At 34.7% G+C, this 66335-nt stretch overlaps 1 protein-coding gene across 11 annotated transcripts; it reads left to right on the top strand.

The window, feature by feature from the left end:
- Positions 1 to 6517: 6517 nt before the first annotated feature.
- Positions 6518 to 53409, top strand: LOC128219680 (phospholipid-transporting ATPase IF-like). Of its 11 annotated transcripts, none has more exons than XM_052927580.1 (31): positions 10464 to 10756; positions 12392 to 12523; positions 13470 to 13559; positions 14186 to 14266; positions 17101 to 17208; positions 18933 to 19061; positions 20099 to 20318; positions 20577 to 20658; positions 20955 to 21102; positions 21640 to 21721; positions 22532 to 22647; positions 23434 to 23592; positions 25827 to 25996; positions 26865 to 27007; positions 27572 to 27675; positions 28629 to 28742; positions 29606 to 29728; positions 30027 to 30175; positions 33371 to 33533; positions 34467 to 34569; positions 35066 to 35211; positions 35439 to 35498; positions 35857 to 35984; positions 36210 to 36268; positions 37028 to 37107; positions 37547 to 37612; positions 38755 to 38861; positions 39219 to 39393; positions 43537 to 43642; positions 44079 to 44117; positions 49627 to 49714. In XM_052927580.1, the coding sequence occupies exons 1-30, from the start codon at positions 10694 to 10696 to the stop codon at positions 44081 to 44083; spliced, it is 3411 nt and encodes a 1136-aa protein (XP_052783540.1). In that variant the 5' UTR covers positions 10464 to 10693; the 3' UTR covers positions 44084 to 44117; positions 49627 to 49714. The 11 variants fall into 11 exon arrangements, 9 of the variants coding, with proteins under 9 accessions (XP_052783536.1, XP_052783540.1, XP_052783535.1 ...); XR_008258624.1 differs by having other exon boundaries at positions 10465 to 10756; positions 43542 to 43642; XM_052927576.1 differs by lacking the exons at positions 10464 to 10756; positions 43537 to 43642 and adding an exon at positions 6518 to 6717 and having other exon boundaries at positions 49627 to 53409.
- Positions 53410 to 66335: the final 12926 nt, after the last annotated feature.

The following is a 66335-nucleotide window of genomic DNA, read 5'->3' as shown; positions in this document are numbered from 1 at the left end:
TGAGCTCCCCCATCCGTGTATAGTAAACAACTTCTGTGTTTTGATCTTTATCTGTATTGCTGTCTGCTGTCTATCAGTTCTCAAGTCGGAGTGACCTAGATGTTTTATTATAGGAATGAACAAATGAACTTGTCTTATAGTTTTTTTTGTTTTGTTTTTTTACTTTTTCAAATTATAATAAAACTATTATTATTATTATTACAATGCTTTAGAATAAGAATAAAAGTAATGTTATAGTTTATACATGTATATAAAAGCCCATTAATATGATTTAACCATGATGCTTCACAATTTGGATATTACAATGGTGACCATGTATTTAAAGTGGATTGAAATATATCAGTTATATAACTATTAAAACACGTACTACTCTTATTTGTTTATTATTTATATCCCATCGGTCAAATTAATAAATACATTGGATATACAAATTATACATGAATTGATTATGTATTAGTGAGACAATGAGACTATCTACGCTAAAAGTGTCAGCTCCAAATGCCCCTGTGTCAATAAATAAATACACAGGAAATTGTCCTCTTCTGTGACCCAGTGCAATAAACAAGGGATGCACAGCAGGGAATGGACATGCCAAACAAGTCCGATAGAAATCTTTCGTCTCCTCAGAATAATGCATGGCGGAGGTGTTTTCCAAATCATATCATTTTAATGTGTCTTCAAATATCTTGTAGGAAATTGACTTCATTGAATACTTTCCATATTTTATCAGGCGCGTTAAACGCGCATATGTTTATGTGGTATTTCGTTAAACATCTCTTTTTGTGCACTGAGAATCTAACTACTTTGGGCGTTGTAGTTACAGAAGCGAGCTTTTTTTCATCGGCGACAGGCTAGCATTTTCTGTTCTTATCGGAATATCTTTGCCACTGCGGTCTTGTGTGATTTTCTGTATAACGTGAGGATCGTTCGCCTTCTAAATCGGGCCATGGTGAAGTTCCTGAAGTGAAAAAGTCGTTGACTTCAAATTATGATACACAGCACATGCCAAACTGAAAGACTTGTGACCATTAGCGATTCTCAGAACTAAAAACGTACCCTCTCGAGGCTTAACAATTGTGCAGAAGTTTGTTTACATTTCACCAAAATGTGGATAATGTGCTTGCAATAAACAAAATGGGGGTTAAGGAACAAAAAATCGTCCAGCAAAAGTGTACAGTCGAGCAATAACCATAAAGTTTTGAAAATAGGAAGACATACATGCAAGCACAGTTACAACATGCATCGATATGCCATATTTGCCGAGAAAATACGAAAACTTGTGGATAAAATCAACACGTTTATTTGTACACATTGCCTCCTAAGCCACAATCTTTTCAATAACTTTTTTATCTTTAAAGTTATGATACCTAACTAAGATGTTTTTCGCCACATACTGGACGCGTACACCCAAAATTTCAAGAAAACGTCCACTTACCAGGCAAAAGTTGGTTCCTGAATTAGTACTTTTCATTCTAAATCCGCCATTTTGTTTGCCTTGAAACATTTTTCTCACTTAATGTTGAAACGAAATTACGTCCTCCCCCTTGTTTTTTCTTTGCTCGCCTGCAGCGCTTCCCCATGGCAAGGGGAGGCCGCATCATTCTGAAAAAAGAAAACATTTTGTTTGATTAAATCATTGACCATCTTTATTGTGCCGATAAACATGGTTTTGCTTCAGTTGTTCGACATCAAGGTTTATCACTGACGTATCCACTTTAACATATGCCTATCAATATGCATTTAATCAAGTTTGATAATGAAAAAAGACAAAATGGCAACGTTTACTTCAATGAACGTTTGTTTAACTTACATTCAAATGTTTTAAGGGTTTTAATTGAAACACAATTAATGTGAACTACATGTAGGTGCACCTCTAACCTTCCGACGACACATAAACTCCATTTTTGTCAAAAAAAAAACCCAGACAAGCTTATGAAGAACATGCAACGTGTTGTTGGAATCATAAAGTTTTCTGATCAATAAATTGAGTGACATGCTTAGCAGTGACATGTAGTTGTCATATATGTATATGTCTTTTAATTGCTGTAAAACATAACCGATACTCATTGCAAAACAGGTTCAAAATGGGCTCATTGCAAGATTGAGAGAGGTCGGTAATTGTTCATTAAAACTGCTTTTCGTCATAACCAAATAGGTTTTGCTTTTCGTCATAACAAAATACAAACATTTGATATTTCTATATACTGTATGCCTTATTTGTAGGTATGTATATATCCTGAGGATAGAATATGCATTCCGTGACTTCCGTTTTAAGGCAAACATGGTGAATATATATATAAACAACTTTTTGGACCAGAAACGTAATTTGCTTCTCGTCATAACAAACAATATTTTGTCCATTTTCAGCATTTGCCCACGATTTTTGAAAAAACTATAAATTACTCAACATGCCGCTTAGTAACCGAGTGTTGTGTACATTTTCCCGCTTTGCCTCCGCTAGGTTTTATAAAAATTGATATTAAAATAACACACTTACAGCGATAATCCTTTTTGAGTCGAGCGGTATTTTACTTCACGTTATAACTAAATGTGACGTCACAAACCAAGTGGTATGTCCACACTGTATATTGGACTGGTTCACAGTTGACATTGAAATGATAAAAAAAGTGCTGAAAACCGTTGATAAAAGCTTAAATCCAAGTTTGGCTCATTCTGTCCTTCGATGTAACGTTAACATTATGTCACGCTAGCATTAAGATAAGCGCGTAATAAAGCGAGAAAATCATTGAAATTTGATGACTTTCCCAGAGTCAATTATTCGAACATCACAATGTCGTCTGTAAACTATCGTTTGTAAGTATTCATTCATTAGGTACGTAGTTTATATTGAATTCATACCGCTTTTGTGTTTGGTATCGTTATTTATTGGACAGAATTAAGAATGCAAACGTTATAAAATGGACAGAAATATAGATGATAACGTGACAAATGGACATAACTGCAAATGTTACATTGGACAGAAACCTTTTTTTTTTTTATAAAACACATAATTTATGTTTGTTTGTTTTTTGTGATCCATTGTATGCTTTTGATACAAGCTTAACTGTTTAATACTTAATCTGAATTATAAGTAAACTGAATGCTTATGTTATAATTGGGACAGAAATATGTTTGCTAATGTGACAAAAGGACTTTTCCCCTAATGTTACATAGGACAGAAGCAGAGTTTGACATCACCAAGAGGGAATGCTTGAGATGAAAGTCAATATTTGTATGCTCATTTTGTGATTCATTGTGTTTCTTATTTGACAAATCTTATTTTTGACACAAACTTGTGTTATATATTGTATCTTTACCTTATTTTAGTCACCTGAATGCTAGTGTTACATTTTGGACAGAACAATGTGTGCTATTACATGACAGTAGGACTTCTCCCCTGGTGTTACTTTTGGATTCCTGTTTGACCCCCCCCCCCCCCCCCTCCAGTTCTAAAACTGTTCAATCTAGTGACAGTCACTAGATTGTAAAATAAATAAAAATACGATAAATAAGTTAAAGGCCTAGTTTAGGTCCATTTTCATAATAAAACATTGAAAACTGCACAGCAGGTCTTATCAGATTGGAGATCTGATAAGACCTTTTCTATTTTCCCTGAACCCCACCATTGGAGATCTGATAAGACCTTTTTCTATTTTCCCTGAACCCCACCCCTGGACCTAGGGTGTGTGGTTACAATTGACTGGTGCATTATGACCAGTGGTATTGTGGCGCAAGTTGACGAACTAAATGTTGTTCCATGTGGAAGGAGTCTGATGAATAGACTTACAGATATAAATTGACGTTGTATTCTTGTAGTATTTCAAACAAAACTGTGTTTTGAATGTAGCGAAACAATAAGAAGTGTTAGTAAAAGTAGTATCTGTGATCTGTTGCTAAAAATTTAAAATGTTTGAATTTATGGCATTTACGTTCGAGTGTTTTGTTTTAGTTTGTAAGATTGTGAAGACAGCTCTGTGAATTTAACCTCTCAAATCTGCTCCCTTGGTAGAAAACATTACGTATTGTGTAAGTTTTGTGAGGCAATGAGAAAGTACCCCTGGTGGGGATCAAACCAAACCCACGACTTCTTGTGTTAGAGGCAGACATATATAACTTAGAACACTCTCATATCTCAACAGAAAGTATGTAATAATTTAATTTCTTTTTCAGAACCATACCCTTGAAGACAAGAAGATGATGTGTAAATCGTCTGAATTGTTTGACTGTTGCAATTTACTTACATTAAACATTATTTTATAAGAATTGTCTTTCGCTGTGTCGGGTTGGATTATATGCAAGGTTACTGCAGGTGGGGTGGTTCTTGTTACAGGTTTTAAAGTTCTGGATGTTTGTCTGCCTTTTTTATGATAAGATCTTTTGATCAGTGTCCATGTCACTGTGTAGGCATATACAGTTTGGGGTAAAGATTTCTGATCAATCTCTTATGACACTGTGTATTTGTACACAACCTCTGTAAATGGATCTTAATCTAATGCACCAGTCAATTGTAACCACGCCCCCCCCCCCCCGAGGTCCGGGGAATAGCCGGGACTTTGACTTTCGGTCCAGCAAACCCAGGGTAAAATCCCCGCCTTGCGGGGACGAACTGATGGTAAAACCCCGGCCAAATGCCCCCGCACCCCAGAGACTCTATATAAGTCAATATCTTTGCTAAATTTGTCACTAAGACAAAACCACCGCACTCACACGGCCCTGCGGGGCCACATGGAAAGTAAAAACACGGCCCTTTTCCCCGGCTATCCCCAGTATACCCCCGGACCTGGGGGCCGTGGTTACAATTGATTGGTGCATAATTGCCTAATTGTCTTATCAGATTTCCGATCTGAGTATCCTGCTGCGCAGTATGGGATATTTTTAGATAGAAATGGACCCTTAATGGCCCTGAGCCGATAAACCTACCGGTAAACACAGGAAATTGGCCCCTACTGTCAAACCAGTGTGATTAGAAGGATATGCACAGCAGGGGATTATCATGCCAATTATTTCGTAAATTAGGCCTTAAAAGGGGGAGGGTCACTTTTAAATGGCTTAAACTAGGCCTTTAAGACACACAACAGTCTGATCTTTAGTTCTATTGTTGGTTTTTCTTATTGGAATTTATTCTATCCAGATTGGTATATTTTTTACGAGATCGTTTAATCGAACTGCTGCGGGAACAGTGTTTCCAGGATTCGTCATTCAGTCTGACACCATATAAACTTAGGTCAACAGTGTATTTATAAATCAACATGAACAAAACTAGTAGGAACTATATGAGAAGCAATAGATTTATATTGTAACAACAGGTTATTAAAATCTCAAATGAGTAAAACATTATAACAACATTTAAACTAAATGAAAAGTCAAAGAAACTATTTTCAACTGTAGAAGCTCATAAAATGTGTACGTCTGTTACACTGCATCTTCGTCAGTCTTGTATGATTATTATGATTTTTATGTAATTATCAATTGACTGTGTTTATCAATCATTTATATAGTTTGTTTTATACTGTATCAAGCTCAAAGAGTCTGTGGTAGGTCTGTATTTTATTTTGTTGTGAAACATTCTGTCCAACTGCTAATGTGACATACTGCTAATGTTACGCATTCTGTCTTGTGGTAACACTAGCACATACTCGCAATTAGCAATTTATAATATATATGTTTAATATCAAAGGTAATGATAATTGCACCATACTAGAGACATTTATATCACCACAATAAAACATTTATGTTTATAGCTTATCTGATCTGATATAAAAAGAAAACCTATGTTTGCAGAAAATATTTTCTGTCTTGTTGTCCAATTTGGGTTTGTTTCAATAAATTTATTTGAGAAAAATAAAACAATCTTTTTTTTGTCTGTACAATCTGTTTAATAGATAAATGAACCATTTAGTGCAAGACAAAATACTTCTTTGGATCAAAATATTAAAAAAAAACAACAAGTTTTTACCGGCAATATTGTAACACTAGCACAAACGGTATGGTGATACAATTTTTTTTTTTTTTTTATAAAATGCATGAATAAATCATTGCAAATGTTCTAAAATATGATAGATAAGAAATTGCTGTAAAAGATTATGTTGAAATCACAAATCTGCAATAAATTTTAAAAATCAATATTCGCCGGGAACTTTTTGGTCAACAAAACGTGAAATCTGCCATATGCCTATGAAGTCGCCATGATGACCTGCTAGAAGAAAACAAAAAGAAACTTACAAGCCCGTATGCAAAATTAACCGGGATATAATAAACCTTCCGGTGTATTTCGGCGTAACTTATGTAACCGATTATCATTATTTGTTCGCGCCCTCATGCAGGAACTGTGGGAGAAATCACTCTTCAAATATCTCAATGAAAGAGAGTAAATTATTATTATTATTATTATTGTGATGATGCTGATGATGATGATGATGATGATGGTGCTGATAATGATGATGTTGTTGTTGTTGATGATGACTATATCGGTACGGGAATATACGGGTTTTATTTAACCCATTTAATGGGACGGGCACGGAGTGATAAACAACCGGTTAACCGAATGTAAACAGAAGTTCTAAAACTTGATCTCTTCAACAGGTAGATGGTCTAGCAGGTAGATGCAAATGACAATTTGGTTCTATGGCGTGCTGTAGTTAATTATGAATACCGGCGTATTTGTTTCCAAACGTATTAGCGATGTCAGGATTATGCGAAGGATTGCAAAACTGCATGGTATGTGATTTTGAAATATATTTATTTTCTAACTCGGGACATCACCTGAGCACAGGGGCAGGGTGCGTGGTAATGCCACACCCCTTTAACCCTGCTTTCCCGCCCCATCCCCCAGTACAAATTGTAAAAATGCCAAAATGTAGCCAGATTTATGAATAATCATGTGGGAACTGTTACTAGAACTTCTTAATCACAAGAATAATTGTTTATTATTTTTAAATATTTATAAAGGGTGCCAACTCGCCTATTTATTTACCTGGAGTATCATTATTAAAGTTTATGATTGTAACCATGTTAAGTAACGTATCATGGGCCATTGACAATTATAGGCTAGTTTTGAGGAAATACTGCATTTGCAGATTATTCGACCATCTGGATTCTAGTCCCTTTAACAAACATGATACCTGCAAAATTCAAGTACAAATTCATTCCCTATTGGACCTTAAGCTGTTCACACTCGTACATGCCATATTCCCTGACGGGGGGGGGGGGGGGGGAATTGCCCAGAATTGTAATCCATCTCCTGGTCATACATGCCATATTTTCTGGAGACCATTCAGGGGGATTTGTTCAAAAGGCTGAAAATTCAGGGGGATTTTGATTGTATTCAGGGGGATTTTTTTAGCAGGTCTAAGTTGGCGAAATTTTAAAGTATTTTTAGACGCAAGTATGAAAAAATGTTTTCACATATAGTTTGCTTTGAAAACCTCTTTCATTATTCAGAATTATATTATGTCATGATTTATCATATTTATGCCCCCTTTTGAAAAAAGTGGGGTATATTGTTTTGCACATGTCGGTCGGTCGGTCGGTCTGTCTGTCTGTCGGTCGGTCGGAATACCAAATGGTTTCCGATCAATAACTTGAGAACGCTTTGACCGAGGGACCTCATACTTGGTATGTGTATTGGTCATCACCAGCAGATGAACCCTATTGATTTTGAGGTCAGTGGGTCAAAGGTCAAGGTCAGTGTGACCTTTACATGAAAAACGGTTTCCGATCAATAACTTGAGAACGCTTTGACCCAGGAACCTCATACTTGGTAGGTGTATTGGTCATGACCAGCAGATGAACCCTATTGATTTTGAGGTCAGTGGGTCAAAGGTCAAGGTCAGTGTGACCTTAACTGCCCCCTTTTGAAAAAAGTGGGGTATATTGTTTTGCACATGTCGGTCGGTCGGTCGGTCGGTCTGTCTGTCTGTCGGTCGGTCGGAATACCAAATGGTTTCCGATCAATAACTTGAGAACGCTTTGACCGAGGGACCTCATACTTGGTATGTGTATTGGTCATCACCAGCAGATGAACCCTATTGATTTTGAGGTCAGTGGGTCAAAGGTCAAGGTCAGTGTGACCTTTACATGAAAAACGGTTTCCGATCAATAACTTGAGAACGCTTTGACCCAGGAACCTCATACTTGGTAGGTGTATTGGTCATGACCAGCAGATGAACCCTATTGATTTTGAGGTCAGTGGGTCAAAGGTCAAGGTCAGTGTGACCTTAACATGAAAAACGGTTTCCGATCAATAACTTGAGAACGCTTTGACCCAGGGACCTCATACTAGGTAGGCTTATTGGTCATGACCAGCAGATGAACCCTATTGATTTTGAGGTCAGTGGGTCAAAGGTCAAGGTCAGTGTGACTGTAAGCTGAAAAAAGGTTTTCTGATTGTCCATATTTTATTTAAGTGTCCAAATCCTACTAACAATTTGGCTCCCAAGGGGGCATAAATGTTTCACTAACATCTCTTGTTTTATGATACACTGTCATGTCATACTGTAATGCACTTGCAGAACAAAATATGTCATTGGAAAAATATGTTTTCGAGAAAATTAAATGAAATTTACCTTCCTCCAAAGTCTTTAAAAAAAAATTGCTTAATTCTATCAGCTTTGATGACTTTCAGACAATAAGGGAATAGAATTAATATTATTAATTTCTTCCTTCCAAAAGAGTAATATTTCTTTGCCTTTGATAATTACTACAAATTAATTGATCACTTGTTGTAAAAGTTTGCTTTTGGAGAGTTTCACTCACATACTGTGGTTTCACTTTGTCATTATTGCCTGATGTAAAATTTCAAAAAAAAAAAAAAAATTTTTTTTTTTTTTTTTTTTAAATTCCGGGGGATTTTTATCTCCCGCCGGGAGACCGGGGGATGGATCGAAATTCCGGGGGATTTTTCCCCCCGCCGGGGGCTATGGCATGTATGCCTGGTTTCCCGCTGATTTTTTATTTGTATTTAAAATGAAAAATCAGTGGGGAACCAGGAGATGGATTAAAATTTCAGGGGATATTTCCCCCGCCTGAGGGAATATGGCATGTATGAGTGTGAACAGCTTTAGGTAATTTACAACAGGGTTGAATTATAGCAGCAGTTTTACATACATGTACATTAATTGCCATTTTTCGGAATATGACAAAATAGAACACAAACTGTGAGTGAAACTGAATGTAAACAAACAACTCCACATCGTACATGCCATATCCCCAGGCGGGGGGAAAAATCCCCCCGAATTTCTACCCATCCCCTGGTCCCCCGCCGGGGGATCCATAATCCCCTGGAATTTTTTATTTTTTATTTTTTTTTCAAAACTAGCTTAAGGTTGACAGTGGAAAGCATCAATAATATTATGAGTGTGAAATTCCATGAAGGACCATCATGACTAAGTCCAAATACTATTTTAATTAGAATGTATATATTCTTATAATATAAATGCAGATATTGCGCAAATCTTCGTCACGTAAAAATCCCCTGGTGAAATATCAAAATCCCCTGGAATTCAGACCAAAATCCCCTGGGAAGCCTCTCAGAAATATGGCATGTATGCCACATGGAAGAAAATCATGTAAATAAATGAATTACAATGCTTCACACAGTTGTTGAACTTGTTCACAGCCATCACAAAATCAGGATACATTTTGTACATAACTCTTAATTGATCTAAATACAAATTATGGCCCTTGATTGACTTTATTAAACTTTTTTGTTGTTTTGACAGGCAAATATTACATCATAAATGCATACATTTCTAAGACAATGTGACATATAGTCGAAAGCGCTGTCCTATGACTTTCTTTTGATAAGTTATTACAAAAAAAAAGTTTAAGTGACCATTGAGAGCACAGGTCACTTAGGAGTATGATCAGCTACTATAATCTACACTGACAGTGTCATGGCTAATGTTTAGAAAATTATAGCTTATCATTGCTGACTACTGTGATTTTTGCATGACTTTAACGTACCATTTTCTGAAGGAGTGAAGCAGTAACAGTATGAGCAAATTTGAAATAATTCCTTGAACAAGATCTAGAGCTTTAAGGAAGAGCTTTTATTAACATTTTCCCAAAATGGTCTAGAATTATTTTGGGATCTTTCACAACTTAGCATATATTACACCATTTTATTTATTAAATTGTGTATATTATGTTGACAAGTGGCTTTTGTAACGCTCTTGTGACAGCACTTGTTTTTTAATTTTATATTTGTATGCACATATTAATATTTAAGTTAATTTGGGATGAAATTAGATAATTTTAAACCATCTGATATAAACTTCCTTAAGAGTTAACTTAAATGTTTTTGATTGTTCAGCAGATTTTCTAATATATCCACAAATTAAAATCTGCACATTGAATGTCAGGAAATTTAAGTAAAGTGGTTGTCAGAGCAATATATAGGATTGTATCTAATCATTTTGTAAATTTCTTGAAATTAGCTGTTAATTAAAAGTAGGAAGTTATGTGGTTGAAGCGTCCGTACTATTTCTGCCTAAACAGGATATTAGCAATAATTGTAATAAATCCATGTATAGAATGACTTGGTTTGTTTTAACAAAAAAAAATGAAATCAAACAGGATGTTATCTCTCATCTGATTGAACACAGTGCAAAACTGAATTATTGGTTCAGAGTTGTTTTATCCTAAGATTTGTGAATACAATTTCTAAAAATCATTATGGATTAAGCTTTGAAACATGGAATATGAAAGATTTGGGGACGAAATGCAGCATGCATCTCTGTTTGATTCTACATTAAGGGTAATCCCATAGTTTCATGTTAAACTGAATTGAGGAATTTATATAGATATGATATCTGCTTAAGAATAGTTTACGTTTTATAAGGTAACAGTCTGTTCATATGGCAAAATACATTAATATTAAACAATTATGTCAAAAGTGCTTTTGTTTATTTTGATTTCCATCATTAGCCCAGGGCATTCTAGCTGCAGATTTAATTGTTTAGCAATCTTTATTTCTTATCTACTGGCTCACTGCATGGGAGGGGGGCGGGGGGTGGGGAGCTATTTCTAGGAGTCTTGGCCATGTTTCAATAAAGTTCATACAGCTTGATCATTATTTTCCAGGTGCTATCTCGCATAAACTGTGTTTCAATAAAAATATTGTAAGGACATTAATAATATTTATTCTACCTGCATGTACCTTGTCAGGTGTACCTGAGCATTCTTAGCATCATAAGGTTTATCTTATTGAAATAGGGCGCAGGGGTGCTATTCAGTATATATTCAATTTGAAAGTCAATCTTATGGTCATACATTGACTTCATTTACTTGATTGGTCTGTTATTTCTACCATCTAATTCGATTGGCTTATACAGTCATTGTTCTTAGATCTAGTAGAGACCAACAATGAATACCGTGCACCCCTGGGTTTTTCGGCCAATATTTGCGAGGATGGCAAGAAACCTGCAAAATAGTCCTCAAACATATTCATAGTACAGGAGCGTAGCTGCCAATACGCGAGCAAGCAGCTGAATCCGCATGATTTTGACATTTTTTATAGAGATCAAAGCTGCAGTCAGCATACTTGACTACATGATCCAAAAACTGTCCATTTTCCGCTGCTAAAAAAGCACCTCAGAATGCCCAGATTGCACAATGGTTTTAAAATTTTCTGCGGGTGCAAAACCCGCGAACCCTCTTTGTACAAGTATGAATCCACATGAATAGAGGGCTGGCTACCCTCCTGTAATATATTTAAAATATGTAGATAGTGATGGATCATACCAGTTAAAAAAAGAATATTTGAGTAATCAAGCAGAAGAGAAACTGAATTTATCTTATTTACCTGGTTATAAATGAGAATAGACAATAATGATTATCAGTTAAATATTGATCCACTGTAAGATAATAAGAAAAGATGGGAAATAGACTCCGGTGATAACAGCCAGATATAAATGCAGTTCATCAACAGTGATAAAGTATAAAAAAAATATAACATTATCAGTGAATGTTATTTAATTATTTAACAAAAGCTTGTGTGAGAAAAAGACATCCCCCCCCCCCCCCTCAACCAAAATCCCCTGCCCAAAACCCTGCATTCAGTTTGACTTCCGTTTTGATGATTTAAAGAATTGATCAGGAAGTAAAAATCTCATTATTCTCACAAAGATTACCACTTTGGTATGGCCAATGAGTTTTTACAATAACATAACTACCTGGTATAATGTTTCTCAAGTTCATTTTCTGTCTGTTTTGGTGAAAAAAATAATTGTATCAAATTCAATAATTTACCATAGATGAATAACTTACATTGTGTGAACTTTAGCAAGCTTAAGGTGATAATCCGGTGAAATTAAGCAGCCATTAATTAATGTGTTACATCAAAAATGGCCTTGCTATGCCCTGACCATATGTGCTTATTCTTTTATTTCAGCCATGGCATAGGAGGCCTCCACGGTCAGACACACGGTCAGTTTACATTGGACACAGATACCCGCCAGACCTTGACACAACTGTCTTGGAGCCCGAACTAGAGTACCCGAAAAACAGGATTATATCTTCAAGGGTGAGGGCGGGGCCCAAGTTTTTTGCTTTGATTCAAACCATCTACAGTATTATGCAATGTTCGTTATGAATGAACAATTTCAAAACACCAGGACCTGGTGATCTGTTGCAATTTTCTCAACTATTGCAAAAACCAGCGCATTTTATTAGATTTGCCATGCATAATAATTTTGGTGTTATTCATTATTAATTTATGCGAAACTTATTACTTATTGCATTATCACAAAATATCACACATTATTTTGAAATATCTCTTACTGAAATTAATATATTATAAAATTAAGAAAAAAACACTGATTTTGAATATAAGGAAACCAACTAATATTTGCAAGAGGTCAAAGCTAATTATATAGTAAAGAATAATTTAATGTTAAAGCGTTTGAAACAATATTGTGAACCCAAAATTTGGTACATGTTGTAATTTATGGAGATGAATTTCATAAATTCGTACCATGACATTGTGTGAATTATATACATGTAGATCTGTGTTATATAAATGAACTATAATTATGCATTGTCATAATGTACTGGAATATACCAGAAGTCGCATTGACATCAGTTACCAGTGATTCTATTTTATAACCTTAGTGAGTCTGAATGGTCAATGATAATACAATTTGTATGACACAAATGTAAGACATAAAGTGTTTTTTGCGCAGGAGTCTGTTGGACTATTTCCTCCTACAAATTGAAGGAGTCCTTGTAAAAGTCAGTCTTATAATTGCATGAAGAAAATTTCAGTGCCAAAGGAAAAAGAGAATTAGCCTTAAAGGTTAAAGTTTTCAGAAACTCACCAGAAATACTTATTGATCAATAATATAGTTAATTGTTACTGTCTTCTTCTGCCTGTGCCAAAATTATATGGGTGTAGGACTGCTGACCTCCATTTCAAGTGGAACCCTTATTTACACTTGATGGTTTGTGACATTTTAAAACATATTTTTCAGTACACAGCATGGAATTTCCTACCAAAGAATTTATTCGAGCAATTCCGTCGAGTGGCCAATTTCTACTTCCTGATCATTGGAATAGTACAGGTATATAATTGTAGTAGAACAAGCATCCGGCTGCATGATAATATCTGTTAACAAGCTATATACTACTGCTTTCACTCTACATTGGTGTTTGGCCTATTGGCATGTACACATGACTGTGCAAATGTCCAGTTTTCTGAGGCTTTTCAGAAAATTTAGGTCAATAAAGGAAATTTAAGCTTCTTATATCTCAGAAAAAATGCTGAATCAAATTTTTCAAAGATTGCCTTAATTTATAGCTTGAAATACAGGTAATGGATGTTCATATAATCAACAAGTCATTCCATTGTGTCATATTGTTTAAATTTGATGCCAGGTGGCCATATGTAATTTATGACTTTCCCCAGTGCTGCACATGGCTCTATAAAAATCTGTAATTTTAAAGCATTTTGGCCCAATATGACATTTTTTTTTTAACTGAACCTGGGTTCAAAATGGCATTTTAAGCATAAAAAGGTGCAGTTAACAAATCTTTGCACACATTTTAAATTCTCACAGTCAAATTTTCACCACTCTGCATTTATTCAAAATTTCTTTTTGCATGAATTTTTTTTCAATTAGAATGATCCCGGACCCATTCCCCTTTAGCTGAGAGACAGCCCTTTTTACCAGCATATTTCTATTTCCAGTTAGTGATCGACACGCCAGTCAGTCCAATCACCAGCATTCTACCCCTGCTGTTCGTGGTTACCGTCACCGCCATCAAGCAGGTACGATTGTCTTCTGTATTATTCACTTTTGATTGAATTGTACAGTTATAAACCTTGTTATGTCATCCCATTCAACTATACAAACTGGGTTAACCCTTGCTGTGCGCTTATTTAAAGATTGATCACATCTTTTTGCGTTCATGATGTATGAAAGTAGAAAGAGCACGCGAGCAAATTTCATGAAGCGCTTGCACTACTTAGTAATTTGCTCACTTGCCCTGCTGGGTACATATGGCATAAACACAAAAAAATGCAATCAATACTCATAAAGATACATTATTAGCTCACCTGTCACATAGTGACAAGGTGAGCTTTTGTGATCACAATTTGTCCGGCGTCCGTCCGGCGTCCGTCCGTCCGTCCGTCTGTCGTCCGTCCGTAAACTTTTACTTTAAACGACATCTCCTCATAAACCGCTTAGCCAATTTCATCCAAACTTCACAGGAATGTTCCTTGGGTGGTCCCCTTTGAAAATTGTTCAAAGAATTGAAATCCATGCAGAACTCTGGTTGCCATGGCAATGGAAAGGAAAAACTTTAAAAATCTTCTTCTCCCAAACCACAAGGCTTAGGCCGTTGATATATGGTAGGTAGGATCACCAAATGGTCCTCTACCAAGATTGTTCAAATTATGGCCTTTGGGTCAAAATTGGCCCCGCCCCGGGGGGTCATGGGTTTTCTCTAAAAAAACTTAAAAAATCTTCTCCTCTGAACTTACTTGGCCTAGAGCTTAGATAGTTGTCATGATTCATCGTCTAGTGGACCTCTACAAAGTTTGTTCAAATTATGGCCCTGGGGTCAAAATTGGCCCCGCCCCCTTGGGGTCATGGGTATGCTCTATATGTTTATAGTTAAAACTTCAAAAATCTTCTCCTCTGAACTTACTTGGACTAGAGCTTAGATATTTGGCATGATTCATCGTCTAGTGGACCTTTACAAAGATTTTTCAAATTATGGCCTTGGGGTCAAAATTGGCCCCGCCCCGGGGGGTCATGGGTTTTCTCTATATGTTTGTAGTGAAAACTTCAAAAATCTTCTCCTTTGAACTTACTTGGACTAGAGCTTAGATATTTGGCATGATTCATCGTCTAGTGGACCTCTACAAAGATTGTTCAAATTATGGCCTTGGGGTCAAAATTGGCCCCGCCCTGGGGGGTCATGGGTATACTTGATATGTTTATAGTTAAAACTTCAAAAATCTTCTCCTCTTAACTTACTTGGACTAGAGCTTAGATATTCAGCATGATTCATCGTCTAGTGGACCTCTCACAAGTCTAGTGGGCCTTAGATATTTGGTATGAAGCATTGTTTAGCGGACCACTATTAAGATTGTTCAAACTTTAGCCCTGGGGTCAAAATTGGCCACGCCCCGTGTTCATAGGCTTAGGTTTTCAATATTTTTATATGGTCTTATATAATAAAACTTTAAAAATCCTCTTCTCCAAAATATAAGACCTAGAGCTTTCATATTTGGTATATAGTGTTACCTAGTGGACCTACACCAAAGGTATTCAAATTATTGTCCTGGGGTCAAATTGGCCTTGCTCAGGGGTCATTTGTTTTTACATTGTCTTGTCACTTAAACGTCTTTTCCTCTGAAAGTAAAGGTCAGAATGACTCCATACTTGATATGTAGCATCCTTACATGGTCCTCTCTCAACTTTGTTCAAATGGTTTTGTTTGGCCCCTTTTAGGGGTCACCAGAGCAAAAAATAGAAAAACCTTTAAACAACTTGATCTTATTAACTGCTTGATGGATCTTCAAGTCTGAAGCATCCTAGCATGGGCCTCTGTCAGGTCTTTTCAAATAAATTTACATTTTAATTTAACATTTTCTTCGCATGAACCCCTTGATAGATCTTCAGCAAATTTGGTTTGAAGTGTCCTTGCATGGACCTCTCTTAAATATGTTCACATAATTTTGTTTGGCCCGGTTGCCATGGCAACCTAAAGGAAAATGTCAACAATTGGTTATAATCATCTACTTCTCCTAAACCGCTTTGACAATTTTGATGAAACTTCATAGGAATGATCCTTGGTTGGTGCTTTTTCAAAATTGTTCAAAGAAATTAATTCCATGTAGAACTCTGGTTGACATGGCAACCTAAAGGAAAAGTGTCAACAATTGGTTACAATCATCTTCTTCCCCTAAACCGCTTGGACAATTTTGATGAAACTTCATAGGAATGATCCTTGGTTGGTGCTTTTTCAAAATTGTTCAAAAAAATTAATTCCATGCAGAATTCTGGTTGCCATGGCAACCTGAAGGAAAATATAGGCTGTCGTGTCCGCGCTGTGACTAACTCTTATACGGACAGATTTTAAAAAGACTTGCCATATGTTTTCGACATACCAAGACAACGTGTCGTGTGCAAGACCCATGTCCCTACCTCTAAGGTGAAAGATACACTAAGTGTTTATTTACAATGGAATGCTGAATATGAGGACATAAAGAGTGTTGGCTGTCATTTAGTATGATTGTTTTTTTTTCTGTGCTCAGAGGCAATTTAATATAACTTGCAATATGTATTTGACACATAAAGGCAAGATCAACTTTTTATGTACTTGTTCATAGATCAATGTCACATTGGGGGGCTTTTGTCACATATTTGTTCAATATTCTTTGAGAAACAAGCTATATTAATAACAAAGGTTAAACTCTTTTACTCAGGTGAGCGATTTAGGGCCATCATGGCCCTCTTGTTTTTACATTTTAATTTATTTTTAGAGCAAATATTTTCTTTGATACCTAAAACAAGGATTTTTGGATGTTAAGTTTATAAAATAGATCAGCTATAATTCAAAACTGATTTATGCTACAACATGTATTTTCAGGGCTATGAGGACTGGCTTCGACACAAGGCAGACAGAGAGGTGAACTATCGTAAGGTGGAGCTGGTACGAGATGGCGAGATTTCCTCCATCATGTCTATGGATATTAAGGTCATTATGAATGTTAAGAAGTATTGCCATGCAATGACTTTCTTTTAAGACAAAACTGATGCTGAATTTATGGAAAGTAATCCTGCAGTTTCCAGTTTGTGGGCGAACAGCAAAAGTGATGGGGCTTTCTACACAACTGTGAATAGGGATTTTAAAACCAATAAGATGATGAACCTATTTTCAAATGCAACCCTAAAAAATGGTAAAATCAAAACAACAACATTTCATTCTAAAAGTGTGTCAAATTTGTTCCGGCAATATTTCAATATTTTTTTTTTAAATATTACCACAATTTTTTAGGGTTGCATTTAAAAATAGGTTCATTCGAGTTACTTGAAGTCTTGAACCACAGTATAACTTCTTGTTATGCCTCATTGATCAAAAGTAAGCACTTTCTAAGCATGTCTTTGGCATGACACAAAATTGTTGACAGTTTTGTAAGCAGTGTTAATTAGAATTTATCACATTTAACACCTATAAAGCTTCTTCTCTCTTATTGATTGTTAAGAAGGTGAATCATTTCCATAGAAATGTTCATGTCTTGAATGGGATTAACGCCTGGCCCCATTTTCTTTAACAAGCTCAAGTCCCTAATGGGATCAAGCTAAGCACACTATTTATGTTTGGTGTAATCTGTGTATTTTTCTAATTTTAAAGTTTTGAGACTTCTAAAGGAAATTATGTTAAAGGTTACAATGATGAACTATGATGTAAAATCAAGTAAAAGCAAACTTGTGACTTGGCTTTTATGAAATAAGATGCACTAACCTGTCATGCTTAGGATTTGTTTTAGAAATTTGATATTGTCATTGTTTTGGTTGGCATCATTGTGCAAATATTTTAACCTTGGGCCTAAAAAAAATTACATTTGGTTAAGGTGACCTGACTTTACAGTCTACAAAATAGGTGCCAAACCTAGTGTTTTTATAGTCAGATTGAAAAACAACAACAAAAAACATGTTTTTTTATTTATTTTTTTAAGTGCTTTTTAATATGTAGTTTAAAACCTTGAATGCTGTATACAGATGATAACTTTAACACCATTCTCCAATGATGAAAATAACATTCTTATCTAAAGCTTAATATAAATCAAATAAAATAAAAAGCTTACCTACCCTACTTCTTTTTAAAAAGGATGTAACCCTAACCAAACCATTTTTTAGGCGGAATGGCACTAACTAATTTGTCAATATATTCAAATGAAACTTAGTACACATGTTGCCAGTGACAAAAGGCACATATATACAGCAAGGCCCATAAATCTGGCAATAATAGTTGACTAGTAATTCATCTTTTAAAGTTGCACTCTCACAGATTGACTGTTTTAGCAATGCTTTTTTTTGTCTTGAAAGTAGCAATATTTGCATAAATGTATGGAAACCAGTAGTATAAGACTGCTAATGAAAGACTAATTAACATAAGAAAATTGTTGTTATATGGCTAAAAGGGTTCCTTAGGCTTTAAGATAAATGAGGTTTTCGCCGTTTTCCAAACCATTCTGATCTGTTCTATTGTATTATCTTATATGACTGTATTGAAAGCATTGATGCCAAGATCAGCTGATTCTGAGACAAAAATTAGAATGAAAATAAAACTGTCAATCTGTGAGAGTGAAGCTTTAACTCAACTGATAAAAGCTGACAAGTGTTGTTGTTTGCTCAGCAGTGCTTCAGTGTTTTATCTTGCATATTTCATGATTTAAATTTGATATTTCTTTGTTCCAGGTCGGAGACATTTTACGCATCTCGGCTAATAAGAGTTTTCCCTGCGACATTGTCATGTTGTCATCTGCTGACCCAGAGGGGAACTGTTACATTACCACAGCTAACCTGGACGGTGAAACTAACCTGAAGGTGACAATCCTAGATTCATAGCACTTGATTGAATTTCTCTACTCTTGTAATATTAAATATCTGAAAAAAACAAAACACTAGTTTTTCTTATACTTTAAGGCTAGTGTAAATTATTTTAGAGATTATTTCAAGTGACTTGTTAAGCGATGTATTCAATGATAATTTGATATTATTATATATAATATACGATGCAAATTTGTTCAGTCAAAGTTTATTTGTCTTGGGTTCTATATTATTTTTGTAATTTAATCATTCATTGTCATGAAAAATATTTTTACCCCTTGTATGACAGTATGTTTCCGGATGTAAATATTGGTTATTTTCACATTTTATCAGCCGTTGAAATAACACTTTTAAAAGAACAATCTTAAATTCTTTCACAAGTTCTTGGCATGAATTTTTTTAACCAGGCCTGTTATTCAAAATCAAAAATTTGAATAAGCTCAAATTGCAATTTTCCAGCGCAGGGCTTACGGCAGTGGTCGAAATTAGCACAAGCCCGCAAGCCCTGCTTTGGTAAAAATGCTTTCCGGGCTTGCTCAAATTCTGAATTTTATTTAGATTCCATGCAATAAAACAAGAGTTCGGGCTTGTTCATCCAAAAGTCTAATTTCGATGACTGTTACGGGCATGCAAACTAGTCCAAGCCCCAAGTAAACTCGGGCCTGTTATTCAAAATCAAAAATTTGAATAAGCCAAAATTGCATTTTTCCATCGCAGGGCTTACGGGCATGCAAACTAGTCCAAGCCCTAAGTAAAATCGGGTTCCAATGAATTCATGTTTCACTGATCTTTCCAAGGCGGTAATCCCATCATTTATCCTTAAAGCTATTTTGATGAGTGTGTGCTCTGTTTGTGGTGTATTTATGTATGTGGTGTTTATACATTTTAGTCTATAGTTCATTGTCGTTTGGCCCCTTGCCTAATACCCCATGACAGGATTTACTTTTGAATTTTCGACTATTTAGCTTGTTTCTGTAGTTTTCATTGTATTTTTGTGGTAATTTGACCACGGTTTCAATACCTTTACCTCTCAGACCCACTGTTGCGTAACTGACACCAGACGTTTCTCCCATTCCGGAGATTTCACCCAGCTGTCTGCGGTTATAGAGTGTCAGCAGCCGACCCCTGACCTCTACTCCTTTGTTGGGAATATGACGATCGTCCGGGACAATGGAGAGCACACTGTGCGACCACTTGGCCCTGAACATGTGCTACTCAGGGGAGCCAGGCTGAAGAATACTGCCTTTATATATGGTTGGTGAATCAAATTATTGGTTGCAGGGCCTGTCCTTCAAGTTTCCTATGTACTATTCATTGTGATTTGATATTCATTGACATTGATTCAGCTTAATATATGGCATAATTTTATAACAATTGAAAGTAAACTGAAGACATGAATGAAAAATACTAAGTGTTAAGGTGATTTTTTTTATTCTACTTCTGCTATATCAAATGTAATAAGTAATCTTTACTGGTTACTTCATTTATGAGTGACTGACATTTTTGTTGTAGGGTGTGCCATTTACACTGGTAACGAGACAAAACTAGCTTTAAACTCCAGACCTAAATCAACAAAGTTCTCTCGTATCGAGAGGTATGTTGTTCATGTATTTTATGTATACTGAAATAGTTGTAAACAATGACTCAATATGGTATACATCATTCAGCTTATTACACAATTAAAGTTCTTGAAAAAATAAATAGTAAAAATAGAACAATCAAAACCCGTTGGCTCGATTTCTTTCTAGGATTGAACATAATGTAATAAGAACCATCTTATATGACTCGATTTTCGTGAGGCTTGAAGTATTTTGGATGGTCCATGGAATATGGAGCCAACAGGTTTTGACTGTAGAACTAAATATTAAAAAAGTTAGATTTTTTTTTCAGACGTATGAATACATTCCTGCTGATCTTCCTCTTGATTCTTGCGGCTGAGTCGATGTTCTCCACGGGCCTGAAATACTGGTATGCATTCCGGCCACGTGTTGGACAGCCCTGGTACGTCCCAGAGAAGGAAAAGGACATCAATGTCACGGTAAGTTGTTTACCTGTATAACAAGTCCTACTAATCATGTAATGTATAATTTTCTAAAAGGTATTTGTTCAATGAGAGATAAGATTCAACTTTGTTTCACCTGGTGTTTACAGGAGTTTTAATATTGTAGTATCATAAATGAAATCTATTTCAATTCATCTCTAAAAGTCAACTACTCTGTTTCTTTTACTTTAGTTTGAGTTTCTTAAAAAAAACAAATAATCAAATTATGTGTAGTGACATGAAATTAACATTCTTAATAGTAAATGAACATTCAATGAATATTAAACATATATAAAATGTTATACTATGTGTATGTCAGTCGAAGATGAAAGCAGAGAAAAGCATAATATTAGCCATGCTTTCATTTTAGTCTGTTTCAATATATAAGAGTAAAAATTATAATTTTGCAATCTGATGTTTGATATATATTTTGAATGAAATATGGGAAGATGAAAGCAGTTATCCTGTAGAGTTAACATATGAAATGCTTATACTGTGACTGGTGGAATTTCATCTAACCATGTTATGTTTCAGCCACTGCGAATCCTTGAAGACTTCCTGGCCTTTGTTGTGCTATATAACTACGTCATTCCAATATCACTGTATGTTACTATAGGTGAGCAGATTCAAACTGTAGCTACCCTTGTTGATAGTTGACAGGCTTATTTTATATAGATATTGACTCGACAGGAAAAGTGCAGGGTCGGATCCAGGATTTGACGTAAGAGGGGGTGAAATTAAGGGGCGTAGGTTTTTGACTTTCGCCCCTTCCATAGAACAGAGATTTTTTTGTCTTAAATTGGTGGAAGGGGGGTTTGGGGGTATTCCCTCAAGAACATTTTAACAATTACTAGTAAACCTGACAAAACACTGTCCACCAAGGAATTAAATGGGTAGCAGTGCGGAGGGGAACTGGTCATATTGTTGCCCTATTATCTAGAGAATGAAAGGAGTGAGCGTTTATGTGTTTTATGTGTTTTTGTAGTGAAATATCAATTTCATTTCATGCAATGAACACCAGAAGTCATAATTATTTTAACTATTTTTGGTATCTCACTTAAGCAAACAATTCTTCTGCTTATTTTATGCTTAGAACTCATTTAAAATCGCATAACATGCTAAATTGTCTTGAACTTTAAAGCTTAACTGCAGCAATTTGTATAAAACTGGTTAGTTTGATGGTTTGGTCAAAGCTAGCCAAAATGTTTATTGATTGGTCAATTTTTATCCATTAATGACTATTGACCAATCAAACCATTAAAATGTGCAAACTACCCAAAAGATGACCTTTAGGTAACTTATCAAGGTTTTATACAAATGGCTGCCGATATTAAAAGGCTTGATGTTTTCTATAATTTGAGTAGATCGATTGTATATAACAATGTCTTTATTTTCAGAGTGTATATAACATTGTCTTCATTTTCAGAGCTGCAGAAGTTCATAGGTTCAATGTTTTTTGACTGGGACCTGGATATGTATGATCCTAATACAAATGAACCCGCCAAAGCGAACACTTCTGACCTCAATGAAGAGCTGGGACAGGTCAGTGTGGTTGGGGAATATCCATGTTATTTCTCTTTTTTGTGTGAATCAGGAGGGTGTAACGACTTTTATATTTATTATTTTGTCTCAGCTCTATGCATCTGTTTTTGATCAATGAAATAGGTATAAATGAGACACTTGGATATTATATTATATAAACATTGAAATATAATAGGGCATAATCCAAACTCAAGAAATATATCAAATTAATGTATTATTTTTGTTTTGGATGATGTTAAACTTTTTGTTCTGGTAATCTTATAACTTGTAACTTTTGTTTGTAAGTATCTGATACCTAACACAATTCCATTTGTTTTATTTTTTAATCAAGGTGTGTAAGTGATTGTGTTCTGAAAATGCTCAAGAAGTCATTTCATGTATCATCTAGTATTATATTAGTTTAAGCATTATGAATAATGAAAGTTATTGAAACAACACATATTACACATATATCATTGTAAGGATTGAGGAGCTTAAAGCTTATATTATTGCCTCTCTATTTATATTTACCTCTAATATACAGGGGTTCTAATGTTCAGGATGAATCCTGAAATCTGGATTGAGAGCTTTTAACTTTTTTTGCTTACACATTTGCATTAAAAACAGTAGCAGTACTTTGAAATAAATATAAATTACTTTGGAAACAATTTAAAAGGGTCCAAGCCCCTTTACCCTGCTTTGGGCATGATTCCCTCATACTCACAGAGACCCTCGGCTATTTTTCAGGATTGACTATTATCAGATGTTAGAACCGGTGATTATAATCTATTCTATTCTATCCTGCAGGTGGAGTACCTTTTCACAGACAAGACAGGAACACTGACAGAGAACGAGATGCAGTTCCGCAAGTGCTCTATCTCCGGTAAACAGTACGAGGAGGTCGGCAGTATGCTGTGTCTATCTTCCCCAACAGGAGGGGTGCCAGAACCAGTCCCCATATTTGATGTAAGTTAAGGGGTGGGGAAGTTGCGGTGGAGGGTAATTATCTCAAGGGTATTTTGTTGGTTAAAATGCTTAATTTGGGTAAAAATGTTTTTTAAGTAGTATTTTTTATTATTTGAAGCTAAGAAATATTGCTTGTTGTGGTTATTTGCCATTTATCTCCAATTTGGACATCTAGAAATTTGATCTTAGTACTTGAATGTATATTGAAGGTAGAAGTGCTTATTTTCTGGGGAATTCTTTATTTGGTTTCCATGTTTATTAACATTTGATGGTTCAGAAACTGTTGTGTGTCACTGTAACGCTGCTTATCAGGTGATCAAAAAGTTTATATTTACAAAGCTGCAGGTAAAATAGGATCTTATATTTGTATCAATACAAATGAATTTGGTGAAAACAAATACAAGTTACACAATTGGATTTTTGAGTTTTTACATTGGCATATTAAAATTAAATAATATTCAGCTTAGCAAACAAATGAAAACAGTCTGAGATGTAAATTTATTAAATTTCAGTCATTTTCCATTTTAAAATCCAACAGTGAAATCAAAGTACACCATATTGTAAAATCCATATCATGCTATAATCGTTTTCTGATCCCGTACTTTGCTAACGCTGTGTGTTGAGTGCTACCTTTTACACATTGAGTAATTAAAAAATTATGATATTTACAAATGAATCGATGACCAACTTTTTCAGGAAAGTACTGCTAAGATAATGCACTCAATCATTTATGTGATTGATTCTTGACTCCATTTCAAGAATCGAAATACCAGGAAATGTTGTGTAAAAGCTATTATATTTAAAGCGCAGTTTTATTGGTTGAAACTACAAACAGTACCTTAAAACAAGTAATTAATCAAAGGAGGTATATCAAAAAAGGAATTCCATGATAGGACACTTTTCTGATGACTTGTATCACTTCTATTTCGGTGTGTAAACTTGCATTCATCTTGACTGTACATATTTTGGTGAACACATGTTTACACAGTGAACTTGACGCGTCAAATACAAGATTTCAGAGAAGCATCCTTAAAAAGTTGCATAATATCTCCTATGTACATGTACACATCAAAAAGTCAACATTCTTTCATTTGAATTTAGACACCAGATTTCAGGTAAAAAAAAAAATATGTTGTTTTGTTATCATACTCCAGAATGGTATTGATTTTAACAATCTCCCTCATCATAATAATTAATTATTGTTTGTTTTTCCAGTTGATACAGCTTTGAGTTTGCAATTTTACACTAGTGTCACCAGTATTAGAAGATTTTACAGTGATCTTTTTCACCATTTTTTATCACCAGAGTGATTTTTAAACTTTGTATTGTGACAGCTAAGGTGTCATTGTTGTCATTGTAGTTGTGCTAAACTGTAATTTTGGCCATAACTAAAAAGTGTTAAAATATTCAACTGAAACTTAGTACGGTACACATGCTGCAAAATACAATCCACAGAAGTAGAGCAAGACCCATAATTCTTGCTTTCATAGCTGTCAGGTTTATATGTCCCATGTTTAAATGGAAAACAACAAACTAGCATTGGTGTTCGCTCCGTGGCACTTTTGTTTCACCATTTTGTTTGTAGCCTAGTACCTTACTTTTTGGTTCCTTTAAACATTTTCAACCCTGCACGAGATTTATTTGGGCACGTCTTCTTTCTATGTGTTAATGGTAATGATGCTTATTCAGTCTTAAAAAAACACAAATTATCCTATGACAAAACTGTAATCTTCTGAAATATTGGTTGACAACAATATACAAATAGCTGCTACACTCTTAATGATATAAATTAAATAGTTTAAAGCAGCTTCTTTTAAGTTTGACTATTCAAAGATTGAGGAGAGCTTTTCTACTCGCCCTAGCTTCGGCGTCTCACTTTGTTTAAAATTGTGCATGCAAGTTACTATCATATCCGTACTATCAAGGCCATATATGTCAGTAACCACTTGATGTATCAAATTCATATGATGGATCATGTATGTATTTCATAACATGACTATGGCTGGATGCCATTATGCAATTTTTTAAATGTCTTAGCAGGCTATTGATTTTATTCATGATATTCTATGGCTTGTCTGATCTACATGTACTTTTCTGATAATATGACATTTTTTCCACCTAACTATGTCAATATAGAGCTCTGCTTTGAATGTGGTACAGCGCATTTCTGTCCCTGAGAATCATATTAATACAATTATACGACTGTTCAATTAAATTTATTATTATATTTTCAGACGGACATTGAGACATTTTTCACATTGTTGGTACTATGTCACAGTGTGCGAGTGGACCATTCCCAAGCCGTAGAACTGGGGGCATCCACCATGTACAGTTATGATGGATATGAGTATGACTATCAGGCTCCATCTCCTGATGAAAAGGCTTTCATAGAGGCCTGTAGGAGGTGGGTGACTTTGGTGTACAGATGGGGTGTAATGTTGGGTGTAATGTAGGGTGTAATGTAGGGTGTACTGTGGGGTTCAGGCAAAACTCCCATGGGAAAAATTCCCACACCCTTACCCAGCACCAGAATTTTTGCTAAGTGTGACAATTTCTCACTTCTATCATTTTTGACTATTTCTTCCCATTTTCTAAGGTAATTAGCCATATAATGAATGTATCAGGTATCCGTGCACTGATCAAATGTTTCATAAACAGATGAACGCAATTCTTAAGTATTCAATGTTGATATTTACACTCATTGTTTCAAGAAGAAAATGATTGTGATAATACATCTACAACACTGAAAATAACCTGCTTTAATCACATCACTGGTTTTATCAACCTACCATTCATTTTTCCACAATAAAATGTCATATGCCTACAAACAAGACAGTGTTTTATGTACAAGAGGTATTCTGAAGGTGTTACACATATTGTAATATGAATGACATTGATATGATTTGTGTTTAGAATCCCAAGTTGAGTGTAAATAAAGTCTGATTTATGTAACATGTCCTTTGACTGTGTATTTGTAATTGTATGCAAACCAGATGTAAAAACAACATGTTTTAAACATGATTTATTTTATAACAATTGTCAGTCTCGTTGGCACAATGTTGTATGAGAGTGTGGTCTTGTGCTGTGGGGGAAAGGGGGGACCTGGAGAAAACCCACTTGTTTGGCTTGGTGACCACCAACCCAACTCACATGCACCCAAGCCGGGAATCAAACCAGGGTCGGCTTGGTGAAAAGCATGTGCTCTAACCACTATGCAAGCCTGACAACAAAACGTGTTTTGAGTTGGGTTAATAAAAGTAACTGTGTTCCAGGTATGGTATAGTGTTCCATGGACCACATGATGGGATGATGGAGGTCACCTTCAAAGGTGAAATGAGGAGATACAAGTTACTACACACACTTGATTTTGATGCAACAAGAAAGCGGATGAGTGTTATTGTGGAGAATGAGAGGGGTAAGACATTGTGTCATTGTCATTCAAACACTTTCATTATGCCTATACTCAATTGTCAAGATATGGAAATATGATTCGTAATGATTAGTCATCAGAACTGGTCATTTTATTTGCACATCTGTTCTTAATGAAAAGAATCTGGGGTATTCAGATGGCCTTGATGAAGTTGGCAGTGTTGTCATGGTAGTTTAAAACCCTTTAGCCTAAGTGGCCATTACTAAAAAAGTGTTCAAGAAATGAAATGAAACTTAGTAAACATGTTGCCAAAGACAATGTGAATGTGTACAGCAAGGCCCATTACTTTGGCTTTAGTAATTATTGAGTTATGTCCCTTGTTTGACTTGAAAGCATACATTGTTGGCATTTGCCCTGTGCAACTGTTGTTTCTCTGTGAAATAAGAATTTAACACAAAATAGATCAAACTTACTGTAGATATGATTAAAACATTCAGAGATTGCCATGTTGAATATAGTGAAAGAAATTTACACTCAAGATGTTAATTTGACACTTAGTTTCGGATAGCTTAGATACATGTCATTTTGTATTGTTTTCCCTTATTTCAGGTGAGATTTACCTGCTGTGTAAAGGTGCTGAGTCGACCATGTTGGGTAGAGTGACAGAGGGGGATAAGGAGTCTGTGCTCACTCATGTAAACGAGTATGCCATTGTAAGTACATGTGTTCATCCACTATGAGTATTTAATAGTTACACATTTTAGCAGGTTTTTAGTCAAGTGTATTTTACCCCCAGATTTCAATCTGTATGTCTAATATACACTTTGGTGGATTGGAAATTGCCTAAATTTAATGCTGTTTATAACACAAAGCTTGAAAATCATTGTGTTCTTCTGTAATTTTGCATACTTTTGAACATTATCTGGAGCACTGTGAAAGTGTTAGTTGAAAAACCCAACTATTGTTAAGAAATAAATAACGCTTTGAGCTAATGATATGTTCATATCAAAACAGCTTTCTTTCCAATACTTAAACTTTTTTTGCAAGCAACGTTTCTTTTGAAATGAAGATAAATTGGTGCACAGTATCAGTTCTATCCCACTGCTTGTCAACATTGTGTTTAGATTTTAATCAAGATTTGTATAAAACTGGGATAAAGTGTCCATGGATTATCTTTGGCCAGTTTCGGATAGATTTGATTAGAGGAAGTAATTATTGGATATATATTGGCCAATCATTAAACATTTTGGCTATCTTTAACCAAACTATAGAGTTAACCAGTTTTAGACAAAACTGCTGTAAGTGTTTGCTACTACGTATTTCATACGTATTTCTACGTATTTCATATTTCAAAATCGCATGCTGGTGGCAATGAAATAGTGGTTGAGCTAAGAATAGTACTAATTGTGTATGTTGAAGAGATATAGAATTATTTTATTACAAAAAGTAAATGTTCACTGAAATGTGTTGTGTGACTGCAAAAATGATATACCTACCTTAATTCATATATGAAGTAATTTCTTTTAAGCCATCCACCATTGAAATACTGAAGCAATAAGATTCTTTCTGTTAAGTTTAAGCTTGGTTTGAGACGTTGAACCATAAAGAGAACCAGATTCTGGATGAAGCCAAGGCATAAAGTAAGGCAATCTATGTTTTGTTTCAGCTTGGTTTGAGGACTCTGGTGTTAGGTTTAAAACAGTTGGACCCTAAAGAGTTTGACAGGATAGACCAGACTCTGAATGACGCCAAGACAGCCCTGCAGGACAGGGCAGATAAGGTACATGAGAGAAAAAAAACAGGATGATAAAGGTTTAAGATAAATCCTGAAATCAGGATTGGGAGCTTTTAATTTAAAAGCTTGTTTTGTGCTGGTCATTTGCATTCAAACTTTAAAGAAGGACCTTAGATATAATATGAAACACTCCCACTTCAAAAACGTGTTTTGACTTTATTTAGTCTTCATCTGGTGATGCATATACCGGTAATAATATACAGTCTAACCCTGTGGCTCGAGGTCCCCAAAATACCTAGAGCCTTAGGGAATTTGAGCCAAGTGGGAATGCCTATATCCAGTATTAAGAAATCGGTTCTTTACATCGAGTTCGAGTCATCGAGGAAATTGAGCCAAGCGAGTTCAATCTGTCGGGATTCGACTGTATTAGTACTTTGAAATTGATAACATAGATGGCTTTGAACATAATTTCAACAGGGGAATAAGTCCTTTAACCCTGCTTGTGTTCTGAATCCTTCATACTTAAAGTAAATTTCAGGATTAAGACCTTAATTCAGAGAATTTTTTTAAATTAGTGAGATGGATGTATTCGATTTTTGAAACTAAACAGCATGCAGTAGTTTAAACTGTGGTAGGTTTTATCCTGATTTTTGACCATTTGTTGCCAAAACAGGAGTTTTGTAAAAAAAATCTTGGGATTTTGAGAATTTCTTGCTGGCCTAAGATGTGAAAATGGATAAATGTTGAGAGTACATCAGGATAGATGCTGGGTTTATAAAAATGGATAATAGGATTAAATAAGTCAGAATTTGTTGTTTTTTTTAAATAAAATTGAGAATTTGTCAACATGTCATGCATTTGTGTAGTTTAGATACAAATGTTAATAATTTGACTCTTGTGTATTTTAGCTGGCAACAGCATACAGTGAGGTGGAAGTGGATTTACGGGTGTTAGGAGCCACAGCAGTCGAAGACAAGCTACAGGAAGATGTGCCAGACACTATACAGTCTCTACTGGCTGCTGGTATCAAGGTAACTTGTGTATCCTAATGTTTCAGGTTTTCAATGTTTGTAAAGTAGCACCAGTAAATTTGGCACATATCATTTTCTGTGTTCAAATAATGGGATTAGAATATAAAAGAATATCTAATAATAAAATTCATCTACCTTATAGCAAATTTAAAATGAAATGTTAGTTATTGTGAATATATGATCTTAGTTAACAAGTTATATAGATATCTATGAGATCACTAATATAGGCCAATTACTTAAAATCACTACCTTAATTACAACACTGACTACCAGCCATGTTACCCTGTTGGTTCTCCAGGTCTGGGTGTTGACGGGCGATAAAGAGGAGACAGCGGTCAACGTCAGTCATTCTGCGGGACATTTCACCTCTGATATGACCACTCTGTCCATTACCAGGCAGAGAAATCCTAAAGATTGTGAAGAACTAATCCGGACACATACGCAAATGTAAGCAGAAATGTAACATATAGTCAAATATAAGGATGAATGTTACACATACACATATATAAGGATGAAGGTTACTCAAACTCAAATGTTTCTGAGGAATGCTACACATACTGAAATATTGGCAATATGTTACAAATATTCAATATACAGACAAATGTTACACATTCTTAAATGTAAGGCTGAACTTAACATATACTCAAATATTAATGTAAAGTTGAACTTATCACATACTCAATTGTAAGGTTGAACTTAACACATTCTCAAATAAAAAGGTTAAACTTAACACATACTCATATGTAAGGTTGAACTTAACTCACACTGAAATGTAAGGTTGAACTTAACACATGCTGAAATGTAAGGTTGAACTTAAAACATACTCGAATGTAAGGTTGAACTTAACACATACTCATATGTAAGGTTGAACTTAACACATACTCATATGTAAGGTTGAACTTAACACATACTCCAATGTAAGGTTGAACTTAACTCATTCTCCAATGTAAGGTTGAACTTAACACATACTCATATGTAAAGTTGAACTTAACTCATACTCCAATGTAAGGTTGAACTTAACACATACTCCAATGTAAGGTTGAACTTAACACATACTCATATGAAAGGTTGAACTTAACTCATACTCCAATGTAAGGTTGAACTTAACACATACTCCAATGTAAGGTTGAACTTAACTCATACTCCAATGTAAGGTTGAACTTAACACATACTCATATGTAAGGTTGAACTTAACTCATACTCCAATGTAAGGTTGAACTTAACACATACTCATATGTAAGGTTGAACTTAACACATACTCATATGTAAGGTTGAACTTAACTCATACTCCAATGTAAGGTTGAACTTAACACATACTCATATGTAAGGTTGAACTTAACACATACTCATATGTAAGGTTGAACTTAACACATACTCATATGTAAGGTTGAACTTAACTCATACTCCAATGTAAGGTTGAACTTAACTCATACTCCAATGTAAGGTTGAACTTAACACATACTCATATGTAAGGTTGAACTTAACACATACTCAAATGTAAGGTTGAACTTAACACATACTCATATGTAAGGTTGAACTTAACACATACTCAAATGTAAAGTTGAACTTTACACATCAAGTATAAGGTTGAACTTAACACAAACTAAAATATAAGGTTGAACTTAACTCATACTCATATGTAAGGTTGAACTTAACACATACTCCAATGTAAGGTTGAACTTAACTCATACTCCAATGCAAGGTTGAACTTAACTCATACTCCAATGCAAGGTTGTACTTAACTCATACTCCAATGCAAGGTTGAACTTAACTCATACTCCAATGGAAGGTTGCACTTAACTCATACTCCAATGCAAGGTTGAACTTAACACATACTCATATGTAAGGTTGAACTTAACACATACTCATATGTAAGGTTGAACTTAACACATACTCCAATGTAAGGTTGAACTTAACTCATACTCAAATGTAAGGTTGAACTTAACTCATACTCAAATGCAAGGTTGAACTTAACTCATACTCCAATGTAAGGTTGCACTTAACTTATACTCATATGTAAGGTTGAACTTAACACATACTCATATGTAAGGTTGAACTTAACACATACTCCAATGTAAGGTTGAACTTAACTCATACTCCAATGTAAGGTTGAACTTAACACATACTCCAATGTAAGGTTGAACTTAACACATACTCATATGAAAGGTTGAACTTAACTCATACTCCAATGTAAGGTTGAACTTAACACATACTCCAATGTAAGGTTGAACTTAACTCATACTCATATGTAAGGTTGAACTTAACACATACTCATATGTAAGGTTGAACTTAACTCATACTCCAATGTAAGGTTGAACTTAACACATACTCATATGTAAGGTTGAACTTAACACATACTCATATGTAAGGTTGAACTTAACTCATACTCCAATGTAAGGTTGAACTTAACACATACTCATATGTAAGGTTGAACTTAACACATACTCATATGTAAGGTTGAACTTAACACATACTCATATGTAAGGTTGAACTTAACTCATACTCCAATGTAAGGTTGAACTTAACTCATACTCCAATGTAAGGTTGAACTTAACACATACTCATATGTAAGGTTGAACTTAACACATACTCAAATGTAAGGTTGAACTTAACACATACTCATATGTAAGGTTGAACTTAACACATACTCAAATGTAAAGTTGAACTTTACACATCAAGTATAAGGTTGAACTTAACACTAACTAAAATATAAGGTTGAACTTAACTCATACTCATATGTAAGGTTGAACTTAACTCATACTCCAATGCAAGGTTGAACTTAACTCATACTCCAATGCAAGGTTGCACTTAACTCATACTCCAATGCAAGGTTGTACTTAACTCATACTCCAATGCAAGGTTGAACTTAACTCATACTCCAATGGAAGGTTGCACTTTACTCATACTCCAATGCAAGGTTGAACTTAACACATACTCATATGTAAGGTTGAACTTAACACATACTCATATGTAAGGTTGAACTTAACACATACTCCAATGTAAGGTTGAACTTAACTCATACTCAAATGTAAGGTTGAACTTAACTCATACTCCAATGCAAGGTTGAACTTAACTCATACTCCAATGTAAGGTTGCACTTAACTTATACTCATATGTAAGGTTGAACTTAACACATACTCATATGTAAGGTTGAACTTAACACATACTCATATGTAAGGTTGAACTTAACACATACTCATATGTAAGGTTGAACTTAACACAAACTCAAATGTAAGGTTGAACTTAACACATACTCATATGTAAGGTTGAACTTAACACATACTCAAATGTATGGAGGAAGGTAACACATTCTCAAATGTTATGAGAAAAGCTACACCTACTGAAATGTAAGGACAAATGTAACACCCACTCAGATATAAGATAGAACTCAACATATTCCTAAATGTAAGGAGGAAAGTTTCATATTCTCAAAGGTTAAGAGAAATGCTTCACATACTCCAATGTTGGCAAAATTTTACACATATCTATGACATATATTGCACATATTCGAATGTAAGGATTAAAGCTACACATATATTTTTTTTTGAAGGAATAGTCCATGTATTGTTCTATTTAAAGGCTGAAGATCAGCGTTGTGTAAATTGTTGCAACATTTACAGAAAGACCCATGTTATATTACAGATTGGAGGAGGCGAGACATGTAGGCACAGCTCGAAGGTTTGCTCTCGTTATAGATGGTGCTAGCCTCCAACACTGTTTGGAACATGCAGATGCATTGTGCTCTCTTAGTCTCAACTGTTCAGCTGTACTGTGTTGTAGAATGACCCCACTTCAAAAAGCTGAGGTAGGACTCATACACTTCATATAAAGAAAAGTTCTTATACATAAAACAATTATGAAAATTGCTCTTAATATCAGGTACTAGTAATTAAATGTAAGCTGAGTGAAAGATGCATACTTATGATGTTAAAGCAATAATTGCTATATTAATGACTGAAAGCAGCACTATTACATTTGAAAACTTTTGTATTACTTGTCTCATAATCAGCTGATTTTGGCATCAATGCTTTCAATTCAGCCAAATAAGATAACCACAATAGAACAGATCTGAAATATTTGGAAAACTGCTGAAATTTTTTATTCTTCTTAAAGCATTTGTAACGCTTCTAGCTATAAAACATTAATTTTGAACTTAAATGTTAAAAAATGCTAAAAAAAATCCTGGATCTGATCTGATCTTTAATCAGCAGTCGTATATCACCATTTATGCAAAATTTGGCTCATTACAAGACAAAAATAAAAAATGGTCAAAGCAGTCAATCTGGGTGAGTGCAGCTTAAAGGCTATAAATTATAAATCATAGGCACGACTCATTTTATGGCAAAAAAGACTGGTTAAGATGCAGTGTATTGCCTTCCAACAATATCTGCTGAAATGCCTGAATTTGGAAAATGAGTCACAACTTCATTGTTAAAAGTACATTGAATGGACACAGCTTTTAATTTTAAACTAGAACATTTAATTGTGTATACATTAAGTATACTGTTTTAAAAGTGTAAACTATTAAACAACAGTGGTTAATTGGTATAGGTGCCCCACTTCTGCCAGTTGTTTGTGGGTTTAAGTCCAACCAGTCATGTTTTCATGGCCTTTCAAAGATGTCACTAGTTCTGGTCTCTACCCAGGAAGCAGACTCCAGCATGATTCTTATCAGCTTGGCACTGTGAGATTAATATGTGTAACAATCAATCTAATAACCACAAGTGCATGTTTTCAGGTTGTGAAGCTTATCAAACATTCCAAAGATCACCCAGTGACTGCAGCTATAGGTGATGGTGCTAACGATGTCAGCATGATAGAGGAGGCTGATGTTGGAATAGGTGAGGCAATACTAGGACCAGATAGATACATGCAATAAAACTATCCTGCCAATGAATCCGTTTAAGAAAACTGTATTGATTGGCTGTATTGATTGTTGGCTGTTTTCAGAGATCCAAATTGTAATCATCATTTTATGTTAAAAAAATGCCCTTGTTGTTAATGTTGTTGCCTGAAAATTGGCCTGTTTATTAATGTCTTTGCCTGAATTATTAATGTCATTGCCTGAAAATTGGCATGTGTATTAATATCATTGCTGGTAAATTTGCCTGTTTACTAATGTCGTTGCCTGATAATTGGCCTGTTTGTTCATGCCATTTGCGGCATACAAAGTTGGCCTGAATACCGATTATGAAAGCCATTGCATGAAAACTGGCCTATATATGAATGCCTTGCAAGAAAATCAGCCTGCCTTTTAATGTCATTGAAAATGGCCAGTTTTGAAGGACATGCTTCAATATTAGTATCTTAATGTATATCAACACACTTCTGTTGAAGGAATCATGGGGAAAGAAGGTCGCCAAGCAGTGAGGAACAGTGATTATGCGTTTGCAAAGTTCCGTTTCCTCAAGAAGGCACTTCTTGTCCATGGACACTTCTACTACATACGTCTTTCCAACCTTGTTCATTATTTCTTCTACAAAGTAAGCTGATAAACGTTTTTATTCATGGTACCATGCAATTTTATGTGATGCATAATTTATATGAATTTAAACAAAATAATCATGTTTGGCTCACATTGTCGTTAAATTTTTTGGCACATTTTTTCCGTAAATGAAAGTTGTTATTTTAAAAATGAACATTTTAAACGGATACACTACAGTAGTTGAACTTCCTTTAAAACTGAAGAAATTTTACCTTTCTCTTTCAGAATGTTGCATTCATCACTGCTCAACTTTTTTACACATTCTTTTCTGCCTTCTCAGAACAGGTAATATTCCATTAATTTTATTGAATCTGTTGTTCTTGTTGACTAGAGTAATTATGTTTTCAGTAACTTGATGTAACTGTGGTGTTTTGATAAACTTGTCGGTTTTGTTAATATGCAAATTTGAAAATATTTAACCTTTATTGTGCCGCCAGCTATTAGATGAAAGATGATTAAAAGCAATATAAAGGTTTAAGTCACTTTCCTCGGTAGATGTTGTTGATGTTGATTTTGAGGAGTGGTGAGAATATGCCCCATGTGGTGCCCAAGCCCATCACACATTGAGTGAGCAGTAACAGACGCCAATATCTATACCAGTACGTGAAAATAAATGTTGAAATAAAAGTCTATGTATTTTCAGTCACTGTATGAGAGTTTCTACTTGATGAATTTCAACATGGTTTTTACTGCCATGCCCATTCTTATGTACGGCATTTTTGAACAGCACATTCCACCATCTACACTCATGGCAAATCCCAGGCTCTACAAGTAAGTTTTTAAGAGATGTAAGAAATAAGAAGTTCATCATTCAAATGAACTATTACAATAGTTTATTAAGTAAACCTGATTAAATTATGTTTAAGTTGCAATGAACTTTGTGTATTTGAAAAAAAAAATTGGAGAAGTTTTCGTTGCAAATATGTTTAACCACACCGTCAGCTTTGAACACTTAAATATTGTCAAATACATTTAAATTTTCCTTTTTTTTTGCAGAAAAGTTTCAAAGAATATGAACATGTCAATCAGGAATTTTATCAAGTGGAACAGCTTAGGTATGTGAGAATGATTTCTATCTTGTCTGTATCAGAAACAATTTTAGTAGAACTAGTGTCATCATTGGTTGTGGCGTCATCGTGCAAGAACTTTCGATACATTTTCATGAAACTATGTACACATGCTACCGGTGACATGCCACATAATTTTTTTTTATGTTTATCAAGACCCATAGATTTTTTATTTAAAATTCTAATGTCGTCGAGATACAAGATACAAAAATCTTGATTTAAAGTCAGGAAGATAACAAAAACATAATCCCAATGAGCATATAGTTTGTAAAAGGTTACACATGGGAATTGTATTTAAAAAATATGAAAAAGTATATAGACTAATTCCCACAGGGGGAAGAAACAAACTATTTTCTTATATATAGAATATACATATTACCGTCTAATCTTGATCAAAGCTTTTCCACTAACATGCATATACATATGAGTTCTATTAACCACTGGTGCCATTTAGTTAAAACTTCATCAATGTCTTCCCTGGTATCATTCAGTGAAGTGACATAATACTTTGTTGCAAACTATGACTCTTTTTGGACTTCGAACCTTGTAATTAATTTTGCAAACACATTGTTGAGAAGTGGTTAATCAAGTTGTGTTTCAGTTCAAAATATATCACATGCTTTTATTTTTAATAATTACAAATGATACTGCCTACTCGCCTCTTTTGTTTTCTCAAAATGGATGAGAATCTAAAATCATTCTTTATCTGGCCCAACTACTGCTATGATATGTTTGATTGCTGTTCAGGTCTGTGGCACTCAGTGGTTGTGTTCTTTGGAGGTGTGTTCCTAATGGGAGAGGAGAGCTCACTCTTTCCAGATGGAAGGGTAAGGAAAATTAAGTTTACAAACTCAGTGTAGGACTGTTGCAATAACAGAATGCTTCATGTAAAATATACCCCTATTTTGTTTTGCATCAGTTAAAATCCTTCTTTACAATCAAATAATTTTAATATTTTGGACCATCTTACACAAATCTTTTGATGTCGTTGGCCTCATATTGACCTCAGATTTGTTACACATCTTGTTAGAGACAATATACAAATGTGAAGTAAGGTCCTCTCTAGATGACTCTTTCAGAAATGGTGGATTTAGCCCCCTTGTTTGACTAAAAACATCAACAAGCATGGTGGTTGGCTCTGTGACAAACTTGTTTCCTAATTATTACAGAGTTGTATAAAAACTTATGTGACATACCAGTTAGCTTACAATTTTATTGTTAAGAAATGTAAAGACTGCTGATTTTTCAATCTCTTAATGTTTTCAGATGATCGGCAACTGGACACTTGGTTCCATCATGTATTTTGCTAGTCTCATGATTGTCAGTTTTAAGGTTAGTGATGTCTTGAAATTTGCTTCTTTAATAAAAATTGTTTTTTAATGTATATTTTTTCAGTGCGTGCAATTAGAACCGTTTAAGAGATTGTTGAGTTTAATTTTAGCTCGACTATTCAAAGAATAAGGAGGGTTATACTACTCGCCCAAGTGTTGGTGTCCGGTTAAAGCTTTAGGGCAAGTTGGGATTTTCACTTAAAATTCCAATACCATTCATTCAATTGACTTAATACTTCCCACAGTTGTTCAGAGCCATCACATAATGAGGTTAGATATCTCCATATTATCTTTTATACAAATTATGGCCCCTGATTGACTATGGAACTGAGATTAAAGTTTTAGGGCAGGTTGGGATATTTATTAATAACTATTATACCCTTCATTCAATTGACTTAATACTTCACATAATTGTTCAGGACCATCACCCAATAAGGTTACATAACTTCATATTATCATTAATACAAGTTATGGCCCCTGATTGACTAAGGTTAAAGTTTTGGGCAAGTTAAAGTTAAGGCAAGTTGGGATTTTAATAAAAAAACTTCTATACCTTTCATTCAATGCACTTAATAAAATTCAAAATTATTTACGACCATCTAACAACAGAAACATAACTCCATTTTAACCCTAAATACAAATTATTGGCCTGGATTTTTTTTTCTTTTGAAAGGCACATTTTTATATTCTTAACCACATTTTCATAAAGGGAAAACAAGTTATTTGAATGACTTGCGTCATTGTTTGGGCATGCTGGTGGGAGGGCAGCATCAAAGTCACCTTATGTATCGAATAATTTTAGTTAGGTTAGACATAAAGAGACCAAACTTGGTAATATTACATCATTATTGTATTCACTTCTAAGTCAAAGCGGTGTAGTCGAGCGCGCTGTCTTACGACAGCTCTTGTTTAATGTTTGTAATCATGTTTTCCATTCAGTTTCATTTTGGATTGCGCAAGTATTCCATATATGAAAAATACTTTCCCGATTGGTAACAAATTTTAGAGATGAACGTACGCATTGTTACTTGGTAATTTTTGCACTTTTCACTATTTTGAGAATATGCGACTATTGACGTAAGCATCTTCATCCAGTTTAGGACCATTTTTCTTTTTTAAGGACTCGTACAATTTGCCTTTCAGTTATGCCTAACCATCCATTACTGGTCAGGCCCCATTTGGTTTGGTTTTGCATTCTTCGTTGTCACGTACACTGCTGGTATGGGTGTCTACAACTCGATCATGTGGCCGTAAGTGTATAGAACAACTTCGGAATAAAAATAATAAAAAAGGAGTTATTATTACCCATTATGAAATAGCATTATACTGCATTGTTGTCAGATATCACAGAAATGAAGTGAATGTTTTTGTTTCGTCCGATGTTAATATAGAGTGTAATTACATGTAAGTCCTAAATGTGTTAGGCGTAACCACAGCATTGTTTTTTTGAAGATAGTCTTCTGTCAATGAAACAGGTCCTCTTTACACATATACTTAGTTTAAATCTGTTCATCTGTTCAATGCAAATAGATGATAAGAAAAAGAGGAATGAAAAATATTTAGACACAATTATGTGATATGAATATATTATCTTGATTCATTTCCAGGTCGTTGTTCAGTGACCATAACTACCTTCTATATGACTGGAATACAGTGTTCCAGTCTGTCACGGTCTGGTTTGCAGAACTGATGCTCATTATACTCGCGTTGATCCCTGATATTGTGTTCAGAGCCTACTCTGATATTCAAATGAGGCGAGATGTTAGCCCACATCATGGACAGGTATGTTTGGTTTCCCCATATTGTAAAAACCATAGTTTATGTCATGTTCATTTTAAAGTCAATGTGCATAAGAAACAATCTGCGCAAGATTATTTGATGTTTACAAAAGCAATCAGGTCAGTCTTAAGCAGCAAATGAGAAATTCTAAGGTCAAAAGCATTACATAAATACTGCAGAATATTTTCTTCTCTCATTTTAAAGTATACCATTTTTTCCTAAGTGTCATTTAATTTTGGGCAGACTGTAGCATTGTCTAATAAGAAACTTAGCAAAAATAAATCTTTTTTAAATATAAATTATATAAAACATGATTAAAATATTTACAGTGTTTAATAAAGTCCTAAAAAAGTTTGTACAAATGAAACGAGCATTGTTACTTTGATTGTTAATTTAAGGATCATTGATCATTGATGGTAATCAGAAAACTGACTATGCCTTCAATGTGTGTGATTATTCAAATTTTATATATCAAACGTGATTCAGAACCACGCTTAACTTCACAGGTTGCTAGTACGCGTAAATTCATAACTTTCTATTATCCCAATTGCTAGGTTTCACCTGGAGGGTTTGAAAGCGGAAAGGTTCTAAGTGACATGCAACAAGGAAACATATAGAACCTTTTGGCTTTCACCGCTCCACTTGCACTCCCCTTTATGAATGCTTGTATTGCTATTCTGCTGAATTGTACACATGTACATACTGCATATTACGACATAGACTGATAAGCCTTACTGCAATCTACTAACCAGAAAAAAATAATATAAATATGCGATTCAGCCGAGTTTTGTTTTTCGAAGAATTAAAATATGTCCATATATATATATATACATGTATAACACAGAGTGGGTATGTTATAAATTATTGTAAGCACAAAAACATGTGTAATGACATTTATGATATATGTAGTTATAATATGTATGATATGTTGAATGATACAAACATGTTTGGATCTCCTTGATATATGTAAGTTTTCCTCTAGGTATTGACTCGATCAAATAATCAGATTATTTGGTAAAAGCATGAAGATAATTATAATCCTCATTACTTACATTCTTATAATTATGCCCCGCTTTGAAGAAGAGGGGTATATTGCTTTGCACATGTCGGTCGGTAGGGCGGTCGGTCAGTCGGTCGGTCTGTCCGTCTGTCGGTAGACCAAAGCTTGTCAGAGTGATAACCCAACAATTCCTGGACGTATGGTCATCAAACTTGACATGAAGGTTGTGCCTGACCATTAGATGACCCCTATTGATTTAAGGGCTCATCGGGTCAAAGGTCAAGGTCACTGTGACCTTTAATGGAAAATTAATTTTAAAGTTTGTCCAATTGATAACTCAACAATGCCTAGACCTATGGTCATTAAACTTGATATGGAAGTTGGGCCTGACAAGTAGATGACCCCTATTGTTAATGGGGTTCATCGGGCCAAAGACGTCAGGGTCACAGTGACCTTGAATGGTAAAAGGTTGTCCCAGTGATAACTGGACAATACCTGCAGCAATGGCCCTCAAACTTGACTTGGTTGGGCCTGACCAGTAGATGACCCCTATTGTTTTTGGGAGTCATTGGGCCAAAGGTCAAGGTCACTGTAACCTTGACTGGAAAAAGGTTGTCTGTGTGATAACTTGACAATGCCTAGACCTATGGTCATCAAACTTGATATGGAGGTTGGGCCTAACCAGCAGATGACCCCTATTGATTTTAGGGGTCAAAGATCAAGGTCACAGTGGTCTTTAAAGCAAACTTGACAGTTCCTGGACCTATGGTAATCAAACTTGAAATGAAGGTTGAGCCTGACCAGTAGATGACCCCTCTTTACTTTGGGGGTCATTGGGCCAAGGTCAAGGCCACAGTTACCTTTGACAAAAAAAGTTAACAAATCTTCTCCAAGTCTCAACAATGCCTGAATCTATGATCATCAAACTTGACATGGACCTGACCAGTAGATGACCCTTATTGATTTTAGGATTCATCGGGTCAAAGGTCAAGTTCACAGTGACCTTGAATGCGAAAATGTTTCGAGTGATAGCTCGACAATGCCTGCACCCATGGCTTGGAGTTGCATCTGACCTATAGATGACCCCTCATGATTTTAGGGGTCATCTGGTCAAAGATCAAGGTCACAGTGACCCTGAATGAATAAAACTTGTCTGTGTGATAACTTGTCAATGCCTGGACCCATGACACTCAAACTTGACATTTAGGTTTTTGGTGACCAGCTAATGACGCCTGTGGATTCTGAGTTCATAGAGTCAAAGATCATGGTTATAACACACTCTATCCCCACCCTTTGAATGGTCATAATCTTAAAACTGCCTTAATGGCATCCAATGTCAGTGACAAATCAGCTGTCATTTTGGTCCATGCAAATTTCATTTAATTGTCCATATAATCCTGACAACTCGGCGGGGGGGGGGGGGGGCATAATGTTTGACAAACATCTCTTGTTATTCATATCACGGAATTAGAATTTTATTTAAGTACATTATAATTATCATATCTAATTAATGCTGTCAGTGATCATCGAAGCGACCAAATTATATGCAGATTTCATTGAAGCGCTACTTGACATCATTTTATATATTATCCGTTTGTTGATTTTAGTTTTATCAGTATCAGCAACTGTTATGAAGAAAGGTATACTGTGTAGTGTTATATGGATAATATCACTTTATTTATGCCTGGTGAACACATCAGATTATTGTCACAATGTTTGCTTTATTAAACACTTCCATTTCTGACATTGGCATCTGCTTTTTTTAATGATTGTTTGGTAATAGCGTGCATAGCTTTGGTTTCGGTAGCAGGGGCTTTTTCTATAAACATATCAACTCTGGCCATAACTTTAAACCTGTTCAATGAAGTTCCATTGATAAACATTATTGTGTACACAAGCAAATAATTGAAATAAAAGCCCCTTGCTTAAATGAGGTTATCAAATGCTCATTGGCATTTAAAGAAAGAAATGATGTTTCATTTTTGTGCTGTGTTTATTTTCTGTTGAGTACGGGCTTTTAATAGATGCGTTGGAATGTTGCGATATTGTCTATCGTGTTTTACATATGCTTGTCCCAGGTCTTTCTTACAAAACTCCGCCTACCAAGGTCACAAAAGATTGACCTGTTCAAAATGAACGCAAAATTAATTGTACAGAAAATCAAGTGCAAACGTTATATCAATAATTGATTTGTCCTAATGCATTTACCTTTACATCCACACATGTTTAAATGAAAGTTTACTCCAGCAACTACATAACTGAGATTGGTATACTGAAGTTTGAAATAATAATAAAAAGTCCTAATAGGCCTAGTTGATGAGCATTCATTGATGCCGCAAACTTTGTGACAGTAATCATGTTGTGAATATTATTTTGATTGTATACAAGAAAAGAAATTGTGATTGCGTTTATGTTATTGAATGCACGTTGTTAGGTTTAACGCATGGTACCTTTATTCAATAAATAGTCATATTTTAAGCATTTGGGTTTTAGTAATTTTATAGATTGGCATGTTTTTGGTTTTGAGAATTTTTTTGTCGAAAACCTTGTGCAAGATTTCCTATTCATATAACAGAACTTGCACATTATATTAAGATCACATTGATTGAATACTGATTTATGGACCTTATAAAAATGCATAAAATGCTGTTTGAGAAACAGCATATTGTGCTAAATGCATGCACGAGCAATTTGAAATGTATCTAATGATAACTATTAAAAGAAATTAAACTCGACACCAAAACCTTAAATGTGATAGAAAGAACATGCAGTTCATATTTAGTGAGATTTAAGTGATGTTATGTGAACTGCAATTTAAGGAACTTTGATTGCATTAGATCACATTAAATTTTAATTTTAAAGAGTAACATGTTTTCGCGTAATGGATTAGTAATATACAGTTATTACAACTATAAGCACAATCGCCACCCATTAAAGCATCGTGCGTTTGATTGCTGGCGCATGTAGTCACCGGATAAACGTGTTCCAATCCGGGTATTTCGGTTTCTTCCACAGCACAGAATCACATTCTCACATATCATCACGCGATGCTGATACTGAAGAAACAAGTGATTTCACAATCGTTGTAAAGATTACTTTTAAGCTAGTCAAAGCTGAATTCATTATGCTTTCTTTTGTTGCTTTAGAGCAGGAGGACGAGCAAGGACAAGTATACTGTCAATTTCACTAAACATTCCGGCAAGCTGACCATATCACAACTGAACATTATTGACAATGAAAATAATGAAATAGGTAAACATTGCTGTGGTGACCACTAACATAGGTGTTGTCTTTTGTATAGTATTGTCATACTGTCCTTCTTTACAGGGATATTTGACTTTCTGAAATCGTCAGAAACAAAGGCAAGAATTCTCACGAACATCAGTGTGCAAAACATTAACTGATCATTTCTCAGTCCAAATTGGTATCAGGTGATAAAAGCTAAAGTTGCCCATACATTTTATGAGCACATACAAAATATTGCAACTGAGAGCGGATTCGATCATCCATCTTAATATTAAAGAATATAAATATAGAAAGAAAGATGATTTTATATGTAATCAGTAACAGAGATAATATTTTGCCTCATTTCATAAATATATCTTGTTTAGTTTGCTGAGCAGGTTGATATTCGTAATTATATACTAACTAACACACAGTACACTATATAAATTAATTAAATTTTAAGGTTAATCAACCTAATGATGAAGGTAATTTATTGTACAATGTAAGTACCTTTGCTATTTTCACGATTGAGTCCTTTTATATACCTCAATTCAATCTTATGCTCTGCCATCATTTTTGCTTGCAAAAACAAAACAATATAACCTGAAAATCTTTTTTTAAAAGATCTTTGTGTTTCATTAATTGAAAAAAGATACATAGTAAAATACGCCAATATGTAAATGGAGAAAGCACTAAACCAAAGGGCAATGCTTCAAAACTGTGTTTAAGAAATGTTTTATACTTTAATATATTAAGTTCTAGTTAAGTTTTAAAGTTGAAGTCTGGTTTTGGTTTTGCCCTTTGATGTCTTCAGTTTTATTGAATGAACGTGAGAATCTCTTAACTTTGTTCCTGTTCTTACTCTAAGCTTGTTGTGACCTTGAGCTGGTTCATGTCTTTGTACTGCATGCTTAAGTACAGCAACTACCGTAATTATCTAATTATTGCTTAATTGCTATATAAAAAAAGGAGAATTTTTCTGTTAACCTCTTGTTGTAACTAATATCTTCATTATATTAACAATAATTTTAACTATCAAGGTTCAGATTAGATTGTTTGTTGTATATAATAAGTAGCTGTTTATTAATGTCTTATTGCACCTTTAGAGCAAGACAAATACTATTTATTTAGACATGTTGTTAGTTCTTTAGCCATATACCCACCAGCATACCATCAATTCAATAATGTATCAATTGTAATTTGTGTCTTCATTATTAAATCTTGGTATTTATTGGTTTTATTAAAATAAATACATACGTAAAATGTTATGACATTGTAGTAACTGTAATATACAACTTCTAACCTGAGAACGAAAATATCTTAAGCCATATTTTGATTATGTTTGTGTAGAGGTTGATATAACAAGACTCAATCTATTGTTTTGGTTATGGCCTGATACTTATATTTCAACGACACCCATATTTAAAAAAAAAATCGCTAGAGCTAAGCTTAAATTATCACGGTATTGGCCTAGCAGCTTTTATGGTGTAAACAGTAAAATCATGCCTCTCATGATTAAAAAAATCAAAGTTAACTCAAAGTTAACTTATATCAATTCTGTAAAACATGCAGTTTTACATGCATTTGATTATTGTTCATAAGGAAGATTTAGTCAACTAAAAGTTTGGAAAAGACGAATTCTTTGATTGAAAAGCGCAGCTTTTTAGAGAAAAAACAACATAGCTTTAGCGCAACTTCTGTAAAAAAGCGCAGCTTTTTAGAGAAAACCCCCCATAGTTTTATGAACATTTCTTCGTACAAAGCGAAGCTTTTGGTAACGTTCCTTTAAAAGCGCAGCTTTTGCTAAGATATAAAAAACAAACGTAGCTAAAAAGTGCAGCTTTTCTAAAAGCAAAGCTAAGCTGCGCTCTTCAGGAAGCTGCGCTTATATTTGGTACTGGCAATTTACCAAAATTGTTATGAGTTTCCATAAACATGCTTTTATTTGGCTTTTTTATATAGAAGAGTGAAATGCGTCTGAAGTTCTGTTGATGTTGTATCATCTTAAAAGGTAGAATTAATCTAAACATATTCTTCCGATATACATATTTACGAAATATTGCAAACCACTGAGGGTCAAGTGATATTATAAGGATCGGCCTGTCAGCTAGTCGAGGTCCATTCACCTTTGAGGGCTGACTGGCTGGTCCTTTTAATGCCATACGACTCGAAGTGGTGTGTCATATTATTGATATTATACCAATTGTTTTAAATAACCATTCAATATCTTTAAAAGCGCTTTTGATGTGTACTTTTTACTTTAATTGTTCGCCCTTGTGAAAACAGCAAATCCGCACTCAACAGTTTTTATGATGTCAGCGTTCTATAAAATATTTTTGGAAAGGTCCGGACTGGCCAAGCATATTTTAAAGCCCGTTCAAACGTCATATAATTGATTTTCTATTAAAAAACATTAATATACGAATCGATCGATACATACAATGAAATAAGACATTCATGCAAGATTATAAGTATCTATCATGTGTTTACGGTACAGATAGAAAAATCCGACCCGAGGGCACGCGCGTAAGCCGGTAACAAGACTTGCCGAGTTACCGGTCATGCAGCGTGCCCGAGGGTTGGAATTTTTCGATCCGGACCGGAAAAGCATGATTGATATGTTTTCTTGCATACCTAAACTATGAATTTGTGGAAAAAATTGACGTAGAAAACTTACTTTTGTACATTTCAGCATAAAGCGCGTGCGACGTTGTGTACTGACGCCATAAAGCGCAGCAATTTTAAGTCACTGTCGACGTCAAATAGATCCTTTGAAATTCGCACTTTTACGATTATTTAATTTTAATTTTAATTAAAAGTATTGTATACTTATATTTTTGATTCCGCTTTATTGAAAATGCATAACATACTTTCCATAAACCATACAATAAAAGAAATAAGAAGTGGCGCGTTGTTGCGCGTGACTGATTTTATATGGGGGTGTAAGACGAGTTTTTCCAGCACCGGTCAAATCACCGGAAACACACGTTCGGTATGCAAGAAATAATATATCTTGATACAGAAGAACTGTTATGATCTAGCCAGAGACATAGGTCATATATATATATATAGTATCTGCAATATTCAAGGGGTGTTCATTATATAATGCAACTAAAGTTATAATTAACAAAACGTTTCGTTGTTAAGTTATATTAAATCAAACTCAATCAATCCTCTATATTATCTGCAATTTTCGTAATGTTTAGTACCAGAAGGTGTTTGTTATGCCCCTTTTTAGTGGGTAGGTATTGTAGTGCGAAAAGGTCTGCCAAAGGCCCATAACAAAATTCTCCCCCAACAAAACCACCTTAAAAATTAAACAATCCTCCATCTACATTTTTATTAAAAAGTATATTTGTAAAGTCTGAACTTTAATAACTATCAGTTTCAAATCTTAAAGAGTGGTGCTGAAACAAGACAAAAGTTAACCTATTAATTAGGTTTAAATATAGTTGATATGATAGAAATTAACTATTTCTGTATTGCAATACTTCTTGTGCCATTTTGATCTAAAACTACATGGCAGATTAACATAATTTTGTGATAAGACAATGTATGGACTACACATGGTGCATGTAAAAAAAATACAGGTAAATATGAGGTTTGGTGAACACTTTCAAATCACATATTGATTTTAACATTCATTTCTTACATTGTAAATGAATTTGTGCAATTTTAAATCATTTCTGATATCAACAAACAAACAAAACGTTAATATTAAAGTGCAGTGGGGTTGTTTTGCATTATTATGATTGAACCAGTTAACCGTGGTTGGGCGTTTAGCATAGAGGCTAGAATACTCGCTTCTCTCCAGTGCGGAGCCAGTTCGATTCCCGGCCAATGAGTTTTGTTGGTGGCCACCAAGCCGGACAAGTTGGTGTTTTCAGGGTTCTCCTGTTTCCCAAAAATACAAGACTCTAAACATACAACACTCCTGCGCATTATTGTGTCACCGAGAGAGACGTAGCATAAATTGATGTAACTTTCTTCGCAATATTTGTATAATAATAACAACATATTTTAAACTTATGTACCTACTAGTTGGGTTGTTGCTGTATGGCACTTCTGCATTTTGCTATTCACCAAATGGTTTCGCTTCTGGTTTGTTGTTTGCACGTTTTACCCACTCCTACTTTAACCACATATTTTGTTTTCTTTTAAACATGTATGCATATAACAATTATTTCGCAATATAAAGCACATCTTTTGTTAATTTATCTCATTTTTAGCTCGACTATTCGAAGAATAAGGAGAGCTATACTACTCACACAAGCGTCGGCGTTGGCGTCACACCTTGGTTAAGGTTTTGCGTGCTAGTACACATAGGTTAATATCTCAGCAACTACTTGAGGTAGTGCATTGAGACTTGATACAATGGTACTCAACCATCCAACCTGCTTAATAAACAAAGTTAGATAACTCTAGTTTGCATTTAATGCAAATAATTGCCCTCATTATTTGACTTAGAAATTCTGGTTAAGGTTTTGCGTGCAAGCACACATAGGTTATTATCTCAGCAACTACTTGAGGTAGTGCATTGAGACTTAATTCAATGGTACTCAACCATCCAGCCTACTTAATTAACCAAGTCAGATAACTCTTGTTTACATTTAATGCAAATAATTGCCCTAATTATTTGACTTAGAAATTCTGTTTAAGGTTTTGCGTGCAAGCACACATAGGTTAATATCTCAGCAACTACTTGAGGTATTGCATTGAGACTTGATACAATGGTACTCAACCATCCAACCTACTTATTTAAGTAAGTTAGATAACTCTAGTTTGCATTTAATGCAAATAATTGCCCTTTATTATTCGACTTAGAAATTCTGGTTAAGGTTTTGCGTGCAAGCACATATATGCTAATATCTCAGCAACTACTTGAGGTATTGCATGGAGACTTGATACAATGGTACTCAACCATCCAACCTACTTATTTAACCAAGTTAGATAACTCTAGTTTGAATTTAATGCAAATAATTGCCCTTTATTATTCGACTTAGAAATTCTGGTTAAGGTTTTGCCTGCAAGCATATATAGGTTAATATCTCAGCAACTACTTGAGATATTGCATTGAGACTTGATACAATGGTACTCAACCATCCAGCCTACTTAATTTACCAAGTTAGATAACTGTACTAATGCAAAATAATTGCCCGTTATTATTCGACATAGAAATTCTGGTCAAGATTTTGCAAGTAACCACATTTAAGTCAATATCTCAGCAATTATAGCATGTATTGTATTGAAACTTTACACACAGGCTCCCAACAATTTAACATTCTTATTAAATCAAGTAAATTAACTGTACCTTTCATATTATAGAATTTTTGCCCCTTTATTATGCGACTTAGAAATTCTGGTTAAGGTATTGCATGTTAGCACACATAGGATAGTATTGCATTAGACTTTATACAATGGTATTCCACGTTAAATAACTGTATTTTGCAAATAATGGCCCTTTATTATTAGACTTAAACATTCTGGTTAAAATTTTGCATGTAACCACATTTATGTCAATATTTCAGCACATCATGTATTGCATTGAAATCTAATCTAACAGTGATCCATGCATGTTTCACCAAAACTTTATAATCCTTACACTGAAAAGCGGCGGAATAGTCGAGCGCGCTGTCTCTGTGACAGCTCTGGTTTATATTTCAATACTGCTTACAATAATGTTATTTAAAACGCATCATTATTATAATGTTATTTAAGACGCATACTGCCAAGCTATTATTTTATTGAATGTATTTGAGATCATGAAGCATGGTGTTTCATGTCGTACTTTCATATTGAAATAGTTTTTTGTTAATTATTAAATCCAGTTATCATTACAATTTAATCATACTATATCTAGTAGTTACATGTACATGCATTTTGAATTTCTTTCATATTTTAGAATTCAGTTTATCAGCCTGTTGGGCCTTTTCCAGGCTTTTTGGAATCAATAATGTTCACCTAAATTCTAGAAATTGTAGTTTTAAGATTATTGATTATTTTTCTTACAGTTTTCAATAGACTCTAGTCAGAGGCCACTCCGTCAGGCTTTTCAATTAGAGACCCGCTCTTCCCAGCTGGAGACGACCAAGTTTGTGTTCCCGCCTGTAGTTTCACCTCTATCCAGCTCACTCGGATTACACAGGCATGCTCTAGGCATTTCTCTACCTGCAGTCAAGTTTTCTAAAAAGACAGATCGGAAACAGAATACGCTATAGCTCTGCATCTATTGGCTCGGAGTGTTTGTAGTAATCAGAAAATAAAATACATTCAAGATAAATATTATCTTGAAAATTCAATACTCGCAATATACTATATTTTCGGTTTGGGTTTATTCTAGTAAATATAAGATTCAATACTCAAAATCTATAAATTGAAGCAAGTCAGTTTATTTTTTTATTATTATCATATTTTTTCACATTTACCATGATAGTTTTGTTAAAGCTCATGCATCAATCTGCTGTTTATTAATTTCATTTTTATAATAAATGTATAAGAATGGAAACTAATTTATATATTAACAAGATAACACAATAATTAATGCGTTTCCCCGCGCTATCATCTTTTATTATAGATTGAATGGCACTTCCATTTTCAAAGCTTGGGTCTAGAAACAACAATTTTTTAATGATTATACTATGACATAAAATAAATGAGCTAAAGTGGACACACTTTTCTACATTTAAGGTGCTATTGACGCAACAAATTGTATGTGTTTTTTTCATCATTTGAGCTTAATACTCAATTCTTCATATAACATAATATGTATTGCCGGTTTTATGAGGATAATTATAAGTGTATATGAAGATATTCTAGTCTGTTGAAATACAAAACTTGCCAATAGATGTAGATATGTAGGGTATTCATTTGCATTTAGTGCTTTAATATTTAATTTTGTTTACAAATTCTGTCTGTGAAACCACATTAAGACAGGATAATGCCGTGTTTTTAACATTGTGTAAAGGCGGTGCACGGAGGAAGTCATTATTCCTGTCATTGTTCTTGTTTTGAGATTGTGTCGTATGATTAATAAACGCTTTGCATAATCTTTAGTGTGCCTTAAACATTGAAATCCATTTGTTGTTTACAACATACACGACTCAAGATTCAAAATATTTATACAAGTAACTTAAACATATACATGCTTCTCGTTACATGATATTATAAATTTAACATACATATAATCATCGTGAATAATATTAAGATAAAACGTGAAAAAAGAAAGAAAAAACAAAGAAATGATATAACTTACAAAACTAAATATACAACTAGACATTTTGTCCATTGAATGCTCCTCTCAATGTTTCTAGGATGTGTATATGTCAGTGTTTGTATGTTTGCAATTGGAGAATAATGCATTATTTTTGTTATGCAGTTTGATTGTTATTAGGAATGGCAAGTAAAGCGATGGGAGATAGTTAGCCTTAAGTTTTAATATTATTTGTAACAAGCAAGGTTTCTTTACTTGTCATTAATATTTGGACATGTATGATCAAAATGAACATAACAAGTTTCTGTAAATATGTAGATAATACTTAAAATATATTTCACAAATAATTTAAACTGCTTTCCTAATTAAGTCTTCGTAATCCGTTGTCTTCATTTTTTTATGAAAAGTACTGGTGGTACTGATATTGATAATATATAGTTGACTCTGCCTTGATGTTAATTTATATGCACTTGCATACTTTAGCTTATTTTTCTGTTAAATTTAGTTGTTATTTATGAATAAATTGTAAATTTGATAACTGTTTTTTTTATGTAAATCATTTGTTTATTTCTTTACTTTCAGGGATTTTTTTATATCATAAGTGTTAGCTTACTGGTTTATGACTTACGTTCGACACATAACTTTTCCGCATCTTTTTGTTCAGTGTGCTATGAACTTTTTGTTGGTAAATATAGTGTAGTTAAGATTGTGCAATGCAAAGTAAAGTGCGGCATATCAGATAACAATGGTTGTGTTAAAAATTTCATTCCAGCCTTAAAATCATGAGAACGTTTTCTATTTGTTACTAATTGTTCATTATTGTTTGAGTATGTTCTCACTGTGGTCCTTAGAAGTAATGTATATCTGAAAAGAAAAACTAAAACAGTTATAGGTAAGACTCTTATATATTTGGCGTCAAAGATAATGTTTGTTTCAGGTTCCCCGACCTTCCCCTTGTTCGTCCCAACTCTATACTTTAATAATGCCTTGAGTAATATTTTGTATAATTTGTTTATCTTTTTCTTTTTACAATTTAAAATGAAAACTTTTTGGCTTTCAACAATACCAATGTTGCTAATGTTGCTAAAACTGATTGTATAGATGTTCTTGCGCATATAATTTATGGTTTTTGGTAACAGTAAGATCACAAGAATTAAAAAAAAAATCGGACCTACCCACTCTATTTTTGGAGGCCATGACACCCGAAACAAACATATAATTGTTTACGCCTTAGTTCTTTAATTATTCTTCTGATTATTTAGTTAGCAAATGTTTGGAGTGCTCCATTGGGGGCATAAGTATCATATAAAAATCAAATTCGGCGAAATATGTCGTCATTTACTAAGTAATTGTGTTTTGTTTCCTTTCTTAAGGGAAATGAACCTACTTTAGACGAAGTTTTCTGTTGTGCAGCTATCTTGGTAATAAGAAATGTCACTGAAGCCTCTTTCAACAATGTTTTTTGTTTTCTTCCTGTATAAATATATTTAAATTACCTTGCGAAAGTCGAGTCCTATATTGACAATGTTATCGCCAATTATATTTATCGTGGATGGGCCGTATTAGTAATTTTCTTGTCATAAGCCAGACTAGGCAGTCTGGCGTATGACAAGAAAATTACTAAATAGATACGGCCCATCAGGGGTTTATTTCATCAAGAATCAAGTAGCATGTAACTTGGAGATATTATAAAAGTGCAGTGCGACTGCTGGTTTTCTTTTAGGCACTAAATCACGTTTTTATGATTGTAGATGAAACGCCGTTATAAGTACATCAAGTAAATTTTGTGTATAATAATTATAATTATAACACGTTATACTTTGATCATTCAATTTTCTGATTTATTACTCTTTTATACTATAGAAAACATTTAAAAAGAAGAAGTTTTACATTCAACTCAAAACAGTCTGCTGTAAATGGGAAATGGTTTTTGTAACAATATTCTTCCAAATTCTGATAGAAATTTGTATATATAGAATAGAGTTAATAGCGAATGTAATAAATTAGATGTTCATATTTCTTACAGAAGATGGATCAAAATATTTCACATCTTGAAACAATTTTCTACTAACAGACTAACACAACTCTTTTTTATCGTCTTAATATTTTAAAAACTACATTACACCAAAAAAAGATTGTCAAAGATTTTTTTTGTATCAATGGAGTTTTATTGTATTATTAACTGTGAATAACTTAATATAATATATATATTATATTCGTTAGTCAAAACAAACTTGTTAATATCATTTCAGTGCTACTTTTTGTACTTCGATTGTTTTATGCTTTGGACTTGATGTCGATGTGCTGCTCTTGATTTCATAAATCAGGTACCAGTTTTGTGAACAGCTTTAACGGTTTCCGTTTGTATTTGTATGCATTGCAAAATGATTATTATAGATGATACGCACATTGTATATTCCATAATGCTATAATTGTTGCTGTCTAAAGCACGGTGATATATGATTAAGCAATAATGTTAACGATTTTATAATGCGCAAATTTTGTTCAGGACCTTTGTTTTGTTAATCAGCATGTTTGTAATGATATATGAAAATATTTTGATAATAAAATATTTATGAAAATTTCTTGCATCAGTTTGGTTTATACAACTGATGTGTTTAGCTCGACTATTCGCCCGGTTTTGGTGTTGGCGTCGGCGCCCGGTGAAATGTTTAGGGAAAGTTGACATTTTCGCTTGTAACGACGATACCTTTCATTCAATTCATTTCATACTTAACTGTTCATGGCCATCACACAATTAGGTTAAATAGAAGGTTCAAGTTTGAGAGCATATTGTGATTCTGGTTTAAGTTAAAGTTTTGATTTTCACTTATTACTCCCATACCTTTCATTCAATTGATTTCATACTTAACATTATTGTTTCCGGATATAACGCAATAAGGTAACATAGCTCCATAATATCCTAAATACAAGTTATGGTCCTTGATCGACTTAAAGAAGCTAAAGGTTTAGGGCACCAAGGGCTTTAAACTCGGATCTTCAATACCGTTCATTCATTCAATGGATTTTATATTTCACACTGTTATTCAGGGCCATCACACAGTTTAGTACGACAAGTCTATATGACAATAAAAGCAAATTATGGTCTTTCATTTACTTTTTTAAGATAAAGGACATGTGATTTTTACTTTTATCTGGAATACCATCAATCCAAATTAATTCAATACTTTCCAAATTGTTGACGGACATCGCACAATAATGCCCTTCATTAAGTTACTTTTTAAAGATTAAGGATATGTTGCGATTTTGACTTGTATCTAGAAAAACATCCATCAAAATTAAATTAATATTCTGAACATTTGTTTACGGACACCGCACAATAACACATATACGTTACATAATTCAATACCATTCTAAATTCAAAGTATGACCCTTTAGAAAAGTTGGTTAAAATTAAAGGGCTGCGTATAGAGCGCGCTTTCCTGGCTTCGATATAATGGCAGACTGCTTCTAAAGTTAAATCAAAACACATAAATCGGAAAGACAGATTCAGGAATTATCTTAAACCATTCAAATAGGCGAAATGAGCTTGCTAAGATCGTAACCTGGAATGGGTTGTATTTTAGGCGTCAGACTGATGTGTTTTAATATTTTTACTGAAATTAAGAAGTACGCATAGCAATGGAATGCTTTGTACAGATCATGCTTATGTGGTAATTCATTTGTGGTTGATTGGATCAATGGCAAGATCGCTATTGCTGCTAATAGAAAAAGCGAGGTATGATAGTGACCTTGAGTTGTGAAACTTGCTACAAATATGTATTTGAAGAAAGTCATATTGAGACATAAGGATTGCGTTTGATGTTATTTCCCTCATTTGCACTCAAAGACGTTCAGTAAGTGGTGTATAGTTATAGAAATGCAAAAGAAAAAAAAACACGCTCAAATAAATATAGCTATAAGCTATATATAAAATGTTTGATTTTAAACAGACTTTGAACCACTTATGTATCAGTATCACTTGGGTCGGGGATGTTCCAAAAACTATCAGACAGCTAAAGTCTGGAGATTTTTCTCTCGCAATTTCATATCATCTGAAATAAATTGACTGTATGTAATGTTTTCTATGTGAAGAAAAGTAAATCATGATATTCAAATGCAACAATATCCTATGTGTATATTATATTTTCATTTTCCTCTCTAATGATTAATATTATGGAATTTATCTGATAATGTTAAATAATCGCAATCGCGACAATTAGTGTCTAAATGTTTGTTAAAAATCATTCATAATATTTCTCTTTTCACATTCTCTTTTTATTTCATTTTTGGCTGATTAAACAAAATAATATAGTATTATTTCATTGTTTAGCGTAGTGCTTATGTCTCAATCTATAAAGACTAATTTAGACGCAAAGCATCGAAGACACCGCGAATGTTTTTGAAACATGATAAAATGAAAACAGATGCAGTTACCTAGCTTATCAAGTTTGAGGTCTCTGGATACAATCATTCTTAAGTTATTAAACGAAATCGGATGTTTAAGGGACCTCTACCGAGTTCGAGGTCTCTTGGTATAAGCGTTTTTCAATTATTGATAGGAAACTGCTTATTGTAAGCTTACGTCAACAACGACCTTTGAACCACTGACATCAAAAGCAATAGGGCGTATCTGCTGGTCATGATCAACCTGAGTGTTAAGGTCACTGGGCAACAGCTTTGTTTAGATATTGATCGGAAAGCGATTGCTTCTAAAGGTCACCATCAACTGGAGCTTCGTTCCAAAGACCTCAAAATCAATGTGGCTCATCTGCTAGTCATAATCAATCTTACTACCGAGTTTAAAGTCCCTGGGCTAAAGCTTTCTTCACACATTGAATGCAACCCGTTTTTTAACTGTAGATCACCACAATCTTGACCTTTGATCAACAGACCACAAAATCAAACGGCTTTATCAACTAGTCATGAACAACCTGCCTAAAACCCCTTAATAACTCTGGGCCTAAGCGTTCTTTAGATATTGATCGAAAACCGTGGGGAGTGACGGACTGATGTTCAGATAACTATATGCCGCCCTTTGGGGCATAAAATTCCCAGGTGCTGTGAAACTAACAAGTATAAATAAATAAGATTAATGTTATTTAGTTAAGTTGAGTGTGACACAAGTCCAAACTTGAGCTGCATAGTTTTTTCCCCGGATCATCTAAGCAGATAAAAGGCATCGGATAACAAGCAATCATATACGCTGAATAGTTGATGACTTAATTCTTGATAATAAAGGCTTATAATACACGCTTCTGGTTGTTGTTTTTTTACTAAAATAAGGGACTGAATGTTTTATTTTATTCAAATTCCAGAGGAGGCTAAGAGAAAAGCGCTCCAAAATATTTATGATGAGAAATCTTCTTAGCAAGGGAAAAAACTGCTGTAACGTGGCGCAGAATATGGAGAGGGGTTTTATACCCTAACACATATCGAACACTTATATATATATCGATTTATATAAAAACTACATAAAAATACATATATTTTCAAAATATAACGCAAGATGAATAGTGGCAGATAAAATAAAATATTTTCAGCTGTTTGATTAACGACCTCCAATAAATAATGTTGAATGTGGGTGCATTTCTTTTTCCCTCCATTTCATTTTCTACCTTTGTTCCGACTCCTTGGACCGGACATTCCGAGCTGTTCAGCGAAGCCGCCACCCCGCCCCAACATCCACCTCGCTGGATACATTTGGGTTATAATTAAGCCGAAATGCTCGTTTTATATTTTCTCAATTAATATGGTTTAGATGGTATACACGCATTGGTGGCAATAGATACCGCCTACATACACATATGCACTTTGACTCTGCACACACGCATTGGTGGCAACAGATACCGTCTACATACACATATGCACTTTGACTCTGCACACACGCATTGGTGGCAACAGATACCGTCTACATACACATATGCACTTTGACTCTGCACAAACGCATGGGTGGCAACAGATACCGCCTACATACACATATGCACTTTGACTCTGCACACACGCATTGGTGGCAACAGATACCGTCTACATACACATATGCACTTTGACTCTGCACACACGCATTGGTGGCAACAGTTACCGCCTACATACACATATGCACATTAACTCTGCACACACGCATTGGTGGCAACAGATACCGCCTACATACACATATGCTCATTGACTCTGCACACACGCATTGGTGGCAACAGATACCGGCTACATACACATATGCACATTGACTCTGCACACACGCATTGGTGGCAACAGTTACCGCCTACATACACATATGCACATTGACTCTGCACACACGCATTGGTGGCAACAGTTACCGCCTACATACACATATGCACATTCACTCTGCACACACGCATTGGTGGCAACAGTTACCGCCTACATACACATATGCACATTAACTCTGCACACACGCATTGGTGGCAACAGATACCGCCTACATACACATATGCACTTTGACTCTGCACACACGCATTGGTGGCAACAGATACCGCCTACATACACATATGCACATTAACTCTGCACACACGCATTGGTGGCAACAGTTACCGCCTACATACACATATGCACTTTGACTCTGCACACACGCATTGGTGGCAACAGATAACGTCTACATACACATATTCACTTTGACTCTGCACACACGCATTGGTGGCAACAGATACCGCCTAAATACACATATGCAATTTGACTCTGCACACACGCATTGGTGGCAACAGATACCGCCTACATACACATATGCACATTGACTCTGCACACACGCATGGGTGGCAACAGATACCGCCTACATACACATATGCATTTTGACTCTGCACACACGAATTGGTGGCAACAGATACCGTCTACATACACATATGCACTTTGACTCTGCACACACGCATTGGTGGCAACAGATACCGCCTACATACACATATGCACTTTGACTCTGCACAAACGCATGGGTGGCAACAGATACCGCCTACATACACATATGCACTTTGACTCTGCACACACGCATTGGTGGCAACAGATACCGTCTACATACACATATGCACTTTGACTCTGCACACACGCATTGGTGGCAACAGTTACCGCCTACATACACATATGCACATTAACTCTGCACACACGCATTTGTGGCAACAGATACCGCCTACATACACATATGCACTTTGACTCTGCACACACGCATTGGTGGCAACAGTTACCGCCTACATACACATATGCTCATTGAGTCTGCACACACGCATTGGTGGCAACAGATACCGCCTACATACACATATGCACATTCACTCTGCACACACGCATTGGTGGCAACAGATACCGCCTACATACACATATGCACATTGACTCTGCACACACGCATTGGTGGCAACAGTTACCGCCTACATACACATATGCACATTGACTCTGCACACACGCATTGGTGGCAACAGATACCGCCTACATACACATATGCACTTTGACTCTGCACACACGCATTGGTGGCAACAGATACCGCCTACATACACATATGCGCATTAACTCTGCACACACGCATTGGTGGCAACAGATACCGCCTACATACACATATGCACTTTGACTCTGCACACACGCATTGTTGGCAAAAGATACCGCCTACATACACATATGCACTTTGACTCTGCACACACGCATTGGTGGCAACAGATACCTGCTACATACACATATGCACTTTGACTCTGCACACACGCATTGGTGGCAACAGATACCGGCTTCATACACATATGCACTTTGATTCTGCACACACGCATTGGTGGCAACAGATACCGTCTACATACACATATGCACTTTGACTCTGCACACACGCATGGGTGGCAACAGTTACCGCCTAAATACACATATTCACTTTGACTCTGCACACACGCATTGGTGGCAACAGATACCGCCTACATACACATATGCACATTGACTCTGCACACACGCATTGGTGGCAACAGATACCGTCTACATACACATATGCACATTGACTCTGCACAAACGCATTGGTGGCAACAGATACCGCCTACATACACATATTCACATTGACTCTGCACAAACGCATTGGTGGCAACAGATACCGGCTACATACACATATGCACATTGACTCTGCACAAACGCATTGGTGGCAACAGATACCGTCTACATACACATATGCACATTGACTCTGCACACACGCATTGGTGGCAACAGATACCGCCTAAATACACATATGCACATTGACTCTGCACAAACGCATTGGTGGCAACAGATACCGGCTACATACACATATGCACTTTGACTCTGCACACACGCATTGGTGGCAACAGATACCGCCTACATACACATATGCACTTTGACTCTGCACACACGCATTGGTGGCAACAGATACCGTCTACATACACATATGCACTTTGACTCTGCACACACTCATTGGTGGCAACAGATACCGCCTACATACACATATGCAATTTGACTCTTCACACACGCATTGGTGGCAACAGTTGCCGGCTACATACACATATGCACTTTGACTCTGCACACACGCATTGGTGGCAACAGTTACCGGCTACATACACATATGCACTTTGACTCTGCACACACGCATTGGTGGCAACAGATACCGCCTACATACACATATGCACTTTGACTTTGCACACACGCATGGGTGGCAACAGTTACCGGCTTCAAACACACATATACATTGACTCGCATCACGCGCATACACAGATTCTCATTGACTCTGTATACACGTTTGATGGCATCTGCTACCGGCTATACACACACATGTTTTTATAAATACATGCATGGATAAACTTGAGATGCAATTAACCGTACAAATTTCGTAATATAATGTGGTTTATGTTTTGCCTTTTTTCAATTTTTGTTCTCAATTGTTAGTACCCAGTTGATGATGATCAAATAGCTACGTTAACATTAGTTTAATCGTAATTGATTTCGCATAAATACATTGTACGAAACCTGTATCATTAACAAAAGGGTATTTAGGATTGAGGAGATAGTATAAGGCTTATTATTATCTTTCTTCTTAATTATGTTAACGTTAAAAGCCTATCTTTTGGGCACCGTAATAGTAATTATGGTTTTGAGCAAATTAAGTATATGATTAGTTTTTTTGAAGATGTCTTATAATGGATCTCTATTACTTGCAGTAATGTATATGGATATGCTGAATTGGTTTCATGTTAATCGCCACTGAAAATGGTAGTTTCCAGTCTGCAGAAGAAAAGAAAAGATCTTTGTTAAGCAAATAATTACATTCTTCTAGAGCTAAATAATTACAATAACAATGACCTGAGTCACGGAATAAAACATACACAGTGAGAAGTTGTCTAGAAATATAGACCTTCAATTATAAATAACGCTTTGTTTTTGAATTTCATTGGTGAAATCTAATATGAACGACATTTATTGTGGAGAGATTTGAATTATTTGTTTTATGGCAATTATAGAAGTTGAAAATAACCATATTATGTTTTACTCATTTTACCGTCAATGGGGCATTGTTAAGCGCCGTGTCGATTTAACTAAAACATACTTTAACATTGGTATTCATCTCATAGTGTTACCAAAACATATTTCTTAAATCTCGTTTAAATACATTTCGGTTAAAATTAATTCGAATTGATGATAGTAGTCAGCACGACAAAAAATGGGATAATATGTTTATCGAAATGATGTGTGCATCAAAGTATAATTACCTTGACATTAATGGATAAGGCAATGCCGAATTCATTCGATGAAACGTTTCATTTTTCGGAATAAAAATAACTCTTAGTTGAACAAAGAATAATATATTTTTGGAGCAAAATGGGTAAAATAGAAATGGCATGAGCCTAGAAATGAAACATATTCTGTGAGAACTTGTCTAGAAGTGTGGACCTTCAAAAATATATGACGCGTTCTTTGTGATTTTCATTGATAAGCTCTGATATGAACAGCATTTTTAAATAGAGATTAAGAACTTTTTTGTTATGGCGAAAGTTGTTTCTTTCTTCCGATTAAATATCTTTCGAGTTGGAGCCTCATTTAAAACAAAGAATCAATTGCGCATGGTCCTAATTCCAAACGTAACATCCACCAGTTTTTATATATCATTGTCATGTCCATAAACAATGCAATCATGCAGATGTTATTAAATTAGAGAAAAATATAGCACTTTAGTTCTTTTATAGCCCTGCTAGGAATAGTGCACATACATCATCATTCTTCATAACAAATGTCATCACAGTTTGAATGAACGCCTTCGTCGCAAAACTTTGACGTAAGTGAGGAGTTTGTCTGATTGTTTTAAAGCGAAATCATCCCTGTTGTGTTCAATACAGAAATAAACTACAAACAATACTAAATGTCTTTCGAAATCCGACCAACAAATAAGCTAGTTCAATTGAACAATATATATTCTTTCTGATTACTTGAATGTGAAAAAACCCCAGCTGTACCAAATAATTACAGTTGATAGAGTTTGTATATTTGCTCTTTATTAGTTCCTGAAATCGGACATAAATGACATATCTTGCAAACTTTGACGTGTATATTGCATCAGTTTCAGCATTATTTTGTTACATGTTTTTTCTGCACATCATTTCAAAGGATATAAAAATATTACCGGGTCACCAGGCATAAATATGCACACATTTGTGGCTCGGATACCTGAAATCAGCAATATGAAGTTAATTATACAAAGTAAATGACGGAAACAAGACCGGAAGCAAAACACTTAACTTAGACAAGAATTCCTTTTGTGGCAAATTGAATGGTTAAACCACCAGCAGCGTCATTTTGATTGTTTCCATCACCATTATTACAGTGAACTGCAAACAAACGCCTCTTCAAAGCCAAAATCAACTAAGGAAACATTTAATTTTGTACTGGTATAGGAGCAAACATATTATTAAGACCTTCCTATTAACTTGGTAAATTCAAGTATCTCGTTCAGAGTAGGCGTTGACCATTGTCCCCTGAAACTAATAACGACTGGATGATCATTTGGTATTGTCTTTATCCCCGTTGTTTCGATTCATCTAGATACAAACGATCTCTGCAGAACGAATAAGTAGTTGTTACATCTAGATCTTACCTAATCATATATAGCCTCCTTTAACGCTCTTTATTCTCTTTCAAACCTACGGTGCAAAATGGTAGACAAATATTAAAGTAAATTTGATATAAAAGTTTGCCTCATGAAATTGTATCTTTGCTATACCGCTGACAGTGCTAGTGTATATTGTGCTTCTTTGTGTGACGCATAGTGTGTAAGGAAGCATTGTAAACTTCACATAAGGCAAACAAGACAAATATGGTAAATAAAAAAATGCATGTTAACCTTATCTCCACTGGGCGTTTGCCTTAATTTCATTCGGTGCCGAAGTTTGTTTACCAAAATAGTTATGTGTCCAAGTAGTATGATAACAAAAGGTAAAATAATATATATCAAAAGTTACAAAGATTACAATGTTTTGCGAAAGAAAATTGTAAAACTTTAGTTTAAATTATAGTTTGAATGCTGCATTCAATATTCATGTAACTGGAGATAGTCACGTCAATTTTATGCTCTCGATTGATAAAATAATAGGATCATGAAAAAATATCCGCCAGTGCCAAATTTAGGCCGCCATTTACCCACACACACATTGGTGTTTTTCAATTATATTCTAGGAATGGTTTCGTGGATACATATGTACTTTAATGACGACAAAAATGAGATGTCGGCACAGATAAGGAACCACAGTTATATACTTATAGAGTCTTGTTGATAGTGCTTATTGACTGTAAGATTGCAAGAAAACAAAAAGGCGACATAGCACTCAATGTAGGTATATAACAAAGGAAGTTAATCCGGACGAGAATCTTGGCAAGCTTTTTAAATGTTTATGGAATTAAATTGTATGTACCTTGTAGTAATATCTACTGACACTTCATTTTCAGTGTTTGAATCCCTACCGTCTGTGCTCACTGTGAATAAGTGTACACATTGGAGTGTACTAGCAATCTGCTTCTACTAGTTATATTAAAGTCGATAAGCAAAAGGCTCAATATAATAATTAAAAACTAACTTTTGTCGAGGATAAAAAGTCAATGTACCCTGCCAAAATTAATATATATTGCAAGTCTCCTGTGAGAAAAGACGTACTGTAAAGATAAGATGATTGAACAAAACATCCGCGTTTATATCAATTTAAAAAAGCAGCAAAGAATGTAAAGCGGAAAATATCTAACATCGATAAATAAGTATTTACAAACAATATAGTAATAATATATTGAAATATTATTTAATGGCAAATTATTTCTAAAGAATTGCAAGGTATACTTTTTTATACGTGTTTAACAGTTGATTTAATGGTGAATTTCCCCGTCACCTGCAATTGCATTAAATGGCTTTTCCTGTATGAAGAACTATTCAAGGTCTCCAATGAGGGTTTGCTTTCCTCATAACCTTGCTGCGCTTATGTCCACGTTGTCATCTGTTGCGTCTACAGAAGGTAGTTGACTGTTACCTAATAAGTTGTTTCTCTGTTTATTTTGATAGTAATTTAGATAAGAATAATTTTGTCCAATCAGAATGCTGATCGCAACCAATCAAAGTGCTTGGTTTTCAACCAATCGACGCGCAGTTTAAACAACCAATGAAAGCATTGCTTTGCTTGAGCGCTTTTCGCGGTGTATATAACGCCGAGTTTTTAATAATATCGTCATTCTAGATGCAGTTAGCATACAGTTGTCATCAAGAAATAATTGGTATTAATCAACTTGAACTTTGTAGTTGCTTTTCTAAAATATTAACTATCTTTACCGAAAAGCTCTGCTTTGACGTATTGTGTAGTTAATAGCTGACGAGTGGATCGGGTTGTTGTTGAAAGATACGATAGTTAATTTAATGTCTACACTTCTATGCTCTTGCTGGAAAGCTCTGCTTTCCTGTTTGATATAGTTGGAACTTATTCATAGCTTGCAGACGCAAAGAAAGTGAATGCATTTTATGTATATACCAAGAAAGCTCTGCTATCTGATATTTCATAATTGATAAGCATTTTAATTTTGAAAGTTACAACTCAGTGTTTTATTGAAGAAAGCCCAGCTCACCGAGATCATCGGCAAAGCGGTAGATTTAAAGAGTTTGAAATTCCTTTAAATACGTTGATCATAGGCATTTTGACAAAAGGAAAATTCCTTATACAAAACGTCTTAATAATTATTTTGTGACTATTTATTTGAAGCTTAATCAAAATCATTTGTACACAATCAAAAGGTTAAGTAACCTTGAGGAAAATTATTATATAGTTTCATCTGTTGTCATTTATTTAAGGGTTCTGCCATAAGTTTATTAAAGTGTGCAGCCGCTCGGTACAGTCCGCACACGTTACATATATATATATATATATATATATATATATATATATATATTATATATATATATATATATATATATCTCATTACTAAAATACAATTTGTCTTTAACGGGTAGTGCTATTGGTCTTTTGTCAAATTTTGATATTGTACATGTGCTAGTCTTAGTCTTAGTCTATGTGCTGACACTTCCGTTGACCCTGTTGTCTTTCATTACTTTGGCACATGCTTTATGGTTTGTATGTGCTTGAAAGATACAACCGTTTGCATATATGTAAATTATTGATGAATGCTTTCTGCATGGTGGTTGTTTGCTTAATCTTGTATGGCCATTTGGGCAGGGGGTATTCGCAGTACAACTACAACAAGCGTAAGATTTATAATATCTGTCATGTGTGTCCGGGCCGGTAGAAAACTCCGACCCGATGGCACATGCAGTGCCAAGTCAGTAGGCTTGCCGAGTTACAGGCTACGCAGTGTGCCAGTGGTTCGGATTTTTCCATCCGGACCGGCCACACATGAATGATAGGTTTTTTAGCATACCTTAAATTACTTATTTGTTAAAACAACAACATAAAAAAGCATTTGTGTACATTTCACCAAAATGCGCGTGTCTATTATTTTTACTGACGTCATGACCCGCAGTACTTTTTTATTTCCTGCAAACGTTAAGAACTTCCTTCAATCGTCTTTTAAGGGTTACTGAAGGCAAATTCGTGATTATCTTGAATCAAATTCAATAAGCTCGTTTTTTTAAAAAAAATTAATGAAGTCTCGGTTTTAGCGTTTTACAAAAAAAACAAACTCATTTGTGATCCTCTATGTATATCATACCTATTAATTTTATGATAAACCGTGCTAAATGGACAAAATGTCGCTATGAAGTGCTATTGTCTTTATCCCCGTTGTTTCGTTATACATTTATAACGTCACTCCAACAGCAATTACACTTGTCATACTGCAACAATATCAGATAACGGGATTTGATGACGACTTGATTAATAAAATAAAAGGAAAAATAGAGCAAACTAAAGAATGTGCTTGCTATGCTGTTTTTTTGCAATAAGGTTAACCAAAATGAATTATTTCTGAGTTCCCGACCCATAATATTTTGACCCTATTTTTATATCAATCGGACAAAAAATATTCTAACCCTTTTTTTTTCCTATGGTGGCTGATATTTTGAAGTTACCTGCACAAGAATGTGGCGTACATGAACCTAGACAAAATGACGACGGTTTTTAGCGTGAATTTGTTTTACTAGTGAATGAACATTGAGATCGGAAATAGACAAAACATGTTTTAGTATAGTAGATTCTTCAGCGAGTCAAATGTTTTTCAATAAAAATAAAAAAATGAAGGGGAAAGCCATGAGGCATATCTTCTGTTAACCGGAATGATGTTCAAGGAAAAAATGAAGATGAGCTTTCACGATTCCAACCATATCAAATATTGTACAGGAGTTGATATTCAAAGAACTGTTTCATTGACTCGGCCTTATTCGGATACAAGTCAACGGCTTTTATTGTTTCATAAACATAATTTTCATATTTATTTTGTCTATATTTTAATTTTGGACGCCTCTATACGAAATGTATAGTTTAAGCGCGTGCTGCAAATGAACGCTGCCGATCGGTACAAAGCGATTGTCGACATAAGCAGCTCATATCCATTATATGAGTTATGATAAAGTGCAATGCTGTCGTTATGGTAGATATATTTAATATGTAACAGCCTTTTGAATGAGATGACGTCAATAAATTACATTCCATGCCGCGCAAGTTCTTTAACCGGCTTAGAAGGATAATTAGTTTGCAATATGCAAAGAGTATTTACTTCAAATATCTATAAATATGTCTATCAACAAACGACTGTACGATAGGCTGGATAACAATTCAAATTAACTAATGATGCCTAACATAATTGATATTACTATTGTATTGCTTTTTTGCACTTCATGATCTTCATTTTAAAAAAGAAATGATAAGAACTATGAGAGTAAACAAAATACCTCAAGAGCTGTGTCTACCCTAAGCTCGTTTTAAATGCTATAAATTGTTATTCCGTGAAATAATTAATAGTTTATGGCTTATGAGAGCCTGCGGAAATTACCTATTTTTAATCATTGATTAAGTAGTTCATTCAAGTTTCTCTGTCTTCATGTAAAAAAAGATAAAACAAAACGTCAAG

This window comes from Mya arenaria, chromosome 15, assembly GCF_026914265.1.
Source record: "Mya arenaria isolate MELC-2E11 chromosome 15, ASM2691426v1".
Lineage (NCBI taxonomy): Eukaryota > Metazoa > Mollusca > Bivalvia > Myida > Myidae > Mya > Mya arenaria.
This window is presented reverse-complemented; position numbering and strand designations above follow the sequence as displayed.

Bases quoted from the DNA above. Each gene is read 5' to 3' on its own strand.
- LOC128219680 (XM_052927575.1), top strand. From the start codon at position 10,694: ATGGAATATGAAAGATTTGGGGACGAAATGCAGCATGCATCTCTGTTT. The intron at 14,267-17,100 runs GTACGATTGTCT...ATGTATTTTCAG, and splicing joins CCGTCACCGCCATCAAGCAG to GGCTATGAGGACTGGCTTCG. The intron at 33,534-34,466 runs GTAGGACTCATA...GCATGTTTTCAG, and splicing joins CCCCACTTCAAAAAGCTGAG to GTTGTGAAGCTTATCAAACA.